We start from the raw sequence: 70,499 nt of genomic DNA on the forward strand, positions 1-70,499 counted from the left end.
AAGCTGGAGAAGCTGGGTTTCAGAGTTTTTCCAGATTCTCAGAAGCTGGCTACCAAACAGTTGCTTCTCAGAATCTAAAGCTCCCCTAAACAAGCCCTTTGGCACTTGCTGATTCAGATTGTAAAATGCATATATACTTGTGAATGTATTGATGGTGTGTTTGGAACTTACAAATGATACGGAAATACGAGATCATGCAAAGAATGCACTTTAATAGGTTTGAAAAATTGGAATTTCTATATACCATTCGATAGAAATTTAGTGATGAAATCTTACATATTTTGGACCGTTGGATCCGTGCCAAGATTCGTGCATCGGCTTCTTCCCCTCCAACTTCGGCAGGCTCCCCCTCTTCTCCGGCGCGACGACACCCCCCAACTCCAGCAGGGAGCATATGGATTAGGGTTTGGGGTTGGAGGAGAGGGGGAGGGTTCCCCATGGCTTAGAGTGATGGCTGTGGGTGGTGGACACGGGCGGGCGAAGAGGTGTCGACGCGGCGCTGGAGCCACGGGGTTGGCAGTGGGCGGAGGACATGCGTTGGTGGCGGGGGAAAACAACGAAACTGGTTAGGAGGTGGAGGCTGGTGGTGGCGGATCTGGCGGTGGGGAGCCGCCGGAGACGGGGAAGACAACGGGGTGGGGACACTCGACGTCGCCACCTTGTGGAAGAGAAGGGGGAGGGAGAGGAGGCTGGCCGAGTGAGCCTCGTCTGCACCGTTGACCCCTTTCGACTAGCCAGCGAGGCAGGGTGGTGGCACAGCGACTTCACAAGAGGCAGAGGAGCGCTCGCGCTCGTTCACACGCGTGAAAGTGGAGGTGGCAGTGGGCAGACTGTGATGTGGAGGAGGAAATGTAGGGCTTAGGTATGTTGCACAAATCTCAAAATGATCCAATGGTCCAGAATTTGTAAGATTTGAGGGTTTTTTTAATTGTCAAAAACACCTAGACAGTTCCTTAAAAAATGCAGCATTGATCGGTTGGATGTAGTGCAGGAAAAAAAGAGATTGTAAGAGGTAAATTCCGTTTATCGGAATTTTTATTAGAATTTAGGAATTTTCATGATGATGTTGAGCCTTCGTTATACTACGACGGTTGAGCCTCATCCCACCAAAATTTTATATGAATTCTATAGGACTTGTAAATAGTCGATCAATATTAATAAATGGCTTTATATATATATACTAGCCGAATACCTGTGCTGTGCTACAGAATAAAACAAATTAATAGTGAGGTTTTTGGGACAATTTTATACCTATAGATGTTATATTGTACAGATGAAATATGATAGGATCATATATATATATATATATATATATATATATATATATATATATATATATATATATATATATATATATATATATATATATATATATATATATATATATATATATATATATATATATATATATATATATATATATATATATATATATATATATATATATATGTATGTAGAGAGATTATTTTATAACATAAAAGTATATAAGGTAGTGGGTAGAAAACATGAATGATCAAGTGGATGGTAAATAAAAAGTACAATGCTCAGTGAGTTGGTGGTAGTACATTAATTGCTCTTTAAGAAGAGTATAGATAAATACGAGAGGGAAGTATTTGTGAGAGTGTGAACGGTTGTGACTACCCTCAGTCCGTCGTCTAAGTCAAATAATTGATGCCATAAAGCGGATGTTTGGTAGGAGTAGTAGTATGTTCACATCCCATGCGAAGAACACATCACCCAGTTCACCACCCCAACCCCACCTTAGCCTCTGCCGCCGCGACCGACCGCGAGGCAGCAAGACCAATTTTAATTGAAGACCACGGAAGGAGCGGGAGCCATCAGCGGCCATGACCGAGCTCGCGGCTGGCGCCGTGAGCTCACTGCTGGTGGTCATCCGCAACGAGGCTGTGCTGCTTGGCGGCGTCCGGGACGATGTGCAGTTCATCAAGGAGGAGATGGAGAGCATGAACAGCTTCCTAGGGCACCTAGCCAGGAGCGCGCCGCAGGGTGGAGAGCACGACGAGCAGGTGCGCACCTGGATGAACCAGGTGCGCCTGCTCGCGCAGGACTGCAACAACTGCATCGACCTCTACCTCTACAGCGGGAACCCGGAGATCCACCGTGCCAAAGGTAGACTCCGGCGACACCTCTGGTGGGTCTACTGGTCCCTGCGCAAGATGGTCGCGCAGCACCGAGCGGCCATCCAGCTCCGCCAGCTCAAGGACCGGGCGCGGGACGTCGGCGAGCGACGACTGAGGTATGGCGTTGAGATCCCAGCCACGACGAAGGCGGCCGCACCTGATGCAACAGGTGGCTATGCTGCTGGGGACGATGAAGAAGAAGATGAAGATGACCGCGAAGGACAATTTGCTGTGGCAACACCAACGTTGGCCCATCATTCTGCTCGATGGCCCGTCTTTGAGCCCCCTTCTCTGGACGACTACGTGAAGGCCAAGTTATTGGAGTGGATTGAGGGAGTTCCTGGAAACGCCATCGTGACGTTGTCCATCGCCATTGTAGCACCAGATGCAGATAATAAGGAAGTCCTTGCTATTGCACATGAAACTTTGGTTGCTCCAGACTACTACTACCGTCGCAGTATCATGGTCAACGTCCCGGCGGTGCACCTTGATTTTTTACCGCTTCGACCCAAGGAGGTCCTCTACTACATCTTGCGGGAGCTCGAGCGGGAAGAAGCGGCCGGATCGCAGAAGCAGCCCACAGATCAAGGTGAATGGGAGGAGGAGGATCCTGACCCTTGGCAAGATTACTACAAAAAATGTGGCATTTACCGTAGCAAAAAAGGTGTGCTCGATAAAATCAAAAGGAATATAAAAAAGATGAATATTTACGAAAAGCTTGATAAGATCAAGAGCGACATTCGAGAAGGACAACACAAGAGCGGCAAGCTGTTGCTGCTTAAGCTACAAGAGAAAGGTGCGGATCAGGTGGACCTACATGTACTCCTTCAGCTGTTGGTGCTCCAGTCTCAGCAAGACCAAGCGAAGAACAAAGCAGTAGACACCCATAAATTACCAGAGTGGAACGACAACCTCATAGAAAAATTAGCCATGAGGCTGAAGGATCATATGGAAGCAGATGAAAAGACCAAGAAGCTTAATGAGCAAACTGGAGTAGAAGAAGAAACAGCAGTCAGACAAGGCGGAGGAGGAGAGAGGAAGGAGGATGAGAAAGACGAAAGAGGAGACGGAGAAGAAGAGGGGAAGGAGGAGAGGAGGGACATGGAGAAAGGAGAAGAGAGGAAGGAGCAGCAGCAGGAGGAGCAGGAGAAAGAAGGGAGGAAGGAGGAACAGAACGAGGTAAGAAAGGAGACAGAAGGAAGAAAAGAACAAGTAGCAGGAGAGGAGGAAGAAAAAGAAGACCATGATGCTGATAATGATGAAGACAGCAATGATGATGATGATGATGAGGAGGAGGAGGAGGAGGACGACGATGATGAAGAAGAACCAATTCATCTTCATGAAGATCAATATGAACAAATCCTACGAGAAGTGTTCACAAAGAACGCCAGCAGCAAGGCCCAGGAGCAAGATAAATTGGTGGCCGAGCAAGCTACAAAGACTGCAGCCACTACATTGGATGAGGAACGAATCAAACAAATGATCAACGAAGCAAAACAAGATGTCTTAAGGGAGCTGCGGGGACGCGAAACTGATAAGAATCAAGCAACAGGTGAACCTGATGTTCCACCTGATAAGAATCAAGCAACAGGTCAACATGCAGTTGTTCTGGATCAAAACGAAGAGGCTTATTTTGAAGAAGTAGAGCAGAAGATTGAAGAAATCAAGCAGGAACTTAAAGAGCAGCTGAAGATCAAATGGATCGTGGACAAGATTAAACATCACTTACAGGATCAGTGCCCCCTCATTATCCTAAAATTTGATCAGATGATGGATGGATCCCGATGGGAGGAGATCAGAAAGGCTCTGAGCCTGTTAGAATTGAGTGCAGATGCATTGATCTTCACCACAGGGAGCACAGAACAGGCTAAAGGATATTGCTATCCACCACGAGAACCTATAGATCACTGTTCTCTTGTTGGTCTCTACTATTATACGGTGCTCAAGCTTACTAGCAAGCACAAGAATGAAGACAACGATAACGCACAGATTTTTCGTGGCATCTTGGAGGAGTGTGAGGGGCATGAATTCTGCATGAAGATCTTCACTCATGCTGTGTATGCTAATCCCAAGAGGAGCAATGAAGAGTTAAGGAAGCTACACAGCACCCTGCAGTCTCCAAAAAAATCATTCGACACCATAGCTAAGAAGATGTTCATGTACTCTTACAATGATCTACCTAAAGAATACAAGTCATGCTTGCTGTACCTAGCTATCTTCCCCAAGGGACAGAAGATTAGGCGGTCAACCTTGATTGCAAGGTGGGTTGCAGAAGGGTTGACATTCAAGGAAGATTGGCCCAGCTCTGTGTATCAGGCAAATCGATGTTTTGATGCCCTCATCCGTCGGTGGCTTGTTTATCCTGATGATATTAGTGCCACAGGAAAGATCAAGAGCTGTGTGGTAGGCGATCCAGTTCATGGGTTCATTACCGCAATTGCCAGAAAACAACATATTGTGGAGACACGCCTATCACATCACTTGGCTCGCCACTTCTCCATTTTCAATGATCTTCGACTCCGCAGCTCTGATAGAATTGGCACGTTCTTCCAAGGCCTCTCACGATCATCTCGAGTATCCCTACTCAAGGTGCTAGATCTAGAAGGTTGTCAGTGCTTTGCTAGTAAGAATCAGCGGTACCTCAAGGACATCTGCAACAAGATGTTACTGCTCAAATATCTGAGCCTAAAGGGAACAGATATTACCCAGCTGCCCAGTGAAATCAACTGCCTCCGCGAGCTAGAGGTATTGGATATCCGAGAAACCAAGGTGCCTGCAAATGCAACAGTAAATGTCCTGCTCTTGAAGCTGAAGCGTCTACTTGCTGGTGCTAGTCAGATTGATCCAACTCCAAGAAATTTTGTCACTAACGTCCGGATTCCTTCCAGGATAGACAAGATGATAAACATAGAGGTACTATCTAATGTCAAGGCCCAGCACCATGATAATTTGGAAGATATTGGGAAGCTATGCCAGTTGAGGAAGCTAGGTGTGGTTATTGATGGTAAGAAAAGTCACCTTGGGAGTTTGCTTAAAGCGATCAGTGACCTACATGCAAGCCTCCGTTCTCTGTCAATCACTATTCCCACAACCACACTCGAGGTTACTCCTTCAAGCCCAGAGTTACAAGATATTGCATCTCGCCTAAAACACCATCCTGAGTTTCTTGAGAGTCTAAGCATCAGTGGAGCCAAGCATCTTTTTCCATTGTTGACCGAAGGTGGTAATAAGAAACTTGCCAAGGTAACTCTAAGCAACACCCCACTGAACCAAGATGATCTGAAGTTCTTTGCCCAGCTGCCCATGTTACAGTGTGTTAGGCTCCGACACATTTCATGCACCGAGAGTGTGCTCAACTTCAAGAAAGATGATTTCAAATGCCTCAAGTACCTTCTTATTGAGGGCTCAAACTTGACTAATATTACTTTTGAGGATGAGGCAGCCTGTGAGCTCGAGAAGATGGTTTTATCTTCCACTTGCATAGAGTCTATTTCTGGAGTTCATGGGCTTCCAAAATTCGAAGAGCTTGAGTTGAACAGCAGCAGCTGCGGAAGGTTGCTATCATCATGTTTTTACAATGTTGAACGAATAGCCAAGCTGACTCTTCGTGGTACATTGCTGAAGCAAGGTGATCTACGAATCATCGCCAGGGAACTAAATATATGCTGCCTAGTGCTCTTGGAAAACTCTTTTGACATAAGCCAGAACCAGATTACCTTCGAAAAAGAAGAGTTCATATGGCTCAAACTTCTTAGTGTTGATTGCTCTACCATCACCAAGATTAACTTCATCACTGGATCAGCTCCTAGGCTCAAGAAGATCGTCTGGTCATCTTTCACCTCTCTCTCTGGCATCAACAACCTTCCTAGGTTGAAGGAGCTCGAGTTCAATGGATACTCAGTCCCAAATGATGTGGAAGAAGCCATTAAAAACAATAAAAGCATAAATCTTAAACATAATAAACCATAAGCTCAAGACAAAGCAAAATGGAGATGAATAAGAGGATGAAGACAATGCTGGGACGTTCCCATTCCGCTGGAAGAAACAGGTTTGTCACCAGAGGAGCATCTCCTTTTATCCCATGGTGTGGTTTGTGTGTGCTAGTGTGGATTGACATTCACTACTTGTCTGTTTAGTTCTTTCTGCTGTGCGTGAGCGTGTTTTTATGTTCTGCATGATGGAATAATTCTTGTTATCCCTTGTTTTTCCATCCTGCTCTCTGTTTCCTCCTCACTCTGTTTTGCTCTGTTTCCTTTGGTTCGAGTCAGTGTAAGCTCGAGGCTTGCTTGTTCAAGCCGGAGCGAATCCTTAACTAGTTGGCTTGACTTGCACCGGCGTGTGGGATGGCACACGATGCAGCGGGCATGGAGGGCAAGTTAGTCATGTCATTGGCACGGCATGCCCCGACGTGCGGGATGGCGCACAAAGAGGACGGGCGTGATGCGTGCAGTAGCATCAAAACCACTATTTTGTTTGTATTCAAGTTTCAATACAATCCAGAAAATGCTGCCACTTGACAGCGCCAAAAACTCTCTTCCTGTTCGGGTTCTTCCTCATCAAGTTCATAGCGACTTCGTTTGTTTGGTTTGTTTCTGTCACTGTGATTGTTTCAACCGAGTGTCTGGTTACTTGCAATGCATGAGTGCCTTGGGCCTCTGATTGAGCTAAAATGGTGGTGTCTATGCCCGAATTCGAATTTGTGTGGTTCTCATATATCGAAATTCGAACACCATATGCATTCATGTACGTTTTCATGTAATAATTTCTAAAGCAGAAATATGGCACACGACATCCAATCCACTCATCAAATGTCACCAATTTACCATAAAACCTACAAAAACGACATTTCTCACCAAAACAATGCGTGCTAGTAAATCATCTCAGCTCAAAATTAGAATCAGGAGACCAATCTGACTTAATACTCTGTAGATCATTGCCAGGGCTTAGGGCAGTAGTTGAAAACTAGTACTAACGCCCAAATCCTCATCACAAATCTATGGGACGCGGAGCAATGAAATTGGCACGAGAAGGCGAGACGCCTCACCTTGGGGAGCCACCGGTCGTCGTCGTCGTTGGCGTCGGGGAGCACGAATCCGGCCCGCCCGCCCGCACGCCGGCGCCGTCCTCGAGATCGCGCACGAGCCCCTGCAGCGACCCACACAGGCCGCGTCCCTCCCTCTCGCCAGCGCCCGCTGCTCCACCTCCGCCTCCTCCGTCAGATGAGGGGGAGGGGAGGTCCCCGGCGATGCAGGGCACGGTGCAGGTGGACTTGAGGGTTCGGGGCCCCATGGTCACTTGAAGCAGACGAATGAGGGGGCGCCCATCTCTCCGGCGAGAGAAGCGGTAGAAGCGCCGGCGAGGCGGCGGCCGGAGTGTTTGAGGAACGTGGGATGAGTGGACGGCACATCTCGATCCAACGGCTAAGATCTAATTCTGGACACGACCTCTAGTTCTGCAAATTGCCCTTGTGCCCCCAGGATGTTAGCGTTCATAATATTTTCTCTTTCGCAAAACACCCCTCTCCAATATAATCCCTCCGTCACATAAAAAACAAATATAGAACCGGACATGATATATCTAGTACTATAAAAATAGAAATGTCTCATTCGATACTAGATTGTTTTTTTATGGGACGAGAAAATTAAGTTGGTACATTCCAGGTTTTTAAAAAATGTGTTAAAACCCGGCCTCCACACAAAAAAAAATGTGTACGGTTAAAAACTAGGGGTGCAAGCGACAGACCGTGAACCCGTTTATAGTACAAATAGACAGGTTTACATGTCTGTCCGCTTACACCCTTACCAAAAACTAATACAAAGAGTATTTAGACTTAAACCTTACAATAGGTTCCATGCAACGCATAACACCACATGAGCACATACTCACGCACCCAATTTAACATAGAGGTCACTGACCACAACCAACCACCCAAGTAGGGAGTACTTTGGTATGGGGCACGATGGGCATATTCAGTTTATTGCCATTTTTAATCTTACTAATATAATCTAAAAAGGTGGGTAGTTTCAGAATTTTCCTCTAATAAAAACATTACCAAATTTTAGAAAGGCATCAAACTAAATACATGCAACCAGCTATAAAAATTCGGCGACATCGAAACTTACACAAATTTAGTAAGGTTGAACAATACTAAAAAAAACTCAAATCTCATATAAACATTTTCTACGTGGTCCTTGCGCTAGCAATTTTTTTTCTTTGGAATCATTCTTTGCCTCCATTTTTGAAGGATTTCAAACATGAGCTCAAATCTGGTTATTTTGATTTTCTTTCGGAAGTCCAAGGCATTTTCTCTCTTCATCGCTCCTCTTATATTAATTCTAGTACCACTACTAGAGAACTCCTCATCTCTCTCAATTCGTAACCCCCTTTACTCCCGGGTAGTAAACCGAAAGAGAGAATCCGAGACTAAAGATGTAGCCAGGCCAGGACTGATTGCTACTTTTTTTTATTGTTTTTAACATTGAATATTGATTTCACTCTATCCCCAAATCATCCCCAAATAAATCATCACATATCACAAATCCAACAGATCACATAACAGAAGATATCTCTAAATTCTCAAATCAATCATTTCCAAATACATCACAAATTCTAAAAAATTACATCACAAGCTCTACAAAAATCATCACAAATACATCACATGAATACATCACACACAAATCAAATATATCTTAGATCTCCAATCACAAATTCTTAAAAAAAAAAACCGATGACCTGCCGCCGTCTCCTGCCGCCCTCCCAGCCTCCTCCTCCGCGCGCACAGGCCGCCGCCGCCCGCTGGCCCCACTGCCCCGCAAGCCGCCGGCCGCTGCCGCGCCGTCTCCCGCGGCCCGCCGCCCTTCCGGCCTCCTCCTCCGCGCGCGCGGGCCACCACCGCCCGCTGGCCCCACTGCCGCGCAGGCCATCGGCCACTACCGCGTCGTCTCCCGCCACCCACCGCCCTCCTCCATGCGCATCTCTTGCCGCCGCCGCCCGCTCCTTGCCGGCACTGTGGGAAAAGAGGATAAGACTGTGTGTGAGAGAGACAGGAGGAATAGGAAGATAAGGAAAGGATACGAGTGAGGAGGAATAGGAGATATAAATTTTTGAGGATACGTGCAAAGGTATTATATACGGTATATTGATTTTTACTCCCGGTTGTTAATACCAACCGGAATTAAATATCTATATAAACTTTAGTCCCGGTTAGAAACAACAACCGGGACTAAAGTTAGGATCTTTAGTCCCGGTTGGTATACGAGGTGAACCACACTATATATTAGGCCAGGTAACAACGAAAAAAAGGTATAAAAGTATGGTTCCTACTTCCTAGAAGTATCGTTTGGTACCAAATAAGTCATATTCTTCCTCTCTCCAACACTATGTACCCCTATCCATCCGTTGACCCTGAGCACGAAATCAAAGCACCAACCAAAGAAGACAAAATTGTGAGTAGATGCAGACGACAAACTCCTAGAAAAGCCATTCCCCCATCTTCTTCCATCCTTCCGTGGACATCTAGCCCTATGCAGCCTTCCTCGCGGCCATACTCCTGTTGGCTTCTCGGAGATAGTGTCGATGACCGGCTCAGATAGGGTTGCAGTTGACGCAGCAAGGGAACGGCTTCCGGTGGCCAGTAGCTAGTGGTCGTAGCCGCGGAGAGGGGGACAGAGGACGGAGGGAGCAGCGAACACGCAGTGGGTGGTGGACGACGCTACGTAGACGACGAGTCAAGATGAGGCATGGAGCATTGGGTGGTCATTAGTCTATCCCGTTAGGACAATATGCCATTATGTAGATTTTATGATTCGCAAAACATGGATCGAAAATAGAGGCGGGAACGGGGAAACCGCATCCGAAAACGTGGGCTTTAGAACTAAACGGGCTCGGAAATGCACCCGCGTGGGCTCTGAACCTCACGTGGGCCTGATTGGTCGCATACTTGTGTCATCTCGTCTCGAGAAAATTGACATTTTACCATTGTCAAAAAGGGGTTTCGCCTAAATACCACTATGCAGTTAGGATTCGCCGAAATACCATTCTCAATTGATGGGCTTTGCCCATATGCCATTTTCTTCCAATTCTCTCTTTCCTCTCATCATTATTGACCAAAATGTCCCTAATTGAACCAATTTAAGTATATCAAAAATACATAAATTATAAAGTAAATACGCTAAAATATTTTTACATGTTATTTTTTTTCTCTGCACCAGAATACATAATATGCAGCGTACTATCTCCACAACATCAAAAAAAGACACTCTCAACTGAAACTCTCAGTTTTTAGTGATGTAAAAAATATTTTTTATTTATGCTGTGGAGATAGTGTCTTATACTCTGTAATTTAGTGTAATGAAAATATAGCATGTCAAGATATTTGGGTGATATGTACTATGTAATCTATATGATTGCTTGGTATTTTGGTCAGCAAAAATTAGAGGAAAAAGATAATTAGAAGAAAATGGTGTTTCGGCGAAGCCCGGATGGTACCTGTTTGACGATGGGATTATGCCAATTTTCTCTCTCGCTCTCCCATCCGCCGCCCTTTCTCCTCCTCCCTCCACGAACCACGAATCCCCCTGGCCCCGATTCGCGGCCTTCCTCCTCCGGCGCGGCAGCGGGAAGAAGAATCCGGCGCTCCGAGCCTCCTTGCGGCTGGAGGTTTCCACATGGTTGGTCTCGGTCGGTAATAGATCTTCCCAGTGTTGGTCGAGGCATTGGCAATGAATGGGCAATGGCGGGATCTGAATGTCATGTCAGTTGTGGGGGATTTCTTGCCCTAGTCCGTTTGGGACTAGGGCTCAATCAAACAGCGGGAGTCTAGTTCGTCAATCTCCTACTCGGGCAGAGATCGGCTTTGCTTTTATTTATTACTCCTATATAGGTACATACACCAGGAAGACGATTATTTCTAGCAAGAATAGCTGCTTGTTAACTAGGGATTAGAGGTGGGGTTTTCACAAGGAGGAACTACAACTCTGCTTTTGGGGTGCTGCTGCTGCTGCCTTCAGTGATTCAGCAGCATGATTTTGACAGTGTGAGAGGTTTGAGCAAGAATAAGTTGGGGTTTCTTCTTTGCCAATAAGGGGATTCGGGATTTGAGTCCTGGACAGCTGAAGGATCTCAGGATCAGGATAAGTTAACTGCAAGTAGTTTTCTTAGTAAATCTCTGAAGGATCAGATCAGGATAAGTTGATAGCAAGGGGAGTAGTTTGCTTAATAAATCTCACCATCCAGTAGCACTGATGGAGCTCCCACAGGACATTTTGATGAGCATCTTTAGCACCCTGGAGATCCTTGACCTCATTCGGGCCGGTTCCGTCTGCAACTCTTGGCGATCTGCGTACACAAGTATATGCAGCCTTGGACACTGCAAGCCGCAGCAGACACCATGCTTGCTGTACACATTTGAGTCTGACGGCACCAAGGCGACAGGTCTCTACAGCCTAGCGGAAAAGAAGGCGTACATGTTGACTCTCCTGGATCCGGCATTGCCTAGTAGGTTTATCATCGGATCCAGCCATGGCTGGATTATCACCGCCGACGAGAGGTCTGAGTTGCACCTTGTCAACCCCATCACCGGCAAGCAGATCGCCCTGGCACCTGTCACCACCATTGAGCAGGTGAAGCCCATCTTCGACGATTCCGGTGCTGTCCACAAGTACAAGTACTCATGGTATACAGGACAGATGACGGTTTCCGACTCACCCTCGATCCTTGCTCCGGATGAGCTGCGGAATTTTCTTTTCAGCAAGGCGATCGTGTCTTCTGATCCATCTGGGGGAAACTTTATTGTGGTGCTCATCCACAATCCTCATTTGCAGCTCTCGATTGCGAGACCAGGGGATGATAAGTGGACCTGGCTGCCGCCACACAAAGACTATGAGGACTGCATATTCCGGGATGGGTTGTTGTATGCCTTGACATCAGCAGGAGAAATTCATGAGTATGATCTCAGTGGCCCGGCAATCGCACGGAAGATAGTCCTGAACAAGGTGAAGGGCTTTGCATGCGAGAACATGTACATTGTCCGAACTCCGTGTGGTGATCTATTGCAGGTGTGGAGATCGTACGATCCGCTGGATGACGAGGATGAAGATGCATCGGATGACCTCGAGGCAGACCATGATGATGAGTCTTATGTTTGGAATACCACCATGATCAAAGTACACAAGGTTGACTTGGTAGCGAGAATGCTCGTGGAAGCATGCGACTTGGGTGAGAATGTGCTGATTCTTGGGCACAACCAATCGCTTTGTCTCCGTGCTGATGAATATCCTCTGCTGAAGGCGAATCATGTCTACTTCAGTGATGATAGAGAGCTCTATATTAAAGGATGCAAGAATGGCTGCCGTGATATTGGAGTGTTCAACCTGGAAAACAACTGCGCTGAGGAAATTGTGTCACTTCAGCTTTGGTCGAACTGGCCTCCCCCTGTTTGGATGACACCCAATGCTAGAAAAATAAGTTTGGAAACGCACAGTTTGTGATGTTATAGTAGTTCCGGTCATCTATGTATGTACTCTGGTGTTCAAACATATATGGATAATGTGCTCAAGATTTATTATAATTCTGATGAATGAATTGATGTATATAGCATGAGTTTGTCCGACTACAGCATTTATCAGATTTTCGTGATAATAAATTTAGTTTCATCTGTTCTTGGATGCTTCGTCATATATTCCATATGAATTACCGCAATTTCTTGTTTCAGCTGCAAATATTATTCCCTCGGTAGCTGGATCGCTAGAACGTGGAACAGTATAGAGTTATCATGGTTGCAATGCAGATATTTCTGAAGACAAATACTGTTATACTTCTGAAGACGAATATATATACATAGAATGTTCATGCATCCATTTAAAATACAGTTGCTCAACTTTTAAATTTTCAACTTGACACGTCCGGAACTGGCATGTCATGTGGACAGTGAGAATCTCCTATCTGTTTCGAGTTCCAACACTTCTTTGCAACCAAATCAGTTATCAGTTCTTGGGATTATGTATTGAAATCGGCTATTCGATAGAAAAAATCCTGACAATTCAACTCTTCGACCTAGTCAGGTAAACCTCTTAAATCATGCTCCTGCTCCCGCCATCCAGTTGCTGTCTACATAAATTACAAGAACTGAATCACTGATTTCCAACACACACAGCTCTAGCAGGGTTGATCCTATTATGACAAATCGAGCTCTTTTCTGCTCTTTATTACAGCATTTTGCTTCGACTCCAGGTCGAGTGCATCCAGGTCCCATGCGGTCGCCAAGTAGCCATATAGGACCCATGTCCGTTCCCCCTTTGCGCCCACTTTCACAAGCAGCGGATTGCTGCCCCCATCAGCACCAGGGGGAACACTACGGACGCGATACCATTCAGCGCGTCCATGGCCTTGTTTCTCCAAGGACTGAGCAAGCCTCTCGGCCTCGCTGAGACCAGCGAGGCTGCTAGCAAATTTCACCAGCATGGATCTCTGTCCATCCTTTCCAGAGAGTGGCTTCACGCTTGCACCCACAAAGCCCATTTCTGCATAACAGACAACAGTGGGAATTCATGTCAATATTTAATTAATGTGTTAATGGAACAGTGTACTTCAAAAGAACGTTTGTATGACTTTACACATGCAAACCAGATGCAGATCTGTAAATTTGAAAGAGTGACAGATTTAAAGTAGCGCATATTCTTGATGGATGATGTGCCTAAGTACACACTTGAGCAAACTCCAGAGCTAATATGGTCACATGAGAAAAGACATGGTATAAGATCCAAATGCTTTATGGAGTGTCAGAAGCACAAGCATATTAAGGATCAAATCATAGTTCGTCCACAATCTATGACCTAATAAAACTGGCTGATTAGCATAAGCCATATGGCTTTGTAGTTTTGTATGAAATGTGGAGAGTAAGAGTATGCATATACAAATACAATTCACAAATAAAGTGTGAACAAAAGCAGGGCCTACTGAGGTCTGAATCCGTTTGAGCTTCTGCCAAGTACACAGTATCAAAATCATATGCTAAAATGCGCAGAGCACCTAGTGGGCTCTTCGTCTAAACCTGCTTAGAAATCCTAAGGTCAACTCAATTGCAACCTGAGATGACTTCAGCAAGGGAACAATATCAGGCAGATCAAACTCCTTAATAGCAAAGGAATCTGACTCATTTAGTAAATCATTGACAGTATATTTTTATATTTTGGAAAATTATATAATTTAGGGGATAAACAGAGCCGCATATAAACAATTGGGTCAATAGCAATCAATAGTTAACAGAACATGAGCCCATTGCTGAGGTAAAACAATGTTTGAAGCCTCAACATAGAGCCAAAGGTAAGCTGAACTAACTGAGATCTAAATAGCGCCCAACCTTGGCAGCAGTATCAATATCAAGTATAACTTGTAAAGACCTTAATATTAGTAGCAGCTGAATTTCAACTGGGGAAAGGCCACAAAAAAAGGTTCCTCCAAAGACTAATAAAGGATTATTGATTGGCTAAAAGACTAGAAATTATAAAATACAATTTGAGCTTCAGTAACTGGACAGTTGATACGCTGTAAGCCTAATTGGCCACCTCTGCATATAAGGCACATGCACTATCCTACCCACCCAAAATTCCTCAAGATTTGTGCAAGGAAAATAAAAAAGAAGATGGTCAGTTTATTTGATTTTGAAAGTTTGCAAACTCAAGCATATTTGAGGATGGCAATAAAGCATGTATACGCATAGACGAATGCACATTTGGAAACTGGAAAGTCATTCTGATTGGTAGCCATATTAGTCTCTCTTCTAAAGAAGGTGTACGAAAATGGCCTAGAACATTTTCACTGGACATCCAACCGACCAGAACAGAAATTGATTGCGCCCAATGCAGGCACAAAAACAAGGTCAAAGAAAAGCATCCGCACTCATGCATAACACAAAAATGCCAACTGCCAAGACTATTGCTCATATTTAAGGAAATTAATTTCATTGATTTAATCCAAGCCAGTTATTTTCAGCCCACGAATCCCTCCAAGCAAACACAAAGACAGCAAACATCACCTCTGCTCATTAACAAATTAACCGATCTTAACTAAGGAAGTCACAGGGACAGAGCAAACATTTGAGGAATACCTCTGAGCTTGCCCTCCATCTCTTTATTACTCATGCCATCCTTTTGTCCATCATTCTTTGACTTGTATGTGTTCTCAATTATGACTGTTGGTGGCCATAAAATAAGATCTCCTTGATTGGCTTCAGCATCAGCAGTAGATAATGTTTGGTAAGCCTTTTTGTGCACAGGATCTACGGAGTAATTCCAACCCATAAGAACACACAAAGCTTTGTGCAACCCAAGATGATCAGCACGAAGCTCTGCACTCTTCGCATAGTATGAATGATTGAGGAGTGAATGCAAATCTATGGAATCCCTGTAATAAAATCATGTGCACAGCCTCTTAAGAAAAGGAAATTATGCATAAAATTCTCTTAAAAAAATCATGCATATAACTGCCTTAAAAGACAATGCACGATTAGCAAAGTTTGTACGGGAAATAAATTCTAAGAACAACAATCAAGAAACATAATAACACAAAAAATCAATATGTATTTATAAATTTTAGTGACAGTTCGACAAATAGCAAGACAGATTCTGCAATTGAAATTCAACATCAAAATTCCAGACAATGGACTTGAGGATTAAAAAACAAAGGCATAGGTTCTGCTATTGAAATTCAACATCAAAATTCCAGATAATGGACTTGAGGATTAAAAACCAAAGGCATAGGTCCATGAGTCAACCAGGGACCCACAATAGATTATAGATAGTATAAAAAGAAAAACACAGTATACAGTAGTTTTTTTCCAACACAGGATAAGAAATAAACCATCCAAAAAAGATCACGCAAGAATAAAACAAAGGATAAGTTCTCTCTTATCAAAAATGAAGACTGAAACTCACAAAGTAAATCCAAGAAAGCCAAATGGCTGTTCACATAAATTTGAACGGTGGGAAGAAGCATGAGCACATAAACTACCTGGTGAAAACGTTACACCATAGTAATTTTAACATATTAAACATGGAAATATAGGTTCTAGAGGTCTCAAAAAACATAGTTAGCTTCTGTTTATTGCAGGAAAATTAGGCACATGCAGACTTGCCGTGCCATCCTAAAGTTGCGGGTATAGAAATATGCCATTATAAAGTTTTGGGATTTTGGCTTTATGCCATTCCAAAGGTGCTGCTGTCAGATATATGCAACTCTGAGCTCTATTAGACCAATTTGGGCCCATATCCCTCTATCTCTCCTCTTCCCTCTTCCCTCACTTAGTCACCTCGGCTCTCATGGCGCAGCCCAAGCCTACAAGTAGTAGACATGCACCCACAGTAATGCTTCCAGCCCACCTCCCCCACCTACGCTGATGCCACCAGCCTCCTTCCCCATCTGCTCTTCTGTGGGATGGTGACAGTCGGTGCCGCACCCATGGCATCCAGAATTACTAACACGGGTGCAGAGGATGTCAGCACCTGGTCCCAGAAAAAAGCCTCCACAAAACAGGCAAAAGCCTCCGCAGGTTGGAAAGTGTGATGGGCAAGGCACTGCAAAACAGGATGGGTGAGGAGGAAGGAATTGAGCAACGTCGCAAGACATGGGAGGAGAAGTGCCGTGGCCAGAGATGGATGGGAGCAGCTTCACTGGAAATGGAGGGGAGCGGCATTGATGGAGATGCAAGGGGGAGCTGCCTTTGCCAGAGGTGAAGGAGGGAGCGGTGGGGATGGAATAAAATAAAGACAGGTATTCTGGTCCAGATTGATGTATAATGGCATATTTCAAAAACCTGCAAGTTTATAACAGCACAAACATTTTGTAAACATGCAACTCTAGGGTACCCTTATACCTAAGTTTTTCCTTTATATCACTGATCAATACAACATGATAATTAAATGGTGAAATGCTTCTCTACGGATAATTAAACCTAACTAGTAAGTCCACTGCACTTAACAAAGCAAGCTCAAAAGGAAAATCAGCCATGGACACAACGTATAGTCGTATACTAGTAGGCAGAAGCATGCCCAAAGCAGGGGTTTCAACATTCCTGAGGATGCTGGCTGTCTCCTATGAAATCACTGTATTCCAAATGGGCCTAAGGAATACAATAACTATTTTTGGAACTATGTCAGTTAGCTAACACTGATGCAATCTCAGCTTGCTGTGATCTACCTACCACCTTCTCATGAAGCCAAACGCTAAAATGAACATCCTTGTCCTCTACTCCTGCTTAAAAGGAATGTGCCACATCTAGAATTTACAGGCTTTCATCAACCTGAAAGCTTTGGTAATTGCCAATATCCTAGTAGTAAATAAATACTACAAATGAAAGTTGTGTTCGACGTTATTGCTTGAGGTAGTGTGGCTCCGTGATACTTTAATTCCAAATGTCATTCAGTCATCTACATCCAAGCATAGCATAAATCAAACAGGAAAGGCTTTCATAAGCGTGTGAAGAGCATACCTTCCACACACGGTGCATTTCAGCTGCGAAATCTTCCCGTTGGCCCTGTAATTCTTCTTCTGCTCCGCATTCTCGTTCATTAATTTAACCATCTTAAGGAAGGAGCTCTTCAGCTGCTTCGCATCCACGTCTGGCGTCTCCACCTTCACCTGCTTCGCGACGCGCTTCTCCTCCGGCTTCTGCTGCTGCTGGCGACCCGAGGACTCCCCGGGGACACTACCATTGGCCTGACCCTCCCACTTCCGCTTGGGCGCCGGCATTGGCAGCAAGGCCGCGGGCGGCCGCATCGGGGCCCATCTCTCGGCGGTAGGTGGCGGGAGACCGACCGGAGGGCCGAGCTGGCGCGCGGGGAACGGCGGCAGCGGCAGCGGCAGAGGCTGCCGGAGCTGCGGCGGCGGCTCGAGCGGGAGCGCGAAGTAGGTGCGCACGGTGCCGTCGGAGAGCACCACGTTCCGCCGGTCGAGGCTCTCGAGGCCGTACTGCGGCGGGGGCGGGATGGACGCCATGGCCGCCTCCACCGCCGCCACCGTCAGCAGCGGCCGAGACGGTGGCAGCGGCGGAGGCTGCTGCTGCTGCGGCGGCGGGAGGTGGTGGTGCGGCGAGGGGAGGCGCGGGTGCGGGGAGGGGAGGAGCGGGGCGGAGTTGGGGTTAGCGCTGTTCGTGGGGTTAGCGGCGGCGGGGGTGGGGGTGGGGGTGGGGCCGGAGCGCTTGGAGTTGGGATCGGCGGCGGAGGAGGAGGAGGAGGAGGCCTTGGAGGAAGCCTCCGGCGGCGGCGGCGGCGGAGGCTTGGGCCGCGGCTTGGGCTTGGAGGTGGCGGCGGATTTCATGGCGGAAGATTGCTAGGGTTTCTGGGGGAGCGTCGGATTGGATTTTGGGGGTGGAGAAATTAGACGGGGGAAAGGAGGAAGGAGAAGACGACTTGCGTGAGAGAGGATCGGAGTCGGAGTCGGGGAGCGTGCGTTGCGTGTGACCTGCATGTGGCCGTGGGACCCCCATTGTCAGTCACTGTAGAGCTGAAACCGAGCTGGAGTAGGGTTGACATGTCGCAAAGAATATGTCCATGCAAAGCTGAGGGTAGCAAGTGCAATAGTTGGTGATAAACCTGCTACGTCACGTTAAGAACTGAGCTGGATAAAAAAGTTGAAGTAAGAGAGTCCTGGCCGACGACAATTTAATCGCTAGATATGTACGCGCTCCTATGCAGCTTGAGTAATCCCTGCTATTCACGTTAGGGGGAAAGAACATAAATTGAGTAGAAAAGTAGTAGTTTAAAGAGATTTGTATAGACTGTATAATGATACATTGTTGTATATACCACCTTTAAATAATGGCTCTTGCTGATGTGGTAAATTTTAGAGTAAACGCTTGACTATACTATTGGACTTGCTCTTAGTGTGACAGGGTGTTAAACTCTCTCAAACATACCGGCTCGTATATTCTGTGACATGTTGATCACCCACGCGTCTCAACCGAGACGCTCGGGCCTTCATGAGACGTGTTCCTATCACCTCGTGCACGTCTTGCAGTCATGTCATTCAAAAAAGATCACAAGCATTGTGAAGTACATTGCCTATAAATGATTTTGGATTGATTTCACTGTACAAATGGGCTAGAGGCACACTACGTGAGGCTTGCACTGCTATTGCCCTAAGATCGCCGTAGGTCTCCATATAAATAGATAACATGTAAAGTATCACCCGACAAGTGATGTAATCTAGTTGTTTGGATTTTGGGTCTATAACTGTTGACAACGTAGATAAAGTTGAGGTCATGCAACCTTCGGTTCTATAATTATTCACCATTTTCTGTATATCTCCCCAAGCCCAACCCAATGCCAATAGAAATTTTAGCAATTATTGAGTGGCTTACACACAATTATAGACATGCATAAGAGCCACTCATTGGCGTTGATAATCACATATTCATTAAACTAGATTGAGAGGATATATATAGCTATAAGGTCATATATTACACCTAAGACATTATTTTCATGTGCATGTCTGGTCCATATATTTGTTTGGAAGTGGTTTAGACCTCTCATGGATAGGAGTACAATCTCACTAAACCACACAATGTGTGTAACCATTTTGATATAGGCTTAACTTGGCCCTAAAATAGTCAAAAGGAAAGAAAGGAAAGAGCAGAAACAAGACCAACTCTATAAATTTGAGATTTGTATGTGAAATGTAAAAACCCTAAAATTAAAGAAAAAAACTCCTTAAAAAAACATTAGGAGACTTGAGGATTATAATTTGTTTTCAATAACTAAACAAACTAAACTACCAATGATTTAAAATTTAAGAAAAATCAGGATATCTAAGCAGTTGACTATACTATTAGGTTTGTCTGTGTAATGGTCTCTGGCAAAAGAAAAGAAGTCTACTCCCCTTCTCAGGCCCTCACCGTCGGATCGACCTCTGTCGAGCAGAAGCAACGATCCAACGGCCAAACCATCCAACACAACCCCCATGGCCCACCTGTCAGCCTCCCATTCCACCCAACCAAAACCCCACCCCATCCCCCTCCTAAAACCCTAATAAACCCCCCCCTCCTCCTCCTCCTCCCCTCCCGCCGCCTCCCCGCGCCGAAACCCTAAAAATCCTCCTCCTCCTCCTCTTCTTCCCCCAAGAATCCTCCACACCATGCGGCCACCGAGGGGCGGCGGCGGCGGGCGCTTCGGAGGCGGAGGCGGCGGGCGGTTCGGCGGCGGTGGCGGCAGGGGTGGCCGCTTCGGTGGCGGCGGCAGGGGGGGCCGCGGCGGCGGCGGCGGGTTCCGCGACGAGGGCCCCCCGGCCGAGGTCGTCGGTGAGCGCGTCTCCTCCTCCTCCTCCCTTCCCTGGATTCTCTCTCTGTTTGTGGGTTTTTCCGGCGAGATTCGGTTGGTTTCTGATGCGTGCGTGAGCACTGAGCAGAGGTGTCGACGTTCATGCACGCGTGCGAGGGGGACGCGGTGACGAAGCTGACGAACGAGAAGGTGCCCTACTTCAACGCGCCCATCTACCTCCAGAACAAGACCCAGATCGGCAAGGTCGACGAGATCTTCGGCCCCATCAACGAATCCGTGAGCTCCTCTCCTCCTCCCCCTACTCCACTCATTCTTGATCTTGAAGAATCCAACCTTTTTCTTGCTTCAGGTTTTGTTGAGTTCAGGTAGATGTGGCTAACTGCTTGTATAGTGTAGTACCTGCTGATATAGGACTTACGCTTCACGTTTTTGTTCGGTTGGAGATAGCAACTCGGGTTTGTTGCAGTTGCGACTATAGTAGTGAATTTAGAAATGTTCATCATAGCTATTGTTCAGTTGCGGCGCAGCAATGTTTTCTTTATCTCTGGGTTGTAAGCTCATTGTTTTGTACTATTGAGCTTACAAATCAGCTTGCGAATCAATAGATGCAACCCGGGCGGTGTCTGATCAACCTTGTGGATATTTTAGTTCTCAGGTTGTTCCTTGTAAGGTCAACAATTTTGTACTGAAACCGCCTTATTTTTAGTCCGTTGAGTCTGAATTTGAATCGCGCGTCTTAAAAGTTTGTGTTGTGCTTGCAGCTTTTCTCCATTAAGATGCTGGAGGGGATCATTGCAACTTCATACAGTGAAGGCGATAAGTTCTACATCGACCCCATGAAGCTTTTGCCTCTCTCACGCTTCTTGCCACAGCCAAAGTATGATGCTAGCCTAATTTATAGCTTACTGTTTCCGGTGTTAAATTTGCTTGTAGATTCGGGTTCACGTGCAAACTTGAATTGATAACACCATGTCATGCCAACTGCTATCTTTCTCCCAACAAGTATTTCTAAAACTCAATTGAACATTGATAATTCTCAAGAAAGCTAATAAGTGTTACAAATACTAGCAGCTCTAAGAAATATATTCAAATTCTAATGTATGCCTATTAAGCCCAAAGATTCCACTATTGTAGTCTGCATTGTTTGGAATTAATTGATGAATCTACTGCAGGTTCTGACTACAGAAATAGTGCAGCTTCTCTGTCCTATATGACTATACGAAATGTTACAAGCAAAGCATGAGGAATGAATATAAAAAACTAAACAAATAGTGAAATATCTATCTAATTAACACCAAGGAGTTGCGTAACTCTGTTTGCCTTCTCTGCAGGGGCCAAAGTCAAGGAGGGGGCAGAGGTGGTGGCCGTGGTGGTGGAAGAGGCGGTTTCCGTGGCCGTGGTGGTGGTGGCTTCCGTGGAAGAGGTGCGCCAAGGGGCCGTGGTGGACCTCCTAGGGGTGGAGGTCGTGGTTTCAGGGGGCGGGGCAGATTCTAGTTTCTTAGCTTAAGACCTGGTGTTTGTTGAAACATCATATCCTACATGCCCTCTGCTCAATTGAAAACATTCATGTTCTTGTAGCCTGATGTTAAGTTAGCAGAGCGTTTCCAGCTCTTCATGTGTGGAAGTTGAATCTCTATGGAACAAAGTTTTCATTTCTCTTCAGTACAAGTTATGCATTTATAGTTAATCTTTAAATTTACCGAATGCTGATTCTGACTCTTAATGGATGTTATCCTATGAATCTTTACTCACAAATTACTAAATGAGACAATGTTGGAATGGTCTTACTGGAATGGAGTACTTCGTTTCATATTACATCTTTTAAGTTTAATTTTATAGGAAAATTATCATCCACCACACCACATCAAATTGATTTCAACAAGTCTCATTGAATGTATTTTTTAGTAGTACATTTATTTTGTATTGGAAATGTTATTTGGACAAACCTGAAGTGACTTATAATATAGTGAAACAGAGGGAGTCCATTACACACAAATGGTTCCTACAGATAACTCCTAAGCTGAATCAACACGATCCAGGGTAACTGACCAATGTATTTTCCCTTTGAAGGTCTACTCTACCAACCAATATATTTCCCAGCAATACCAGGCCTTGATAATGAAATCGATACGAGCAAATACCAGGCCTTGATAATGAAATCGATACGAAGTCGATTTCAGATGGATTCTCTCCTGGCATTGGCTCCCAAACGATAATCAGAGAGCTTGTTCAGTAAAAACCCTAAAATTTTACTAAGGACACAACCGGAATATAAACCCTTGCAGATGATACAGCTCATCTGATCAGACTAGTGATTACAAGATGTTACTGATAAACTACAGTTTTTGCAGATACAGGACGTACTACATGATTAATGACCGATCCAACAACACAACTGACAGTTATTTTGGCTATATTAATTCTACAAACGTAAATATACTGAAATGGTCCAACCAAAAGCTTTCCTTCGCCAAGACTACCTTGAGACAAAAAGATCATTTTCTCTAAGAACTGTTTTTCTTTATCACACCATTGTACACTAAAAGTCCTGTTCTGATACATGCTGCCTGAACTTGCACCTTCCTTCCTGCAATCACCCAAATGACAGGCTAAAAAATGCCAAGTCGGTATTGCTTGTTCTTCAGATATGTCTTCGATAAAACCCTTTTCGCATACACATCGTTCTGCAGCGCAGGAGCATGCGGCCTAATAGCTTCGACAAAGGAGCTATGTAGTTCACCCTGCACAATTATTTAAACAACATTTATACAAGAATTGAGGAGAGAATTCATTTTGCACAATTATTTAAACAACATTTATACAAGAATTGAGGAGAGAATTCATTTGGGTGAGGATGCATCGCTACATTTACCTTGCACTCTTTAAGTGCTGTTTGAATCACAAAATTCCCAAATGGATCTGCCATGATATGCGGTAACTTGGAATCAGCCATAAGTTCATGGATAATCATTTCCCGGTCGAGCTCCGATGCTTGCTTCAGACAATTTTCGACGACATGGCTACCACACTTCTGCATTGATAGATATCCAAAGTGACCCTTTAGTTCTTTTACTATTTTGCTTGTGGCCCATTCAATTCCTAGGTTGACAACAAACTGAATGACATAGTTTCTGCAAAAAAAAAGAAATCATATGTTATTAAAAAACATTACTGTAATATTACTTAGAACACTTAAAATACCTATTAAGTGGAATGCAAAGATAATGCCATACCCATACTGATCCTCTGAAAGGCTAAGGGCACTGGATGTGATCTTGCACAACAAGTTGTACTTCTGCTCATCATTTGAATGTTCAATACACTTTTGAATGATACAACAGCCATGTTGATCTTTTGCTAATCTAAGAAAACGCAATGCGGCAACATCAAGAAGGAACTGTAACAAGTAATACAGGCATCCACAGGTCAGTGCAAAAACAATGGAGGCCAAGAAGATTAATATGCATATCAAACAATCAAATTCGTAATGTAAGATTATTTTCATTGTTATCCTGTAGTGCCATTGTTGCTGCACTGTGAATGAAAACATGCGCATATGACGGTTTTCCAGTGAAGAACTAGTTGGAGTTATGTACAGACTATAGATAAATTGAAAATTTTACAATATGTCTATATTATAATTTTTTAGGTGGAAACAGTCGTGGGTTGTTATGATCTGTAACCCTACAGGATATTAAGATGAATCAAGAAGTATGACAATACAGAAAGACTATGTAAATCACATGACTGGCAGATGCTTTACCGCTTTATACTCAGGTAACAATTTCTTCAAGCACCGTTGTGCAACATGACTTCCATTAGTATCTGTCATCAAACGCATTGCTCCAGGACTCAATGCAGATACAACCTTCGAAATTTGTTCCGGAGTATTTATTGTATCTATGACCTTTTGAACTGTGCGAGTCCTGAATATTTTTTTCTAATAGATAAGAACAAAAGGCAAGAATATTAAAGATTAAAAATTATGAAGAGATCATTGTTCATACCCATGCATGTTGCAAGCAACTGTAATAAGCTCTCCAGGCACTCTGGTAATTTCACAAATTATACGCGTCCTCTGATCATCACTGCACTCTTCAAGCAACTTCTGAACCAAATAATTGCCGAATGGATCAATCATAAGTTCTCCAAAATGATCAATAATTTCAGCTAAGATTTTTTCAAAGTCCTCTTTGGTGCCTTCAGTGAATACTTTTTGCAGAAAGCGGCAGCCGTTTTGATCCTTCGCTAACATATAAATCCTTCCAGCAACTTCATCAACTGAACCATAATTCAGCTGTGTTGATTTCATCGCCAAATCATACTCAGATTTTAAGGACATAAACTGGGAATTCAACCCGTTGAGGTGCAAGGTTTCATCACTTTTAACATCCAGATGGTTATGGCCATAACCATTGGTTCTTCGACCCACACCACTATAGCCATTTACTGTAGGAGGGAACTTGATAGCTCTTACTCGATTTACCCCAGCAGAATTCATCAGCATCTTCATCGTGCTGAGATCATCTGGGATTTGAGGTTGCAAGAAACCTTTGGATGAAGAGTTTAGTTCATACGGATGGGCAAACTTTTCAGCTTCCAGCAGACGGTGAAAATCACTGGAGTCAAATGAACTGTCAGTATACATACCAGGAAAACCATCCATATACAAACTGTTCATCTGGTTATTTCCATTATGGTAAACAGCACCATCCAGCAACAGTTGATGTCCATATGTTGATCTGCCCCTTGCAGAAGTGCAAGCTGCAGCCTGTTGATTGCTCCTAACATTTGACCCAGCAGCATGTTGCATTTGTGGATAAACATAGTGTGGTTGCATAGAAGAGTGGTTCTGTACATCCATATCATGCTGCAACAAGAAGTTTGAAGGAATCTGCTGATAAGGTGCATACATTTGAGATTGCTCATCCATATAAAATGGTTGCTGGTAGAGTGAAGCTGATGGCTTGTATGGAGTACTGGCAACTCCACCCATATTATTCATCCCATAGTTCTGTGGCCAATTCCCAAAGTAATGTGAGAGCATGTGTGCTTGTTCTTGTTGGTCAACAGTGAACTCATCAGTCTTTAGCTTGCCATGTCCAGCGCCAAACTGTGGACGCATGGATTCATCCTGAACAAGCAGTGGATCAAAGCTCTGAACTGAAGTAGCCCTCATAGGGCCTGATACATATAGTCCATTACTTGGCACAACATTGCAGGGATTGGTAGGATAATCAACAGGGTGATTTCTGAAACTCAGAACCATGTCAAAAGCTGATGCAAGAGACTGCTCATCAGGTAGAACATCACTTTGGCAGGAGCCGGCAGCACGATGATATCTTCCAACAGTCGGTGCGAATTGAGAAGGCGAAGCCCTTCCCGTGCTCAAAGAAGCAGTCCTTGCCACAGAAGTACCACACATGTTCTGAAGCTCAATGTCAGCAGCACTACTCGATGAAGCACCGGAATTCTTGTCAACAAAGGCCCCAAACTTGGAACAATCCTGACCACCCTGTGGATCCTCCATTGCCGCAAACAAGACGGTGTGCGACGACAAGTGAGGCCTCAATCACACAATGCAGGTAAAGTCACTGGACCTGCAACACCAGGAATTCCATGTTAAAATCAGAACTCATCGATCCTATATGAAACAGACATAAAGTATCATCTTTTCAGATACTTCGAGTAGAAAATGTGCAGGCAGAAAAGCAGAGACAAAGACAAAAACCACTGGGAAACAGAACAGAGGGCTTTAGCCACACATGACAGCAAGTCTTCACCAAACAAGATGATGATTTGGACGAACAATCGGGATCAAGACAAGCATCCACACAATTGTATTCTACAGTTAAAAACTACGAGCCAACATTCTGCAGATCACCAGATGGTGACAGGTTTAAACAAATCAAACAAAAGAGAAGGCCAAAATTCTGATCCCCTCATCCACACAAACACATCTCAAGACAATGCAAACTAATACCAAAATCATGACAAGAACAAGTAAATGTGAGGGGGATCAAAAGTGCAAGTAAACTACTACTACTACTTATCACACAGTCCAACAGTCAGATTACACCACCAAGATCAAGAGGAAAATCCATGCGGAATGCAGGGGAATCATGCACCGATAATCCACCCATCGCCGCATCGCCTCAACCTCCCCAATGATCGAAGGCCGCAAAACCCCCAGAAAAACCCCCCCGATCAGGCACGATCCCCCCACCCCCAAGAACAAGAACCGAACAAAACCCACCTCCCAAAAACCCAATCCTTCGGCGAAACAAACCCAACAAACCCGATCGAAACAGCCCTCCAATCGATCCAACCCGATCGAAGATCCCCCAGAGAGGGATGAACAAACTTCATCATCAGTGTAAAAGAAAGAACAGCAGTAAAAAAAAAAAAGATTCAGAGAGACAACCTTCAGGAGTGGATGATGGCGATGCAGAATTCGCAGGAGGGAATCCTGCGAAGAAGAAGGAAACAACTAATCGCGAAGAATCGGGGGTGGTGGAGGTTGGAGATGGATTTATCTCCCAAGATTTTCACGGGTGGTGGCTTGGATGAGAAGGAGAGTAAAAAAAAAGAGGGGCGTTTCTCTCTTCTTCAGGTGGGCATTCTCTCTCTCTCCTTTGGACCCTCTTTGCTCGCCTTCAACTCTCTCTCTCTCTCTCTCTTGCTACTTTCTCTCTCTAGCTTCTTCTCTTTCTCTCTCTACCAAGATGGACTCTTCTTCTTCATTCTCTCTCTCCTCCTCACCTTCCTCTCTTTATATTCGGAGGTGTGATGAAGTAGTGATGGTGTGTGTGGTGTGGATGGGAGAGAAAGAGGGGAAAACGGATGTGTAGAGAGAGAAAGAGTGGGGCCCACCACCACGCTCATTCATGCATGCATGCATGGATAATTTCTTTATAAATCGGGATTTCGATGTAATTTCACACCTCCCTCCTTGCAAATCGGGATTTCTTTGTAATTAAGTTAACCACCTAAAAAAAGAGGGTGTTATTTCTTCATAATTGGGGGGGCTTTGGATGGTGTGTGGGTGTAGATTACATGTTGCTTGTACTCACACAGGTATAGAAAGGTGTTTACAAGTAGAGAAAGTGTGTCATGATATATATGATTAAGGTATGTAATGTGAAATCGACTTGGTAAGCATCTTTTGATTGTTCATGATGATGTCTTATTATCATACTTATAATCTATATATATGTTTGATAGAAAGATATTTTCAAATACTACTCTTCTTGCTATCTCGCTTCAAATTATCAGAGTTGCGCACCGAATATCGAACAAAATTATGATGAACACCGAGAAAAACAATTAGAACTTCAACTTTTATAAAGAATAGACTGAGAATTAACAAGACATGATCTTTCCTATGGTACAATTTGCTTAAATGCGTAAAAAGTTGTCGCATTTGGGTACACCTCAACTTGCAAAATGAAATGCTATCATTGGGTTAACCCTATGAAGGGATTTTTGTTTTTTTAGAAAAAATGATATCATGGCAAGTACTACTACTACTAGAAGAACTTTTGGGGTGCATTCCTAGGTGTCTCAAGCAATTATATTGTTTATGCCCTCAAATTGACCTCACCATGCTTTTCATTGACTCCCTTGATTCGATGCGGCATGCGCTTTTGGACTACCCCACCCAAAGTACAACGAGGTTTGAAGCCTCGCACGGCATGATTAAACAAATCACATCATGTGCTGATGGAGATTATTCGAATGATACATAGTATTAGCAATAGATAACAACATTATCTAATCTAACTAATTGTAGTAGATTAATACTCCCTCCGTTTCAAAATATTTAACACCGTTGACTTTTTAGCACATGTTTAACCATTAATCTTATTAAAAAAAATTGTGAAATATGTAAAACTATATATATATATATATATGAAAGTATATTTAATAATAAATCAAATGATATAAAAAGAATAAACAATTACTTTAATTTTTTGAATAAGACAAATGGTCAAACACGTACTAAAAAGTTAACAATGTCAAATATTTTGAAACGGAGGGAGTATTAGCTAAACTAACTTGAGAGCATGGGTGCTGACAGAAAGTTCGGAAGATGCTGTTGCGAGGTGACGTGTCGATGGCTGGATGAGCGCCACGTGTCCGCGTGCCTTGATCTGGGCCCTCCAAGTAGTAGTACAGTAGTACAATTCAGCAAAAGGAACCTTTTGTTTTGATGATTATGAGCAAAAGGAACAGACGACCGGTAGAACGGTTTGACCTTTTTTTTCTTCTCTGAAACAAATAAGCAACATTTTTTCTTGTCCAACTTGTTTTTCATGTCGTTTGATTTGGATTCTGACCATGTGTGAGCTCCAATGAAAGGAAAACTATGCAATAGTATGAACCTGTTTGGTATGGGTATGGAATAAAATTGTGAGAAACTAAACATAACTTTGTCTCTCTAGTTCATTTTGTAAAGTACTTTAGCCTACTCTAATTTTTAAGTGGAACTAAAATTATTTGATTGGACTTTAGCTTCAGGAGAGATGGGGTTTAGAGTTGAAACTCTGCCAAACATGTCCTAAATACTCTATTGAGAGGGATAATACTCCTATAATATTACATCTACATATGTAAATCACAAAAATAAAAGTGTGCATGTAGAACAAAAGCTTGGGATAAAAACAAACTCTTTCTAAACCAACCAATCGATCTCACAAAATTCATTCCCCCCCCCGAAATTAATCCTGGAGGAATTTCAGCTCCCATATGCGGCCTGCACAAGATAATTTAACATATAATCACATTAGTTTTTAGAGTTTGATTCATGACTGTGTGGATAGATTTACACCAAAATTGAAAGCTTGGTTGAAATTAGAACGATGTGACGGAAAAATTAGAAGTTTATGTGTAGGAAAGTTTTGATGCGATGAAAAAGTTGAAAGTTTGAAGTCACATCAAAATTTTCCTACACACATAAACTTCCAACTTTTTCATCACATCGTTCTAATGTAAATCAAACTTTCAATTTTGAAATTGGAAGTTTGGTTGAAATGATGTGATAGAAAAGTTGTTTGTGTATGAAAGGTTTAATGTGATGGAAAATTGAAAGTTTAGAAAAAAAACTTTGGAACTAAACACAGACTAACTTCGGAACTAAACACTGCGTCAACCATTTTCAGTACCTTCCCATCACCGATCAGTCACGAGTACTAAAAGCCTGTGGAGCCAAAACTTGAAAAGTTCAGAATAGGTCAAAGCTTGATGATGGTCGTTTTCTTTTCTGATTAACATACATATTTTATCTCGGTTTTCATTAGCATATTTTTAAACTGTTAAAAACATTTTATTAAAAACTTGTTATATAGGATTTTCTTTAAAATATCAGATAAATCTAATCTTATATACTTATATAGTTCATCCCCACTAAGTATAGTTATTGTTATTTCTCTCTTCTCACATTAAGGCACATTACTCCAATTATTTCTAGTCTTTAGATGATAGATCTATTATTCAAATTGTCTCTTCTTTCCTCTCTCATAACACCATACAATCTCAATTATTTATAGTCTCAAAATTCATAAAAATTCATAAGTATCAATTTGTTTTAATTTAATAATCATATATGCATCATATGTGTACATATTATGTAACTTAATTTCCCATAGCAACGTGGCGGGATATTCATATAGTATTTTATATAGTTACATATTCTCAGAAATAAGAATGGATTCTTGGGAGGAGCTAAAGATTATGAGAGAAATTAAATGCAACCACTAAAAACTCTGCTAAACAAGACCTTAGTTAAACACCGTCGGACATCTTAATATAATAATCACTAATTAGAGTTGTTTTTTCCTCTAGCAGATGACCGGTTTGGCACAAGGAACATCAGTCTTTCTGATGCAGAGGCTGTGTTTAGTTTTTAAGACCCTGTTTAAATGGGACTAAAACTATTAAGTATCTATCACATCAGTTGTTTGGATACTAACTATAAATATTAAACGTAGACTATTAATACAACCCATCCATAATCTTGGACTAATTCGCGAGACGAATCTATTAAGCCTAATTAATCCATGATTATCCTATATGATGCCAAAATAAACATTATCTAATTATGTATTAATTAGGCTTAAAAAATTTGTCTCGCAAATTAGTTTTCATTTATATAATTAGTTTTGTAAGTAGTCTATATTTAATACTCTAAATTAGTATCTAAATACAGAAACTAAAGTTAAGTCCCTGTATCCAAACAACACTACTTCAGCCCGGTAAATTATCTCTTCTGATGCAGAATGTGGTCACAACTTACAGGTTAGACCTTGACCATATACTATGCTGCCTTTAGCATGAACAGGACTAAGGAAGTGGCCATGAAGCTTCTCTTCTCCTTCTACTGCTACTCGCATCGGTTACTTGCGGTGGTGGAGAAAAGAGATGTGGTGGTGTACTCTCATGGAATCCGAGTCCATTACTGCAAAAGCGAAGGGTCAACAAAGGGACAGACCACAATATCATCGCACACCATGATAGGTTGGGCCTGATTTGGCCTCCCTGACCAATTGCCTTGTGTGTCATGGTATTATCCCTCCGGTGTGGTGCGAGTGTGAAATCTGGTTGTGGGTCTCTTTCACCAGTACACACACATTTCTTGGAGATAATAGAACTATGTCACCTAAGAGCAAGTTCAATAGTATAGCCAACTAGGCAACTACTAGCTCCAATTTATCTATAGCCAATCTAAGGGCACCCACAATGGTTATCTATAGACTCTCTATAAGAGATCCATGTCAGCATATTTTTCTACTTGAAAGGTATTAAATGAAGAGAGAGAGCATAACTATCTACTAACTTAGAGATAGTCTATAGAGAAAAACGAGGCAATGCATGAGAGAGCTATAGATACCAATGTAGACATACTATTAAGGTGGTTTACTATTAATCGAGTTTATTGCTGAGATGTACATGTTTTATAGAGAGCAACTTACTTTACCATTGCGGGTGCTCTAATAACTCATTCATACAATAGTTACATACTACACTATTAATACCTGATCCCACCTGTCATACACACAGTGTGTCTTGGAGTCCGTGCTACAGCTGACTATAAATCTGTAGCCCGCTACACTTCTCTCTCCTTATTTATTTCCTTAAAATATATTTACAGCTGGCTTATAGCCTGCTATTGTACCTGCTCTAAGAGTCATGTGGATTTTAGTATTACAAGTGATAATAGAACTGTCACCTGATGAAGAGTCACGTTGATTTTAGTATTATGTATTAGGGCCCTATTTAGATTCCAACTTTTTTTCTTTAAACTTCTAACTTTTCCGTTACATCGAACTTTCCTACACGCACAAACTTTCAACTTTTCCGTCACAATGTTCCAATTTTAGCGTGGAACTAAACACGGCCTAGGTTGTGTTCTTTTCTCCCCTTCTCTAACTTCCACATCCTCGTTTTTCACATACACGCAACTCAAATTAGTAAACAGAGTTCTTTTTTTAATAAAAAAACTCTATAGAAAAGTTGCATTAAAATCATATTAATTTATTTTAAAAACTTTTAGCTAAAATTTAATTAATTATATGCTAATCCGCTGCTCCGTTATAGTACATGCTCCAAATATAACGAGTTTGCATAACTTTTGTATCAACCTGTAATTTTGTTTTAATCTTGTTTAACTCTTCAACTCCAAACAGAACGGTCAATACATGAGCAAGACAGTGCCACTGCTATCTCTATTTGACCTAGATTTTTTTTTTGCATTTTAGGTTTCTAAAAAACATTTTTTAAATAGTTCTTTAGAAAAACTTATTTTATGAATAGACTATTTTTCTCGGTGCTAGGGTCACATAGACACTGGCGCTAACACTCTTGTCCCCTATGATAATTAAGTCACTCATGGGAAGGGGGTTGTTGGCAAGAACCTATTTGTAACATATTTTTTAAAAAAGGGTTAAAATGTAAATTTTTTTTCTTACAAGTAAGCTCTTAGCGTAAACCTCTTTGATGCCAACGACCTATTTATAAGAAAAATATTCATATTTTGGTTCTTTTTAAACAAATTTATTTTACAATAGGTCATTGTCGCGAAGGCGAGCCAAAGGATTCGGAGTTGAATGACGTACTAATCTCATGGCTAAAATAGACTCGGACGCTATCTGCGGCTAAACGGCGCACGCGTCTCGAACAAAATTGCCGCACGTGCGCAACTGCTGACACAATCGGGCGAAACAGACTTTGGCTGATGTAACGATGACGCCCACCAGCCCACGTACTAAGGTTAGGGTGAAAACATATTTGATTTTTATCTTCAACTTTTTTATAATAATATATAGATATAGAGATATAAGGAATTCCAACATTTACATCCTAACAAGGGTACTACAAGGAAATTTTCACGTTCTAAATAAGCCTACTCAATGTATTTTCGACGGAACCGTAGTCCGTAGAGCCCCGATGTACGAGGCACACACTCTACAAATGACATGAACCTCCTAGTATGACATTTTTGAGTTCCAGACATCCATGTGACCACGCCCCTACTGTCTGGCTACTGCCGCGTTTCCCTCCTGATGCTTGGCTGCTGGGCCTGTGCTGTTTTTATCCTTTGCCGGTTTGGTGATACCGGCAGGTACTCCTTTTTCCTGAAATATAAAAAATTTTGATTGGATAAAATATATCCTAATATTACGAATATGGATATATTTTCTATTTAGATCTATAGTACTATAATACGTTACATCTAATAAAAATTTCTTATATTTTGAATAGTAAGAATTTCCATGCTTGGTCAAGTTGCTTCGTGTTGAATGGATCGATGTGCAGCTGTAGTAGTCTCGAATGGTGGCTTTGGCTTCCCAAAGCTGCCGGTGATGATGATGCTTTCTTTTGTTTCTTTCACCTGTTCGTGAGCTGATGAGAGCAAGTTTAATAGTATAGCCCATTACTAACTCCAAATCATCTATAGTCAATATAATAGCCAATTCATACATAGTTGCTTACTAAACTATTAATAGCTGATCCCATATGTCATACACACATTACATCTTAGAGTCCGTGCTGCAGCTGGCTACAGATCTGTAGCCCGCTGCTCTTCTCTCTCTTCCTTTATCTCTTTAAAATATATTTATAGCTAGCTTATAGCCTGCTATTGTACCCGCTCTGAGACCGTGGTGATTGGAAATGTGTTGGGAAGTAGCGGTTGGGAACGTATCCCCGCACAATTAATTAATTAATTAAGTGTTATCTTAAAAACCAGAATGGCTCGTAGTGCTAGCTTAAAATACTTAAAAATGGATCAAATATGTATTTTTTTATTAACAGCTTACAAATAGAATTTCAAAAAAGAAGTTTCATGAGCTATCATATTATAGATCATAATATAAATACTAGTGGTAGACTATATCATAATATAGATCATTGATTATGTCTGACGCATATACATGAAAATAAAATAATAATTATATAATAATAAGAATAAGAATTATAATCTTAATAAAAGGAAGGGTTCGAATAGCATCTACTAATATTATATTACCAAAAAAAATTGTGAAATATTTCTTGAAAATGTTCGAAAACCATAAGGAAAGTAACAAATCTTTCTTGACAGGAAAAAGTCCAGTTTGATTCCCTCAAATATAGGTCAATTTGATTTGTATCCCTCAACATAAAATTTGTGTTTATCGCCTCCCTCACATATTAAAACCAGTCAAAATAACTCCCTTGACGGTTTCTGAGGGTGGTCAGCTGATGTGGCGTCTACATGGTTTCAACTAATGTGACGTCTACATGACACTAAAAGAAAAGCAGAAAAATTAAAAATCCAACGAGACCCACCTGTCAGTTGGTTTTATATTAAAAAAATAAATAGGCTAGCATGGGACCCACATGTCAATGCCCTCTCTCTTCTTCATCCCTTCTCCTCTGTCTCCTCTACTCCCTCCCTCTCTTCGATGCTAAGAAGGGCGCTGAATGAAGGGGCCAACGACTGTGGCATGGAGAGAAAGCCGCAAAGACCAACGATGCGGTGATACTGGCTTGGTGAAGATGGCAGCATGCATATGCTCCACCCTCGTCTTCAGCACGATGTCCTCCTTCGCACGCGGGACTAGGGGCCACCTAGCCAAGGGATCACGTGAATCTGACCCCAGACGTGAGCTGGTTCTACCGCCGCCACCTTGCTCCTCTTCGTGAGCTCCGGCGAAGAGAAGCTCGAGCTCAAGTTACACAACCGTCGATCCCCCCTCCTCGGCAAATGTCCTAGCCTCACGTAAGGCGGCGAAGATGCCGCATCTGGTTGTAGAGGCCAACAAGAAGAGTCCATTTGGCCCATCGACGAGAGAGGAGCCTCTTCCATGGCAACTGATATTCACCACTCCGTGCTTCCTCTACGAGGAGTCTCTCGATGTTGCCAGATGTTGTTGTGCCTGCGGCATGACAGCGAGGGCGGTGGCATGTGGAGGAGCCTTTAATAGTAGTGGAGGATGAGCTTGAGCATCGAGGGACCCCGTGCTCCTCGTCGAGCTCCTCTCTGGCTTGGCACCGCTGTGTGCTTGACAGGATCAACAGCGATGTCACTAACAGTGGGTTCCCACTACATTATTTATTTATTTTTAGATGACGAATGCAATGCCACATTAGAGCCATATCATATGAAGACCGGGTCAATCTCTAAGTAGATGCCATATAGGACAAAACTGCTCAAGGAGGTAATTTAAGCTGGTTTTAATAGTTGTGGGGGGGGGGGGCTATGCGAATCAAATTAAGGTGACAGTTGAGGGAGTCAAAATTAACTTTTTCCCCTTCTCCTTCGGGACATGTGCTCCTACTCTAGGTCTTCGAACTAGTCATTAATGGTCAGCAACATAGGTACCTTTTTTGGGTATGTATGGAGAAGCTCAAATCGCACATATGGTTAAACTACAAAACTTCTTTTTCATTAAGAGCTTGTTTAGTTCGCGAAAGAAAATTTTTGGGTATCACATCGGATGCTTGACCAGATGTCGGTAGGGATTTTCGGACACGAATGAAAAAAACTAATTTTATAACTTGCCTGGAAACCGCGAGACGAATATCAATTAGGCTCAAAAGATTCGTCTCGCGATTTCCACCCTAACTGTGCATTTAGTTTTTCTTAATCTATATTTAATGCTTCATACATATATCAAAAGATTCGATACGATGTTTTTAATTAGGAAAAATTTTTGGGGGAACTAAACACGCCTAAATCTTATGTTCCAAACAAGAAGGAAGTTAGCTAGCCATCACAAAAAACAGAGGGCAATTACATGCTTCAGGCCCAAGTCCACACCTCATTGGACTTGAATTTGTGCTTGGGCTAAAAGACCTGCCCTGAAGCCTGGCCCATCAACGCTCGACCCAAAAACCCAGCTCGGCCCGCCACACCAGTAAACCCACAAAGCCCAACTGCAGGGGCACCCTCGTAATTTCCACGCACCCAAATTTCAAACTCCGCGGCCGCTCCGCCACTTCCGTCCAGAGACGCGCCTCCCCATTCTAACCTCACCCACCTCACACACACCTACCCCCTCGCTGACAGGTGGGCCCCAGGGTACGCGTCTCCCGCTGCGTCTGGAAGGGTGCGGGTGAGAAAAGTTTTTGCCCGTTTTTTCCGCTTCGGGGAACCCAAGCAGACCAGCCGTAAAACCCTTCCCCATTTTAGCCTCCTCGCCCCGGATCTGATTCAGATTCTCTCATGTGTGAAATGAGATGAGAATGAGCTGCTGCTGATTCAAACTTCGCGTTCAAATCCTTATATGAGAGAGAGAAGAGAGTGAGAGGAGGAGAGGGAGGGAGAGAGAGAGAGAGAGAGGGGCTTGATTCGGTGGAGATTGTGATTTTGCGAGGGCTTTCGCTGTTCTTGATTCCAGGTTAGTAGTTTGCTTGTGTTCAATGCGGCAGAGCCATGCTGATTTCTTTCGGGTTGTTCTTAGCATGTCAGATCTTGCGGATGAACAGAGGTAGGAAGTGATTCCGTGTTGGGTTGATTTTGTCCTCTGTTCTTGGTTCCCGTTCTGTTCTTGCCGCTTCAGACCTTCATCAGTGATTGAAATTTAGTTCGTCCCATCCGAAAATTTTTTGATAGTTGCGCTCGCATGGTTTGGAGGAGTGAAATCTCCATTTCATATAGCTCAAATCTGATGCGACCTCCAAAGATTAATCTTGTTTTACTAGTGATTCTTGATGCTTAAAGATTCGCCCTTCTTTTCCCCTTCTAAAAGATGATTTCTTTTTTTTTTTCTCTTTTGGCTTGCAGGAGCAGGGTGTTTGATCTAGAGGAGATAAGGACGCTGCCGTTCTTGGTTCGCGGCGGCGAGCGATGGGGCGCAGCCTGAGCCCGCTGCTCCGTCAGGAGCTGGACAACCTCGACAAGGACGCCGACAGCCGCCGCAACGCCATGAAGGCGCTCAAGTCGTACGCCAAGCACCTGGACTCCAAGTCCATCCCGCATTTCCTCGCCGAGGTCTCCGACAACAAGGCGGCGCCGGGGCTGCCCTCCGGCGAGTTCACCATCTCGCTCTACGAGGTCCTCGCCAGGGTCCACGGCCGGAACATCGTGCCGCAGGTCGGCAACATCATGTCCACCATCATGTGCACGCTCTCCTCCAGCGGCGGCTCGTTCCCGCTGCACCAGGCGTGCTCCAAGGTGGTGCCGGCCATCGCCCGCTACGGCATCGACCCCTCGACGCCCGACGAGGAGAAGGCCGGCATCATCGCATCCCTCTGCAAGCCGCTCTGCGGCGCGCTGATGGGGAACCAGGACGGCGCAGCGTCTGGCGCGGCGCTGTGCCTGAAGGCGCTTGTTGAATCGAGCAATTGGAGGTTCGCGGCCGGCGAGACGGTTAACGAGGTTTGCCTGAAGGTTGCCGGAGCTATGCATGACAAGTCGACGCAGTCCAATGCTCACATGGCCCTGGCAATGGCGCTGGTGAAGCACAATGGCCTGATTGCGGAGGCTTATGCGAGGTCTCTTGTGAGGTCTGCTCTGCAGATTCTTGATGGTGACACTGCAGAGAGCAGCTCCCAGAAGCGGCTTTCGGCGATCCAGATGATCAATTTCTTCATGAAGTTTGTTGATCCTAGGAGCATATCCTCTGAGCTTAGCAAGGTGGTTGATATCATGGAGCAATGCCAGAATGACCGAATGCCATTTGTAAGAGGCGCTGCGTTTGAGGCATCGCAGACGGCGAAGAGCATTGCTGCGCAGAAGGGATCGAGGCATGAGGTGAGCACGAGCCCGATGGTCGGCTCCAACTTCCAGAGGAGAAGAGAGAAGAGCCCATGCAGGAGCCTGTGGAATGCCAAAGGCATGGCAGCCTCTCCAGTTCAGTTCCAATCACCTGAATCACATGTTGTGGATTCATCCATCATGTGTGAAAGCACAATCACTGAATCGCCGGTCTCGATTGGGCAGTCCTCTTGCAATTTCGATCAGAACCGGCGCACCAACAGGAGATTGTGGAGCAATGATGGTGTTGATGTTTCTCTGAAGGATGGCCTGTTCTTCAGACTTTGCTCGGATGGGAAGTACCTTGAGGATGATTTGGATGAAGTCTGTGACAGTGAAGTAACTGATACCAATTTTGAGTGCACAAACTCATTCAGTGGATTTGTGTCAGCTAGCCCCAATGGTGCTACATCAAGAGACAAGACACCAAGCCCTCAGGTACACATCAGTGCATTTGACTGTTTAAGTTTCTCAAAGAATGCTACATTGTGTGCCTCAGTTTATAACCTTCTGGTTTTATTGTTTTACTAACCTTGCTATGCGATTTGTCATTTTAGGCTTCTGAAAGGCCAATAAGCATTGATGACGTGAAGATATACACAACGCCAAGGAAGCTTCTCAGATCACTCCAGAGCTCATATGACTTTGACTCTGCTCGCAATGAGGAACGATCCATTGCCAAGCTGAACAGCTCATCATCACCAAGTGAGGAAAGTAATGAACTAGAGGAATCATCTGAAGAGATGCAGTCTCAGCTTTCTGACAGCAAGATTGAGGAGGCAAAATATGATAACGAGACCATAGACGCACAGAGTGCTGATGATACGACTCAAATTCTCTCCAACGAAGATAAATCAGTACTCTGCACTCCAGAAGTTGAGGACGCATCCTGCAAGGCATCCTCTGAAGGTGAGTGCAAAGAGCAAGATATCTGTGTCACAAGAAGCATGGGAAAGTCCAGGAAGTACAAGGCAGTATTCAGTTTTCTTTTGAGCATAGTCATGATCGTTCTAGCAATAATCGCCGTTTTAATTCGGATAGAAAGTTATGATGATTATGTCGGCCTTGTGCCTACTTGATGTCTGGATGGCTACAATCAGTGTCTCAATGTTTAGTTTGTTGTATTGGTTCTACCACATTTCAGTGGTAGCTTGGCTTCATTATTTTGCAGTCATTATCTTGTATGACAGCAAAAAAAACTTGGTTATGTTTACCATTTTTATCTTGTGCTGTGCTTATATATAGTAATCAACTGTTGCATCGCTGTGCTGATATGTGTAACCATTTGTTGTGTATTCACTTGACTGCTATTTTGTTTCTGCAATGCCCTGTATGCAACTCTAGTTTTTTTTTCGTACATTCTAAGTAATCAATTGGAAATGGTTTTTGCTGCCTATGTTGTGTTTCCTGAATCGTGACATATCAAGATATTGTGCAATCTTTCAATGGACATAACCTAGCCGATATAAAACATTGATGCTGAAAACCATTCGAAGGACAGCCTTACAAGGTTATTGATACTGAATGTTATTCATGTAGAACCACCATCAGTCTTCAGACTTCAGAGAGCATGTTCAGCAGGATTACTTCGAAATTTTCCAAAACAAAAGTAGGACCACTCTGATTAAAAATAAAGTTTAAACCAAATCCTTAAAGAGAAAAAATTGATCAGCAGAATAATTGAGCCAGAATCATCTCAAATTAAACAGTAACTATAGATATAACTAGACAAGCAGCTATCTCTTCACTAAACAATGTCACTTGACGATCACACCGTGGGATCAAGGACATGCCCCGCAAAGACGATCACCCCGGACCGCTCCTCCATGATGAAGAAGGTGAACGGGTGGTCGGCGACGAACTCGACCATGTCCGGCGGTGGCCCGCCACCGCCACGCAGGCGCACGGTGACTGCGGCCACCTCGGTCCCCTACGGTTGATTTGGAAATATGACTATCAAAATTAGATAGAGGGATTATATACTACTAGCTGGTTGCACTTGCTTGTTTATTGAAATGACGATAAGTACTAGCTGCTTCTGATAATTATGGTATCATTACTCTTTTATGTGAGACAATTTTGTCACAGTTATTCACTTATTCTGCTTTATCAAATTTTCTTTAAGGATTTGGTTGCCGAAATTATGTTTTGGAAAAATTCGGAGCAATCCTATGATCAAGCGAATAGATCTTACATGTTTCTGCAGTTCGGCAGTCCGCACCTGATCCATGCCAGCCTTTGGCATGTTCCACAGAAACGTAGGATCATGTCCCGTCGTGTTCTTTCAAAACAACCTATTGCAGACCATGTCCTGAAAAATGAGGTTAAGATTGTACTAGCTAGTTTCGCAGAAGGAACACTTGATCACTACTCACAAGTGTGTTACCAGGTACTCAATCCCTCCAAACTTTCAAAAACAAATATTACCGAAAACCAAGAGGACATAATAACATATCAACTCAATCTCTCCAAACTTTCAAAAACAAATGATACCGAAAACCAAGAGGACATAATAACATATCATAAAGTAATTCAGATAGCAACTCGAACAGCACCAAATGCGAGACTAATGCTGATCACTTGGTAGGATCGAGAACGAGTCCGTCGAAGACGATCACCCCGGACCGCTCCTCCATGATGAAGAATGTGAACGGGTGATCAGCGACGAACTCGACCATGTCCGGCGGTGACCCGCCACCGCCGCGCAGGCGCAAGGTGGCCGCACCCGCCTCGGTCCCCTTCTCATTCACCTTGACGATCGCCATCTGGGCAACCTTGGTCAGGAACGTCGGCCAGCCGCCGCTGTCGCCGTCGTCCTCGTACGTACATCCCACGCAGGTCGGCCGCCTCCGGCGAGAACGACAGCGAGAGCCCCAGCTTGATGAGGTCGCTCTTGACCGAGCTCAGGCAGCTTGAGCTCGACCGGCCTGGTCTCCGTCTTCACCAACATACCGAACAGGTAGCTCGGCCTCGGCGCCGCGGCGATCACGTCCACCATGGTGGCGAAGCCGTCGCGCTCGTCGGGGAGAAATTAAGACGAACATGGAAACAGTAGACTAAACATTATACAGATGTGTCATGCGGCGGCAGAGGAGGCGAGGGCACCCCGGCGCTCCGGTGACGGCCAGGCCGTTCCTCATGCGGACCCGCATTTGTCAGCTCCCTCTCTTGTTTTCGTCGTCTTCTTCCTCCATCGCCGCCATCTCTCTCTCTCTTCTCTCGAATCCTCTCGCTCTCCTCTTGTCACTTCCCCGGCAAGAAGGTAAGGCACCAGGCCGTATTCACGGGACGGGACCCGCTCCCTGACGGCCCGGCTCAAATCATGCTCCGCCGCTTGCCGCTCGCTCTCTGGTCAGAAGCTAGCCGAGCACGAGATATACTCCCTCGTTTAATAAATGTTTAACACCGTTGACTTTTTAAAATAGGTTTAACAGTTCGTCTTATTAAAAAACTTTTGTGAAATATGTAAAACTATATGTATACATTAAAGTGTTAAAAATATTTAATAATAAATCAAATGATAGGAAAAGAATTAATAATTACTTAAATTTTTTTAATAAAACGAACGGTCAAATATGTTTAAAAAAAGTCAACGCGAGGGAGTATCTCGCCAGCAAGGACGCATGCACTGTTGTCTCGTCCCATCACCCACCGCCATTTACACCTATATATGCCGTTGGATCCACCGACCTCCGCCGCGCAAGAAATCGCCGTCGTCCCTCTCGTTCTCGTCATCGCCTTGCACTCCGCCGTGAACACCGTGGTGGCGCTGGTCTTGACGCCGTTGGAGCAGACGCTGCACCGGCTCTACATCCAAGCAATGAGGAAGAGAGGACAGAGAGTGAAGAGAGATGGAGAGCTGACATATGAGTCTAGGGGTATTTCTAATATTTTACATGATTTCTCTCCCCTTTCCAACCGAAAATTATTATTTTAATGGGTTACGGTGTCCACCAGTAAATATCCAACTTTTGTTAGTGTCTTCCCTAAAAGTGACTTCTCACAGTGTCTAAAACCACGAAGACGCGATGTTCTGTAGCAAAATTTGCCTATCTAGGCCCCTAGCTTGTGGCCTCAAGCTTTAGCTTAAGGCTTGCGGCACATGCCAGTAGTGTTGCCAGATGCTTGGGGTGGTGTTCTCAACGGTATTAGAACATGCTTTCTCCGTCCCATAATATAAGAGATTTTGGGTGGATGTGATACATTCTAATACAATGAATCTGGTACTTATTCCTAGGTACTACCCCCTGTGAACTGTGACGGAGGACATGAAACACGGAAAACATGCTTTCTCCGTCCCATAATATAAAAGTGTTTGCCTTCTCTGCCTTATAATATAAAAGATTTTGGATGGATGTGATACATTCTAGTATAATGAATCTGGTACTTATTCCCATGTACATGTACTACCCCTATGAACTGTGACGGAGGACATGAAACACGGCAAGAGCGCATTGCAGTGGACGCTGATCTTCTGTCCAGATTTATTGTAGAAGCATTACAGTGGACACTGATCTTCTGTCCAGATTCATCGTAGAAGTCGAAAAGATATATAAATACCACAATAATTAGATAAAAATAAAATATTTTAATTTAAATAATAAGGTTTCTATATATATTAATCTTGAGAATATCTTGAGAATCTTGAGAATATTCTCGATTAATATCTTGAGAATATTAATCGAGTGGGCAGCTACGTTCTTATATATTGTGTCGAACACATTAAGCATCACATATATCATGCAAAATTCAATTAAGGACGGTAAAAAGATCGTCCACAATCATCACCGAGCACGTTAATCACAGTGAGCACGTCATTTTTTTTGACAGCTGAACGACGCAAAGCTGTGGATAGCAGGGACCTTGTCAGATACCAGAGACTTAGCTTTACAAAAGATGCACAATGTTTAAGCCAACCGAGATCACAACCTCAACACTGAAAAGAATCTGCATTAAGTTACATGCATACCATATATACACTTATCCCAACTGATGATGTCAAACTAAAAATTATTTAGCCTTCAAGAGGTTCATCCATCTAAATTATTGTAGTGATAGACCTCGCTTGTTCGGCTTCATCTGCATTAGCTCTCTTAACCAACAAGGCCAATTCATCCTTTTTAACAGCCCTGACATTATAGGCAGCCACGAGGTTTTCATAGAGTCTAAGGCAATCTCGTGCATATACAAGATCTTTGTATTTATCTGCATCATCCGGCAACTTTGATTGCACGTCGTCTGAAAACATCTGCAAGAGACACAACGCACAGCCAACATGGGTGGAGGCATATGTACATGAATACACAGAGAGCAGCCGATATTACATTTACATGCTCAGTATATATATACTCCCTCCGTCCTATAATATAAGGGATTTTGAGTTTTTGCTTGCACTGTTTGACCACTCGTCTTATTAAAAAAATTGTGCAAATATAAAAAATGAAAAGTTATGCTTAAAGTAATTTGGATAATAAAGTAAGACACCAAAAAATAAATAATAATTCCAAATTTTTTTTGAATAAGACGAGTGGTCAAACAGCGCGAGTAAATACTCAAAATCTCTTATATTATTATGGGACGGAGGGAGTATGACTTTACCTCATCAGAATCACCAATTTTACGGCTGCATATGATTTTAAAAGCTGTCGCGAGTTTTAAAGTGTCCCAATTCTCATAGTCGATGCCAGACTCACGCTTGAGGTAGTGACCAACATCAAGCAATGCCCTACAACATTTCTTCTCAATAATATCACAATGAAACAAGGTAGCTGCAGCCCTAACAATATCCTCGTTGACCTGTTGGATAGAAATAGGTTGCTTCATTACTTAAAAAAAAAAAGAAGCAAAGGCATTTTTGTCTGCAAAACATTGCATCCAAAGCTTGTGAAAAATGAAGGGTTCCAAGTGTGCTCACAAGCTAGCCATTGTTAAATATGTAACACTAAATGACAGGGAGCTACTCCCTCATTCTCTAAATGTTTGACGCCGTTAATTTTTTTAAACATGTTTGACCGTTCGTCTTATTCAAATTTTTTTGTGAAATGTGTAAAACTATATGTATACATAAAAGTATATTTAACAATAAATCAAATGATATGAAAAGAATTAATAATTATTTAATTTTTTTAATAAGACGAACGATCAAACATTTTTTAAAAAGTCAACGGCATCAAACATTTTGGGATGGAGGAAGTATAAAGCAGAGAATGGCAACCAGTAAACGACTCACCATCTCTGGTTTGACATCAAAGCCATAGCGACTTAGAAACATCAGCAGTCCTTGACTCATAGGGAGGCTGTCCTCTTTAGGCAGATTGGATTCTTCAGCAGGCACAAAATTGCTCATGAAACGCTTCATGCCCCACATTACCTCCATCACAACTTCATCATGCAGGCAGGGTATTCCCTGAAAAAAAGTAGTACTCAGCAAAAATAATGGCGCTCAAAGTTGTTGTTCTTCACAAGGAGCTTATACTCACCAAGAATGTTTCGATGGTTGATTTGTATTCCGGCTTTCCAACAACCAATTTCTGCCCAGGGCGACGCCACTGCATGATCATGTCAGTAAGCTGCTTGTTAACACCGGTACCAACATTAATGGCATTGGAATTGTCATCGAATTTCTGAAATTCCTTCAGCCAGATAATCTGATAAAGGAATAAACAAAGATGAGCATGTTGAGAGGCAAAAAGAAATAATTAACCAATTACTATCGTGCAATGTCTCAATCAGAGTAATCTGATAAAGGAATAAACAAAGATGAGCATGTTGAGAGGCAAAAAGAAATAATTAACCAATTACTATCATGCAGTGTCTCAATCAGTCTCAGTTCAGTGGGTAGATTGAATGCAAAGATACCCTCATTCAAGTCCTTGTTTATCACATCTTTGCGGCGTAATTCAGAAAAGTTTCATATGCTAAGGTGGCGCGGTGCATTTGAAAAATTGAACATATTAATACAGTGCTTTCTTGATCGTTTGATGCTACTAGCAATTAGCAGGTAAGCAAAACTGATTTTTGGGCATAACAGCATCTTGCACATGTTACATGATTTACAAGCAGATTTGCGGTGCCAGGGGGCTGTGTTTTGACACTTCTTCTATTAGTAAACAACAATGCGTTTACATTCCTCCCTCGACACAAACAGAAAAAAAAAAGAAAAAGAATGTATGAATCATAAATGATGCAATATTGCTACTAATTGATTTGGCAACAAGCAAATAAATATAATAATGAGAAGGTAAGGAAAGAAGGGACACTCACAGTACTTGCCGGCCTGAAAGAAGCAAACTTCACCCAAATACTCTGGATATACAAGTATAATACATAGGACTCAGGTATCATAACGACAAGAGTGAGCACATTGTTGAACCAAAAAGAAAGGAAGATCACAACAGTACTCCTACTTCTAATGCATCTGGTATGTGGATTTCAGCCCCACAAAGAGAGAAAATTGCGAAGCCAGAGGGCGTCTCAAAAAGCAGCAAGTGCAAACCATGGTTCCTCACAAAGTCCTCAGCACCTGTGAACGTTCACAGAAGTCGAGCAAATTAAGGGCCTGTTTTAGGGAGCTTTAGATTCTGAGAAGCAACTGTTTGGTAGTCAGCTTCAAAGAATCTGGAAAAGCTCTGAAACCCAGCTTCTCCAGCTTCTGGCTTCTTAGTTCATTTTTCAGAATATATAACTATAGATTCTCAGAAGCTGTGGACTGTTTGAGGCAGCTTCTAGCAGAAGCAGCTTTTAGAAAAAGTTGCAGCTGGGACAAGCTCCCCAAACAGTGCCTAAGTAAACAAGCTGGATTACCAAGGAAAAAAAAGCACGTAAACCAATCATTCATCCAGATATAACAAATTAAAAAAGCGAAACCACGGCTTGATCTAAGGCTCAACAAAACCGTAATCATATTCCAATTCACGGTGTAGTTTAGGGTTTCCAATTCCATTGTCAATATCCTACCTAAAGGCATGTGAAATTGAGAGATGACGGACGGCTCACCTGGAGCCCCGCTGGCGGCTATCTCCTTCAAAGAACAGTAGTAGTCGATTGTCGCCGGAGAAGGATCGGGAGGAGGAGCAACCCCGCGACCGCGACGGCGACGCCTCTTGGGCATTGCTACTTCTGCCGTGTCGATCTCCCCTCTTTTCTGATAGCGGCCCAACAAAGCCCAGAAGGTGGAAGGGCAATTTCATCATCCGGAAAGTCCACTTTATTGTTGTCTCTCGGACTGAGTTTGGTTCGTACTCTATTTCTCAACTAGTGTATATTAAATCCTCCATCGTTTTAACCTTTAAGAGAGACTAGAAAAATACCCGTGTGTTGTACTGGGTAAAAGGTTGATGAAAGAGAAAGAGGGCGCTGTCAATAAAAGCAGAGCGAGGGAGCAGTGTGAAAAGTGAAACCGTCAGTAAAAATTGAGCGAGGCAGAATTGAACGACGTACCAAGAAATAACAAAAACAAAATACACGGACGACCAAGATAGAAAGCGCATATGTGACGATTGAAAAAATATATGTTTTTTTAAGTAGATAATCCCTTCTAATATATGACGTTGTTGACTTTTTATATATAATAGAAAAGTGCTCGTGCGTTGCAACGGATAAATGCTATTTTAATTTTATTATTGTTATACGGTTTAGTTAGGGTAAAATTTACTATGGGAATTCACTTGGATATTTATTTTCAAAAAATCATAAGCAGCAATTAGGAGTCCGTATTTCATCTCAAGTTAGCATGCGAGTTTTATCAAAAAGATCTCTTATACGACTCTTTTTATACTTCCAAAAGAAATAAGCTTAAAATCCAACTCAAACATGGATCTATATTTTCAAAAGCGAACGAACTTAAAAAGCCGACTCAAATACGGATGACGTACCAAAATACCGACAAAAACATCTTTAATTTTTATAATAGTAGAGATTCAACCCTTTGTCTTATTTAAAAAACATGTAATTGTCATTTATTTTGTTATAAATTTATTTATAGCAGGGTCATATATTAAAACCAGAAAGGGTATATTAAAACCAAAGAAAGTAAGGAAAGAAAAAGCGAGAAAGTTAATTCAAGATATAGAGCTAGCATGGTCGGTATAATGGTCGAGTAACGCGATGGCGTAAAAAAAAGAGGGGGTGGTCGCTCAATGCTGGAGGGATATCGCGACATTTTCAAAGGTTAGGTAGAGAGACAAGAGTGGAGTAGAGGGCCGAGTAGAACACAATCAGAATTAAACGTGGAAAAAACGATGAATCAAATCCTACGTGTCTCAAATCGGAATATATTTTTAAATCAAAACTTGACATGAACTGTGGGTGGCGTGGCCGAGTGGGACACGGTCTTGTTGACACAATCAAACCTAATCAACCCAAACTTTGACGATAGAAGGCCTGAAACTGTAAGCATGAGTTTCGAGACGGTGATGAATGCTGCCTAATGGCATGAGGAATTGAGACCAGAGCACTTGTTGTTTAGAGAGATACCACTCTATGACTTTCCTAACTATCTGTCACATCGAATGTTTGAACACATGCATGGAGTATTAAATGTAAGAAAAAACCAATTACACAGATTACGTGTAAATTACGAGATGAATATTTTAAGCCTAATTATGCTATGATTTAATAATATGGTGCTACAGTAAATATTTACTAATGATGGATTAATTAGGCTTAATAAATGTGTCTCGCGGTTTCCTGGCGGAATCTATAATTTTTTTATTATTAGACTATGTTTAATACTTCAAATATATGTCCGTATATCCGATGTGAAAACCAAACCAAAAAACTTCCCCCAACTAAACAAGGCCTTAGAGAGATACTCCCTTCGTCCCAAAATAGGTAGAGTTTTGCACTGTTTATGTCCATCGTTTGACCGTTCGTCTTATTTGAAAATTTTTTATGATTAGTATTTTTATTGTTATTAGATGATAAGACATGAATAGTACATTATGTGTGACTATTTTTTTAAAAAAATTTTCTCAATTTTTTTAAATAAGACGGACGGTCAAACGTTGGACACGGATATCCACGACTGTACTTATTTTGGGATATAGGTAGTACTACTCTACATTGCAGAGTTGCTTTGGATGGGACATGATGATTTAACATTTTAGCCCTTTGTATTTTTTAAATCAGTCTATAAACTTTGCTAAAATATACTCTTCCTAAATAAAAATGCAAAATAGCTCTAGCATAAGAAAAATTTACATTCACAGCCTTGGCCCACCTGTAAGCCACACATGACATTATATCCATTCCCAGCCTCCACCTACCCTCCCTTCCAAATGCATCCCGACTTCCCAAAATATCCATGTTCCCAGGCGCGAGGGGAGGCGGAGGTGGAGGGTCGGGGACGGCTGCGGCACGAGGGGGAGGCGGTAGCGCCGTGAGAGGGAGAGGGAGAGCGTGGGTGGGACGAGAGGGAGGAGGGGATGCGGGTGGCAGTGGTGGACGCGGCGGCGCGAGTGAAAGGCGTTGACGGAGGCGGCGGCGCGTGGCGGTGACGGCGGGAGAGGGGGGTGAGGGAGCGACGAGAGGGAGAAGGGGCGGCGACAGCTAGTGCTTGGGGCAGTTAGGTTAGTGGGCATCATTTTACGAAAAAAATTCCTAATCTTTCCACTTTTTACATCGCAGTCTCCGCGATTTTTGTTCTCTAGAGACTGTTCGTAAGGGCCTATATATAATTACAGAAAACTGAAGGGATTTTTCGTAAAATTTCCACCCGAGTATTGTTTTACTGTAGTAAAAAGCTAACGTGGCTCCTCCCAGTGCGCGGCGCCGATGTGTGCCACCACGAAGCTCGCCGTCTTGAGCCGTCCCTCGATCTGTAGCACTAGGATGTGGCGGAGGGAGGCGCTTGGGAGGTGAGAAGAGTGGTGGCGGCGAGAGGCAGGAGGGGTGAGAGGAGGTGGCGGAGGGAGGCGCTGGGGGGTGGCGAGAAGAGGCGGCAGCGGCAGGATGCGGGAGGCGGGAGACACGAGAGGAGGTGGCTCTGGGTGGCAATGGGGCGGAGGATGCGACGAGATACGGTGGTGGCGACGGATTTGGGAGAGGAGAGGAGGAGATAGGGTTTAGGAGCAGAAAAGGTTGGGTGCTCCACTTCAATTTTTTTTATTTTGGTTCCGCACCCCAATTCCTCCCACATACTTCAATTTTTTTCGATTCCTTCACGCGCAAAGGGAAGTAAAAACCTTATGTACACCTTTGCCGACACTAACGGTGAAAATAATTGCATCGCCTACACATTATGTCATTATGTGTTGCCAATGAATCGTCGACAGATTATTTGTCTACAAAAATTGAAATCGCCGACACATAATGTGTTGGCAGTGCTACATAGATTTGCTTACACATTATATGTTGTGTAGTCTACCTTTTTGCCAATACAAGTTAGTTGGTGAAAATGGGTCATGGTGTAGTGGGAGAGCAGTGGCGAAGTGGGATCCAGACGAGGGCGATCAAAGGGAGAGTGAGAGGGTGAGGCAAGGAGGGGACACGGGCGGTCAGGTCCGCGTGCCTCGACCACATGGAGGCCAGATCCAGACGTCGACCATCGGAGGCGGCCGACAGCGGCGATGTGATGCGGAGGCGGAGGTGGGAGGCGAAGGTGGCGCGAGGAGGGAGGCAGAGGCGGAGGCGCCCGAAGATGGCGACGCGACGACAGAGGAGGTGGAGGCGGCACGAGAGGAAGGGGGAGGCGGAGGCAGCCGACGATGAGTGCGATGGGGAGGAGGAGGTGGCAGTGCGATGGGGAGGCGGCGGCGGTGGTGGTGGGGGGGGGGGGGTGGACGCGGCGACACGAGGGGTGGCAGCGTCGGAGAGGGAGAGGGAAAGGGAGCAAGTATAGGGAGACGGTGCGGGCGGTGGTGGATAAGGTCTGGGGAGTTAGGTTAGTGGGCACCATTTTGCGAAAAAGCCCCTATGCTTCTCATTTTACAGAGCAGTCCCTAATGGCCTATATATAATTATAGAAACCTGAAGGACTTTTTTTGTAAAATTACCACCCAGAGCAATCCGACGTGGCATCTCCCAGCACTCACCCCTTCCGCCACCTTTTATATTCTCTACTATCCTCTTCACCTTACAGATCAAGCTCATCAAGTGACAATGGCCTTGCAGATGACAACTGATCCCTCTTCACCTTACAGATCAAGCTCATCAAGTGACATGCAGATGACAACTGATCAAACACATAGTACTAGGGGAGTGGTGACAGCCCATGGGCACAAACAGACAGCTACTCCTATGACAAATTAATAATATTAAATTCTCTGAACACCGTGGGAATGCGGGAGAATTAGAGCGCCACATCAGCAAATATTTTAAAAAAGTCCCCGAACTTCCAGTTAATTAAATAATTACGCATTGGTCCCAGCTGCTATCCATCGTGAACCGTACAATCTCGCTCTAGTATCATCCATAGCAAAACAAGAGGTCGGAGGAAGAGAGGGACGATCACCTTTCAGTCTGTCCGTCCATTCTATTACAGTCGATCTACTACACAGCAAAGCAACACTACACATATGCATCACAGCTGACCAGATCCTCAAATCACTCCTCCCTACCCAAACCCAGGCATACCCAGCTCACCAAATTAAAAATCATAATCCGCTCTTTCCAACCTCCACAGCGTGTTCTTGCGTCAGTCTTAATACAGTAGTACTCTACATCGTTATGCTTCATCTCTCGGTTTCCGTCTTCTCAGAAATGTTCCGATTGGGCTCACTCATTGCAGCACCAGCACCATCACTCCCTCTTGATATAGCACCGTCATTACTTTCAGAAGTAGCTGCTGCTTCTGAAATATGACACAGCAGAATCAAGTTAATTAGCTTGACCAGAAATTCGTAAGCGATTACTTTCAGAATTCAGATACAACGTAAGTAAAAACGATACAAGGGAGTGTCCCCTGAAGCAGGCTTACGATTTACACAAATTCAGTGCAAAAACAAGTGCAGTCACTAGGACCTTTAACAACTGCCCCAGCAATCAACACATGCTCACATAAGCCACTGGCAGTGTTGCTTCCATTTTGTTCTAGGACTACTACATGCTTACAGGAGCATAGAGTCCTGATAACTTGGCAAAGACGAACCAGAATTTTACACAGTTGGAAAATGTCATGCAACATAAGACAATCTGCACAATTTATCTTATGAATACTGAACATGTGTACCTAATTGAAGAAATGGCACAAAGAAAATGTCAAAACCTTTTTGCTGTGATGGAGGAGGTTCTTGAGTATTCCAAGCAGCAGCTGCAGACGCAGCTAGTTGTTCTTCAGTTACTTTGATGAGTTCTTCACTGGTGTAAGGTGCAGCCTCAGGCTTATCATCCGAGCCTTTTGTGTTTCAAGGAACAAAAAAAACAAGAGAATTACATTCACGGTCTTAAGCTTAAATCACAGGGAAAAAAATGTGTGCTTGCTCAAGGCTAGGAAAATGTCAAGACCCTTGTTTGAATGCCACCTTAGTTTTTAACAGCATTGAATGACAAGCAGGATATGAGTCTAGGACGGAAGGAAATGGTAAATACATAAGTGGAGCTAACCAGTAACAACCCAGCGGTCAGAACACTGCAAATGTATCAAGGTGCAATTATGATTTTTTACTGACATGAATGAATTTCTAATGTGGACTTCAAGCTTTAAACTAATTGGGTATGACTTCCCCCTGAATAACTTTAGGAGCAGTTAAATCAACTAACTTTGGTCAATAGCAGGTTGCTGACTATTATTCATGGTCGGGGGCCTGTAGTTCATTGATGGGGGAACTTCATCAAGTCCAATTTCTCGTTCAAGAGTGCTCCTGAACTCCCTTGAAACATCCTATATGCGGAAAAAAGAGACACGTTACATATGTATCAAGGAATCACATCAGACAAGTCACAAACCAACCTGTAGCTCTCTAATGGTTGGCTGGAAAGCACGCAAAGTCTTCCCCAAATTCCTGGCTACCTGCATACAAGCAAGCAAGTGAGACCTAACAGTTCGTAATGATAGAAAGGTTGGCAGGAAGTACATGCTCATTTTCATTCACAGTAAAATAAAGCAGAACAACAACATGACATATTTAAAGTGAAGAAAACAACAACATAAAATATTTCCTGCAAGGCTTTTTCTTTTCTGTATGTAGTGTGTGCTTTCAAACCTTTGCAGAAAACCTACCACGATCTGGCAGTACATGCAACAGGTTAAGAAACTATAGGCGATTAGAATATGGTGCTAATGCTGAGGGTTTAGTGAAGAATTAGCTAGAATAGGAAGCCGGACAACAGCAAAAATATGATGTCCAGGTTTGTTGGGAAAGAGTTTACCTCTGCTAGTCCTTTGGGACCAAAGACTAACAGAGCAACCACTCCAATGACCAGAGCTTCGGGAGCTCCAACTCCAAATAAAGAAGCATAAACACCCGTTCCACGACTTGTTCTTTTGCTCTCTACATTGAAGAAGTCAAAGAAACACAAAGGCTGTGAGATGCCTAATTTGGCAAAGAATTATGGAACAGCACGATACGAATACAGGCATAGTAAATATAGTAAAGGGAATATCCTTCATCCAGCTATATAAAGCAGGAAGGTAGATGGGCAGTTATAGCGGCGAAGACAAATTAGATGGGTATAAGAAATCCTGATCTCTTCCTTTCCTAGTCTTTAGCTTTCCTGTTTTTCATACAAAGATGGTAGTGTGTTGACGTCTAATTCCAGCCCAAGAGAAAATTTGTAGATGAGGTTAGGAATGGTAGTTATGGAAACGAAGGAAGAAGTGGCGAGCAGCCAGGTGATCCCAGGCATTTTCCCGAGCTTATGGTGGGCAGCAGCTGAGCCTGAGCAGCACAAGGACAAAAAATGTTGAATGCCGCCCAATTTGTGCACTGTATAGAGCTTGTGACAAGAGTTGCTATTTCCATCCAAGATATGATGAATACTTTTGACGGATAGTAATACAAAGAATAAGGAGTACAACTAAAAGGTAATTAGATACTACTACTAAATGAATCCAAACAATCAAATCAATCAATGAATCGTCTGTTGGTTGTGGGAGAGTACCCGTACGGCGGCGGCGGCGGAGGAGGAAGCGGTGGTGGCGGCCGGAGACGAAGGATAGGCCGAGCGTGCAGTAGGGCTGAGCGAGCGTGAGCCTCCTCCTCCTCCTCCTCTGTGAGGAAGGGAAAGGGGAAGGGGAAGGAGTGCACATGGCGACGCACGGAGGAGGTCGGAGTAGCAGGCCAGCGACGGCCATCGCCGGCGGCGGGCTTCGAATTCGATTCGATTCGTAGGGTATATGCAGCTCACTCGCAAGTCGCACCGCACCACCACAACACAAGAAGAGGGAGGCGAACGATAGAGGGAGATATTGCGGCGGCGCCCGACAACGGGGACGGCGTAAGGGGGAGGCGGAGGTGGCGGCGCGAGGGGTGGCAGAGGCGGCGGCGCTCGGTGGCGGCGCCGGAGAGGGAGAGGGAGCGGGCAGAGCGAGAGGGTGCGAGCGGCGGCGGATAAGGTTTGGGTTAGTGGGTGTTATTTTGCCAAAAAACCCCTACTCTTTTCTCATTTTGCAGAGCGGTCCCTTTTCGCCCCCAAATACTGTTTGTAATGGCCTATATATAATTACAGAAAATCGAAGGTCTTTTTCGAAAAATTATCGACCCACTTCTCCCATGGCTGGGAGTACTAAATTAAACAAATTGGGTGTAAATTGTGAAACGAATTTTTTAAGTTTAATTAGTCCATGATTTGATAATGTGGTGTTACCGTAAATATTTACTAATAATGGATTAATTAGGCTTAATAAATTCGTCTTGCAGTTTGCAAGCGGAATCTGTAATTTGTTTTGTTATTAGTCTACGTTTAACACTTTAAATGTGTACCGACATACCCGATCTGACATGTCAAAACTTTATACTACTCGATCTAAACACAACCTAAAATTTAAATTCCTGTCACATCGGATGTTTGGACACTAATTAGAAGTATTAAATATAGACTAATGATAAAACCTATTTTATAACCTTGAACTAATTCGCGAGACGAATCTATTAAGCCTAATTAATCCATGATTAGCCTATGTGATGCTGTAGTAAACATGTGTTAATTATGGATTAATTAGGCTCAATAGATTCATCTCGTAAATTAGCTATCATTTATGCAATTAGTTTTATTATTAGCCTATATTTAATACTTTTAATGAAGGCCAAACATTCGATGTGACATGTACTACAATTTAGTCCTTATATGTGAAGTTGTGGGGAGTCATCTTTCTTGGTCTCTGCCTCTCTGGTGCTTCTGATGGAATATTGACGAGGTTCTATCAACGAGTTTCCTGAAGTAACAATGTGGAAATCAGTTTTCTGCTTTAATACACATTTTAACTCTTATCGCTAGATATTTAATATATTACTCCAAAGAAAGCAGTTAACTGTAGTGCTAACAGATTAAGAAAGAGAAACCGGTTAACATGAAAAATAAACATTGAAGATATCTTGGTCGGCCGAATTACCCCTGAACTATCGTGGTCAGCCCTGAACTATCGTGGTCAGCCGAATTACCCCCTAAACTCGAAAACCAGACATTACTCACAACGAACTTTCAATACCGGACGAATTACCCCCCTCGGCCCAATCCAGAGCGATTTTGTCCTACGTGGCGTACGCGTGGCAATCCAGTCAGTATTTTATTTAATTAAAAAATGTGGGTCCCACCTGTCATACTCTTCCCCTCTTCCTCTCTCCTCTCTCTCTTCTTTCTCTCTTACAGGGCAGCGCGCAGGGGTGAGGAGGTGGGCGGCGATGCAGGGACGGGCGGTGGGCTGGAGGAGGTGTAGCGCCGGCACCTGCCGGCGGTGGTGTCGGTGGTGGAGGGTGCCGCTGCGGAGGCCAAGGCGGCACGAGGTGAGGAGACGGCGGCGAGAGATGAGGAGGAGGCGGCCTCGCTGTGCGGCCGCGCCGCCACCAACAGAAACCTCGCCGCGGCGCGCTCCGTCGCCCACGCGGCCACGCCGTCGGCGCCACCGTCATCACCAACGAACACGACGCAGGTCTGCGCGCCCGCTGCAGCCTCGTCGGATGCGTCGCCTCCCCGGAAGACAGCCTCGCCGTCGATGAAGGTGTCGGCAGTGGAGGGCGCCGCCGCGCGGAGGCCGAGCTGGGGCGGTCGGCTCCGGCACGGGAAACGGAGGCGGCGCGAGACGAAGGAGGGTCGCCGAGGGAGCTCGACACGGCAGCGGGATCGTCGATTCCTTCCCGCGAGATCCGTCGTGGGCTACGCGCACACCCTCAACGCCCCTGCCATGCCCGCCGCCGGCCTCGGGGTCTCACCTGAGCCGAGAAGGAGAGAGACAGAGAGATACACACAGAGAGAGAAAGAGGGACGACATAGCCCGCTGGCCGCCTCGCCTCCTCACCGCGCGCGCCGCGTGCAGCGCCGCCGCGCCCTCCCCGTGGAGGACTCGTCTCCCGCTGCCTGCCTGAGCTGAGAAGGAAAGAGACACAGAGAGCGAGAGAGGGAGGGACGACCTAGCCCGCCTCCTCCAACGCCTTCCTCGGCGCCGGCGCCGCGCCATCCTCGCACTCTGCTGTCGACCCCCGCACGCCGACCACCCGCCTGCTCCAGGTGCGTCGTCGTCGCCGCCGCCCACTGCCTATCCACGTGCGCTGGAGAGAGAGAGAGAGAGGGGGGGTAGAGGGGAAAAGGGGTAATGACATGTGGGCCATATTTTTTTAATTTCTTTTTCTGATTGGATTTCCACGTCGGCGCCACGTATATGCCACGTAGGATAAAAACTGCTCAGGATTGTATGGGGGGTAATTCGTTCGGTATCAATAGTTCGAGGTTTAATATGTCCGGTTTTGTGGTTTAGGGGAGTAATTCGTACCGTCGCAATAGTTTAGAGGGTAATTCGTACTTTTTCCTTTTAGTGATGAAATTTTCATGACATCATAAAAATTTCCGCCCAAACAAGCCATCATATAAATTTACATACCCAAGATTTTGACTGCTTATCTTTATTCTCTTGTACAGTGCTTGCTGCCACCATCAAGTTCATCATTATCAGGACCAACAAGATCAACAAAGGTAATTCTGCTAGTCTGTGAGCTGCTGAAGCCATTTGATGAGCAACCCTGTAATTTGGTTGAACAAAGTAAATTCACAAGATAATGACAGCATGTATATATATTTGCTGATCAGTTAGTGGAAACTAATAGAATTGAATTGACTAAAGAGCATACTGATTTTTTAAATGATAATACTGACATAACTATTGCAATAAGAGAAGTTAAATATAGCTGGTTATGAGGTCTCCAAACAACAGAAGAAATACCAGAGGTTTAATTTACCTTGCTCCATGCTTCAATGACACAAGTGAATATTATATGAGAACGTGAACTTTTCAAGTTCATACTGGTGGTGCCAACTTTTCTGTTTGGAAGGCCCTGTAAGAAAAACAAGCTCAGACAAGCTATCAATAACGCTTGAGCAATGGTAGGCTTCAATTCAGATTTTAATCTCTATAGAGGAGAAGGCAGTGACTCAGTTATTAGAAGGACAACATGAAACAAATAGTTTCGAAAGAGCATGATACAAGTAGTAATATATGCGATCTTAACAAAAATACAGCTTGTTATCAAGACAAAGGTCTTTGTGACTACAGGGTAGATCAAGCAGAGGTCCTGGTTGTGATCCTCATCCATGCAGAGGTGAAATTGAAAAGCAAAGAAACCCTAGTTTTAAAAGCAAAACCGAAAGGACAATTTCTTTCTGCTACTCTTATTGATCAAAATTGTCCCACTGATGTGCCTATAGAGGAAAAAAAAATTTTCGGGCTGGTTTTGTTGGATTACTCCGTGCCATAAAAGGATAAAGAAGATTTTCTGAACAACTTGACAAATGCCTTGCTATGTTTGCTTTATTTATTTATTGTTTTGCGAACTCTCCTTGCTATTTTCTGACAGAAACTTGCAGATTAGTGCAGCCACTTCCTGACCAAAGCTGTAAAGCATCACTGGCTACAAAGTACACTGACAATGCAATGAATTGAAGGTCATTTTGATTATACCTTCATCAAGATCTGATTGACGTCCTCAACCGTTGACTCATACTCATCGGTCAAGTTCTCAACATGGACACCATTGCAAGCATTCTCTCTTATCTAGAATAATGGAGCTGAATAAGTTTAATGCAATCCATTAGCAAACACCATATACAGGATTAGAATATACCTAAAGTTACGCTGAGATGGATCCAACAGGTCATTAATCTACTCATTATATACCTGGAAAGCATTGAGCAAAATTTGCATCATGTCAGATATAGAAACCTTGTTAAATTAACTAAATTCAGAAAAAAAATTCACATCTAGATGCACTTTTCAGTTCAATTAAGAACACGCAGATGAGTCAGTACTCAGTACTCACCTCAAGAAACGAGCACTGGCATTGGTAGCTTGTCTGCTTCTCCGGTGAGATTTCTCGCCTCTGTACCAGGAATAAACAGAATTGTGATTATATGGAACAACTAGAATTTTAGAATTTTCAGGATATACCACCCAATACGCACTGTTTTCCGGATTTATCACCCAATTCACACTACTTTCAGAATACACTACTGGAGTGTGAATTTTCTTCATTCCGGGCCACTCTGTCTAACCAAAGCTACACATCGTCAGTTCATCCCACTCGCGCCGTTGCCCACACGCATCTGGCCGCCGGCGAGCTCGTCCTCTCTCACACCGGCGAGCTCCTCCTCCCCCACGCGCGCGCTGTTTGGCTGTCGGCGAGCTCGTCCTCCCCACACCAGCAAAGCTCCTCCTCCTCCATGCGGACGGCGCCATATATGCGCGCGGACGGCACGAAGTAGCAGCACGAGGGTGACCTCTGGCGAGCTCGCTCGTATCGTCCCCAAGCTCAACCGCTGCCGCACCGGGCTGCTGCCACCACGCCCCGAGCCATCGCCGGTCCAATCTCCGCCACCGCAGCCTCGAGCTCGTATAGAGCTTTGCCACCGGAGCTCGACGCCCTCTGGCCTCTGCCCTCCACCGCTGCTCCCTTCTCCTCCGGCCCACCACCACGTACGCCAATGACGGCGACGAACCAGCGACGGCGCGGCTGACGCGGGCGGCGATGGACGGGCAATGGCGAGGCTGACGCGACGGACGGGCGACGGCGCGGTTAACGCAAGCGCGAGCGGTGGCGGACTGATGACGGTGGCGCCGGGAGGACGGAGGATGATGGTGTGACTGACGCTAGGGGATGGAGTGGCCCGGAACGAAGAAAATTCACACTCCATTGGTATATTCTAAAAGTAGTGTAAATTGGGTGATAAATCCTGAAAGCAGTGCGTACTAGGTGGTATAATCTGAAAATTCTCATGGAACAACAGGTTTAATCAAATTTCTCCCTTAAGCCTTGGATTTGAGCAACGAGATTCTGGAATTCGTAGGATTTGTGCAAGAGCATGCAGAATTGCAGGAAGCTTAGATTCAACCCGAACTCACAACGGTGGGCCGCGTTGAGGACGGTGGAGGCGGCAGACGCTGCCAACTGCCAACTGCCAAGGCAGGGGGCTATGGCGACGTGGCGAGGAGTCCTCGATTCCGTGCGGCGCGCATGGCTCCTCCTCCACATCCGCCGGCGCACAGCTCCTCCTTGGTGTTCGCCAGCGAGCACGGCTCCACCTGCCATCCCTGTCGTCTCCGCCACGTTTGGCTCCGCGCCACGCCGCGCCCACGATGCCGGAGGGAAGGAGAGAGAGTTTAGTACTACTCCATATGACATGTGGGGCCCATGTTAATTTTTAATTTTTTATTTTTTATTGGATTGCCACGTTAGCGCTACATGTATACCATGTAGGACAAAACTGTTCCGATCTGCCACGTGTACATATATACCATGTAGGACAAAACCATTCCGATCTGCCACGTGTACACGTAGGATGAAAACCATTCTATATTGAGTAGGGGGTAATTCGTCCGGTTTTAAAAGTGGTTTTAAAAGTTTAGGGTGTGAAATATCTGGTCAAACCGTCGGGATCCAAAAAACACGTATCGACGAAACAAAGTGCATCTAAAGCACTCCTCTCTCAACTAAGTGCACCTAAAGCACTCCTCTCTCAACTAACGAACTATGATTGAAACCTCGAAGTAATCCCTCTCAACTAACAAACTATGATTGAAACCTTGAAGTAAACCCTAACTTTTTTTCTTCGTCTCAACCCCTCATCTATTTATATAAAAACTTGTAAAACTTTTATTAACAATAGGACTCAATCCCTTAATTTCCAAACCTATACATTTTCCGAAACTACAGCCGGACTGCTTATAAACCAATCAAACTCCTGCGCGAAACCGACTGCCCGTCGATCTCCGTTTCCTGTCAACACACGTGCGCCTCCTCTACTGAAGCTTCACGCATGGGCCATCTCCTCCACGCGCTGACCCTTCTTCCAATGGGCCAGCAAATCACCAAGCAGGCCGTCGCTCGTCTGGGCCTCCTCCTGGGTCGGTTGTTCCAGCACAAGCCGACGCCAACACAACAGTATAGCACACGCAAGTACGCAGCACATGCATGCAACGAGACATGCATATGCACCACGCTACAGTACCATGAGTACTGTAGCAACCATATACTCCGAATTTCCTCAACCAATTTCCTTCGCGAACACCGACACTTGCATGCACACCTCGTGAAGCCTATTACGAAGATTTCTCCCACACGATGTCCATCCACCGTATACTATATCGTATCCAACTTCGTTATTCGGTATCCTTGACCGTCTGGACCTCAACTCCTCCCTGAGTTTAGTCCTGATCCCCACCGTTGACCAAAGTTGATCGACCTCTAAGAATCCTGACTCTAGTCACCTTCTCATATGGTATTCCGACCGCACTAGACCTCTACTCCTCTCTGAGCATAGTCCCGGTCCTCACCATTGACCAAGGCTGACCTCAAGTCACGTGCACATAATCAGATAAAACAATCGTTTCTGGGTACAGATATCACAACCTGACCCACATTAGTCACACGCACTCACACCAACATCCACACATCTTTTCAAAATCAATTCATTGATTAAATCATTTGTAAAGCCAATTTATTCATCATAAAATATTAAACATGACAATGATTTCACAATCTCCCCCTTGATGAACATATTGGCAACATCACCAAAATGCAATTTTGTATTTTTGAAAAATAAAAACAAAAATCACAAAAGTGAAAAGAAAAACTCTCCCCCTTTTTAAAAGAAAGAATTTCTCCCATCAATTTATAATCAAAGCACAAAATCGACTATTTTTACAATCAAAACAATTCAATTCTCCCCCTTTCAAAAAGCATTCATTTTGCATATTTCTCCCCCTTTGACAATGATTTCATCAAGAATGCAAAAGAAAAAAAATAATAAACAATAAAGTACAAATGCAATGATGTCATGATTGTCACTTGAAATAACCAATTTTTTCTTTTCTATTTTCTAATTTTTTTCGAGAGCTTTGAAGTGCACCAAAAGCAATCCATGATCGTGTGTTGCAAGACAAAGAAGATAAATTAATTAGCCAGTTAGCAAGCATGCATCATAATATAAACATGAATCAAAGATATTACAATTAAGCTTAAATTAGCAATAAGGATTCATAATTTCAAATGATTTATAATGCAATATATTCACAAGCACATAGATTGAAAAATAAACACTATACATATATACCTATTACATTTATCACTCTTTCTCAAATTAACTTTAGTACAAAACAATCAAGAGAATTTTTAAACTTTTTTTTGAGCCTTTTTGCTCACTTTTTTTCTCTCAATTATTCCGGGTATGTCCTTGTCGTCAAGACTGTTTCCAAGGATTCGGCACTCATTATTTTTGCTCACATCGAATATGTATTTATCGTCATGACTATTTCCAAGGATTCGGTATTCTTTTTTTTTCTTTCATAGATATTTTTTATTCTCTTGCACAATGAGCAAATAAAAGCTATTTGAGGAATAACAATTCAATAAAGCATATACATAAGCATTTATAAATCAATCCATATGCTATCATCAATATTGCATATTTTATTAATTCAAGTAAAAGAATTAGTATCATGCATCATCTCACTTAAAAGCAATATCTAAGCCTTATATAAAGACTAAAACGCATACAAGCTAACATTGCAACAAATATACCTCAATTATTTTGCTAGCATGCACAAGAATATACTAGAGGTATAAAACAAAGCTCTTCTTTTTTTTATTTTTATTTATTTTCAGAATTAAAAGCAATGCATAAAAATAAACATGAATGCACGAAAAAGCATAAACTCCACCTCAAATTAACCTCTAATTCTCCCCGAAGAAAAATCAAGAAGAAATCAAAGATTTTGAAAAAGACATCCAATTGCCAATGATATCACCAAGGTTCTCATGAATTGACATGTATCCACTTGTATTAACAAAAACTACTATCTCAAACACTAGCATATGAAAACCTAATAATCAAGAAAGTAGAACAAAATTATGTCAATCCAAAATTATCTTGATATTACCTTGAAAAGCACTCACCATCTCAACGTTGAACGCACATAGGGAGTATGCCACCAAAATACCTACGAACAAGAAAATGTCGAGGCCTCCATGTTGGGGTTAGAAATAAAAAATTTTGGAATCCAACACTGAGTCACACGACCAGTAGAACCAATAGGTACATATGCACTAACAAAATCAGAACTAAACTTACCTGAAAACTTACCTTGTCGTTTCACAAAAGTCCGATTTGAATTACGTGCAAAATCGCCCGGAAGCCGGTTTGACCACCGTTGTCCCTGCGGTCTGACCGGGCCTGGCATCTAGTCTGACCACCGGTTCAACTGCGATCTGACCGCTGGCCGGTCTGACCGACTAGTCAGTGTCGGTCTAACCGTGCTCCTCGAACCAAAACCCGATTTTTGCCATCGTCGTTTTGCAAAAGCAATTTCTCTTTCCTTTTTCTGTTTACGGGCAAGTCGAAAACAAAAACTAACCAAATGTGCATCTTTTCCACAAAAAGAACAAATATAATTCTCACAACAAGTTTGTAAAGTAGATGGTTTTGAAAGATTTGTTTTTGTTTCTTTTAAAGTTCTAGAAAGAGAGGGCAAAATTCCAGCAGACTTAAAAACTGTTTTCTTAGCACTTGGTTTTCTCAAAATTTCACCATGTTCAGTCACACTCAAAACATTGGGATGATTTTTGGTGAAATAGTTATGAACATCAAAACCAACACCCCTATTGTAACTAGTCACCTTAGATTGATCCAAAATCATGTTGAGCTGTTTCTTACCATCAGAAAATCTTTGCAAAGAACTTTTCAAATAAGAAACTTCTTTTTCCAAATTAGCACAATTTTCACAATCTACCATTATACTTTTGCTTTTACAACATTTGGGGCAAGAAAGCACTTCATCAGATTTCACAATATTTTCCATATGCTCAACCAGTCCTAAAACATCTTTCAATTTCATCTCATTCAAAAAACACTTTGAACAATTTTGAGAAACCAAAACATCTTTGTTTTGTTTAATCCTTTTTGCACCTAAAACATTGAACAAAGAACTTGCAGAAAAAGTAACTTTGTATTTTGTCAAAATGTTCTTTGTCAAAACCAATTCATCAACAACACAAGCATGCAAAGCAAATCCAAGACCAAAAGAAGACTCCATTTTTTTTTAGATTTTTCAATTTCATATTCCAATTTCTTGCAATTAATAGAATTGACATCTCGCAATGCATTAATTTCAGAAAATAAAACTTCACAAGATTTGCAATCATCATCATTAGGAATCGAAGATTTTAATCTATCAATGTCAGCATTCAGAATCTCAATAGTGCAATCCCTCTCATCAAGCATATTAGAACATGTTTTAAGTTTCTCAGCAAATTTGAAAGCAATATGTTCTAATTGATCATAACTAAGCTTTTCTTCACTATCACAATTAGATCCATCCACATTAATTTACATTACTATCAGATTCATCCCACTCAAAAGAAAATTGTGAGCTTTGCAATTATTTTCAAATTCATTTTTTAAAACAACAGTATTAATTTGATTAGGAATTACATAAGGATTAGAAACTTTTCTCCAAATATTAAGATCATAATGTAAGATTGCATCTTACTACACCAATAACAAAAATCCGTTCCATCGAAAACATGGGGCTTACTTATAAACTTATTAGCCATTGCAAAAACTTTAGATCGGTAAAAATCTAAAGAAGAAAACGAGCTCTGATACCACTTGCAGGATCGAATACTAACTATTGTTGTATTTTCTTGCCTTTTTTTTTCTGCAAAATTGTGTCATTCTGTCTATTCATCTTGCATTTTCCTGCATAAGTCGACGTGTTCTATCTATTCATCTTGCATTTTCCTACATAAGTCGACGTGTTCGTGCCGTGGGAACATGCCATGACATGCCAGAATACTTAAGTCGACATGTCTTAAGTGCTCTCTTTAATAGTAGTTTTGATTTTCTATACGTACCATGCCATAATGACTGTTATGCAGAAAACAAGAAGATGATTAGGTAGGATTTCGTTTTCTGGCCTTTTCCAGCATTGTGCCGTTATGTTTTTTTTCTATCTTTGTTCAGGTTGAAGTTTTGTTTCCCTCTAGCTGCATTTTCCTAAATTCTGCATTGTCTTATGTCTATGTTGAAAAGTACCTATTACTATATTTTCTTTAACAAAATTATCCAAGCAAGTGCTAAATAAATATGAGAATTGCTATTACTACATTACATTGTATTCTAGCACACCTTTAGGGCCCCTTTGAATCGTATGAATGAAAAAATAGAGGAATAGGAAAAACGTATTCTAACAGGAATGTAAATGCAAAACAGAGGATTGCAAAACGCAGGAAAAACAGGAATGACCGTTTGATTGAACCGCAGGAAAAATGCAGGAATTCGAATGTTTTCAAGAGGTTGAAGCTCTTGCTAATTTTCCTCCACAAAATCTCTATAGGATTGCCCATTCCATAGGAATTTTAAAGGATATGATAGGATTCAATCCTTTGTTTCAAATGGCTTCATTGGAAATTTTCCTGTAGGATTCAAATCCTCTAAAATTCCTATGTTTTTCCTTCAAATCAAAGGGGCCCTGAGTTTCTTTATCATAAAAATTAACATTGTATTGTTCATCATGCTTGGATTAGCCGCCGAATTACATTTCTAGGTGTGGCTGGTGGGGTTGTGTTGCTAATCTATGATTAAGGTCATTTTTTTTATGATTATTGTTAGCAGTGTCACTAGATGTTTCTATTATGGCAGTGTCACTAGATGTTTCTATTATGTAGACACGACGTATTGACTTTTTGTCTGCCTGACATTCCGCTCAAATGATTTAGACATGTATTTAGCATCAACCTATCTAAGTATCACTTGATTGTCAGTGATTTATCACACTGCCCTAGTAGTAGCAATATAAGTGGGAAATTCCGCTACACGCATAAAATCCATATTTATTCCCACTTGCTAATTTATAGAATTGTGATAAGCGGAAGAAATAAGCTTGCCCACCCACTTACATCTTTTAATGTAGTATGGTATAGCTATGTTATAACCACACCGGCTAAAAAAATGCATATGCCGCTACCTACTGGATATATTTATATTGGCTTATAGGTTGCATGATATTTTTGGGAGGTTCTAGACTTATATTATTCTTAAATATCTTTGAAGAGGGTTCTAGAGAGCATGTCTAGCACACTGAGGAGTATATCTTAGTTGTGTTATGGATTAATAGAGTACACTAACAGATATGGGTAAAAGTACATATAGGTCTCTAATGAGTTTTGGATTGTTGACGACAAGACCAATTAATGGATTGATAGGTTTATTGAGGATAAGTGAATGTATTAGTCCCTATTGTGATTCTGATAATGTATAACGACATCTACAAATGAAAGCAACATTAAAAATTAATATCGTATTGTTCGTCATGCTTGGATTAGCCGTCGAGTTACATTTATAGGTGTGGCTGGTGGGGTTGTGTTGCTAATATATGATTAAGGTCGTTTTTTTCAGGATCATTGTTAGCAGTGTCAGATGTTTGTATTATGTAGGCACGACGTATTGACTTTTTGTCTACCTGACATTCCGCTCAAATGATTTATGCATGTATTTAGCGTCAATCTATCTAAATATCAATTGATTGTCACTGATTTATCACACTAGCCCTAGTAGTAGCGATATAAGTGGGAAATCCCGCTACACGTATAAAAACCACATTTATTCCCACTTGCTAATTTATAGAATTGTGATAAGCGAAAAAAAATAAGCTTGCCCACCCCACTTGCATCTTTTAATGTAGTATGATATAGCTATGTTATAACCACACCGGCTAAAATAATGCATATGCCGCTACCTATTGGATATATTTATACTGGCTTATAGGTTGTATGATATTTTTGGGAGGTTTTAGACTTTTATTATTCTTAAATATCTTTGAAGATTGTTCTAGAGCATGTGTAGCACACTGAGATAGTTGTGTTATGGATTATGTAGTATACTAAAAGATATGGGTGAAAGTATATCTAAGTCTCTAATGAGTTTTGGATTGTATTAGTCCCTATTGTGATATTGATAATGCATGACGACCCCTACAAATGAAAGCAAGGTTAAAACTCTCAAGGCATTTACATTATTTTTTATTTTGAATTCGAGTCATAGGAAATGCCACACTATGGAGAGGTGTTCGAGTCAACGCTGACTTTTGTGTCTGCTCAATGTTACTTTGATCTTTAGAGAGAGACGTTGCGCAACACCCACATGGGAAAGATGGGGTTCTTATAGCTTCCATATTGGAACTTCTGATAGTTGAAATTGGAATCTCCAATCATAGCTCTATGCCTATTGTGGAGGGACGATGGAAAGTCCCGGTGGAGATCATTGGAAGTTCTGATCAGTGCTCCTCGCCAGGACAGAGGATTGATCGGAAGTTTCAATCCCCTTTCTCACAATATGCGAAGTGTGGATTAAAGTTCTGATCAATCTAATCAAAACCTATGATATTCAAATATGTGAGTAATGACTAATTTCGCGGTAGGTCAAGTATTTAAATGTTTCCATCCACTCTTTGGAAGGTTAGCTTTCAACCTTTCAGACCTATCTTGGATCATGAGTATCTGTTGATGCGAAAACACGATGGCCTCGAAGATTTGCTTAACTTCAGTGTAGGTCCAAAGCTTCAGGTTCAGGGCATGCCAGTTGATTTGATCCTGCAACCAATAAGATAGACTATAGCAAACATTAGAAGATGATAGCCAATCAGCTGATGTTGTATCTGTGGGGACACCCGATAAAGTCATGGTGCCCCCACGAATACGTAACCGCCTAGGATGTTCAATTATGCATGAAATGATATAAAAGCATAAACTTCGATTATACATTACTTAAGTCACTTAGTTCACAACACAACATAAATACAAACCATTACATATATGGCCTATAAATCCTTATTTCTACAAACAGATAAACTACTAGACTCCACCACAGGAACTGCCTGATCATAGAATGACCTAGAAACCATAGCTGTCCCATCTAACAAGTCAACGGGATCTCCACAAGCATCTTCCTCCTCATGATCTGAACCCATTTATGAATACAAAAGGTACTCAACAAGACATGCTTATGATAGCAAATACAATAATTGCAATATAAAACATGCCATATTAAGAGCAGGAAGGTTTAAACCCTAACCTTAACAATTATTTCATAGAGCCTATCTTAATTATCATTTGATATAAACAACACTATTGAACATTTAATCTTAAAAATAATAACGGGCATAAAAATATAAATGTTACTTATAAATAACTTGAATAGAACATCAAGTAATAAATAAGTTGACCATATTAATTAATAGCCATTTAGTTTAACTTGTGGCCACAATCTGGTATACCCATAGACACATCTCCATTAACTGGGAGCACGTCGTATTCGAATACTCTACGACTCTGCAGCGTCTGCCCAGCTTTACCCACACGATATCCACAGGCTGAAAAGTAACAAGGTGTAATATTGCTCCATATATCTCTCTTTTCTGCTTAGTAAGTTAAAGGATGCTCGGGTCGTTACTCGGAGTGATCCGGTCCGAGGTGTGTACCAACCTACCTCCGCATCCACTTACCATTGTTCGTTACTGGGTGGACAGCCCAGAACTTCATGGGCCCATAGGGCAGTTCTAAACTCTCGGGCCCATCAAGCCCACATATATAAATCATATAAACATAAACCATGTCACTTTGCTTCACACTTGAAATCTAATGGCCAGTACACCGAAAGGCCTATAGAAGTTCAATCAATTGGAGCAATATACGGCTAGGTTCGACAAATTGATCGTGTGGATGGGCGAAACTATGTCATTCTTATTGACACAAGGGGGCTGATTATTATATCAATTTTAAATAAGAAATAACCATAAATATATCCATATATTCAACACGACCATAAACAGGTCCATAAAACCAAACACATGAACTCTATCATGTGTACCACCCACTCACAAGCGGTGTCAACAGTTCTTAGCATATAGCTATTAACAATTCCATAAGCATGTTTTCATATGCGATAATAATATCCATATTAAACCAATAGCATGCTAAATAATTAACAGTTTGTTAAGTGCTCCTCAAATTTTATCCTAAGCGTTTTAGACTCTAAGGCTCTTTAATGTGTCCATAATAGCAACAGAAAATATAATGCAATAATAGCAATATAATTTAGAAGCATTCGTGCAGTCTATCATACTCCAAAGGACAAGTACGGTACCAAAATAACTCACTAACTACTGGGATTAAATTGTTCAAGGGAGGGTGCATGTCTTGCAACCTTCGGGCTCGATGTAGTCGTAGGACCAATGTTAGCGTTTTCTATTTATGCAACAATCACCATCACAATAAATAATAGAAAAACAAAGTTAAACATAACAAATGGTATCATAAAGTGCAACGATGGGTGGAAAGGATTTTAAAGATTTAATTTTAGGGATTTTTGGAATTTCGGTGAACGACGAACCCTAGGGGTAAAATTAGGGTCGCGTCAACGGTTGCTCAGATTGCAACGAAACTGACACGGATGGATTCGGGATAATTCTATGAGTTTAAAACAGGTCTCGGATTTTGATTTTGAGGTCAAACGGATGGTCAACATAATAGGAAAAGAAAAAGGGTATTTTCTGATTTATTTTTCAATAGGATAATCTAATTTTCTTTTCTTCTCTCGCTCTGCACAGGAACTGGCCGGCATCTCCCTGGCGCCGGCGGTGAAGATGGCTGGTTTTGGACAAGGGGGCGCCGGTTTTGCGGTCTCCAGGGTGCGGCGACTCCGTTCCCGTGGTCGGCGATGGCGAGGCTGGCGACGGCGGCCAGGAGCTGGAGGCGGCGGCGGCGACTCCGGCGAACTCCGGGGTGGGCGGCGGGCCTGGTGAGCATCAATGGAGTGAGATGAGTCTCAGGGTGGCGACGGCCGAAGCTAGGGTGGCCTGGAGCAGCGCGAGCAATGCAGCCGGCGGCGGCCGAACAGGGCGGTGACTCCGGGAGGCAGCGCCGGCGGCACTCCGGCGACGGGCTGAGGGGGAAAAGAGAGGGGAAAGGGAGTACTCATCATGGAGATTCCATTTTTACCATCAATTTCAGAGGGTTGGCGATGTATGCGACGAATTTCGGAGATTCTTTTAATGGCGCCGGATTAGGGTTTCGGGGATTTTTTCCCCCGACGATTGAGTCCGCGGGAGTTGGGGCGGATTCGAGGAGGTGAAAGAGGTTGAAATTGCGGTTCTTTTGCCTCCGGTCTTGTCACACCCGGAATTTCTATCCAAAATTCCAAACGCTTACATGTGTGTGAACCCTCGTCCAGGAATCAGCCGAGGCACACAATAACAAATTGATAATAGAGTACAATTATCACTCTAATTAATAAGCGAATAAAATGTCATTACAGAGGTAGATAGTTGCTCTCAATCAATAAAGATCTAAGCAGCGGAAAAAAAAGATAAACTGCGCAGACGACTCCACTCCACAGGCAGCTTGACCAGGGCTACACCTAATCTTCCACACCATCAACATCACTGTAGAACTCCTCCTCTGATGAATGATTGCAAGGTGAGTATATGACATACTCAGCAAGCCACGCAGCAAATATGCAAGTGCACAGGATAACAAAGGATGGCATAGTATAGTCCCATTTGCATAAACAACATTTAATAAATATTTTAGAATTTAATAAAACAGTTAAATGATAATTAAACAATATTAATTCAACGTTATACAACATACCCTGTTGCATAGGCCCAACCATTCTGAACAACCAATCCCGGCTGCACAGTTCTATCTCCAAACCAGGAATTAACCATTCCAAACCAGGAGCTAATCAAATTATTACCAGTTATAGAATCTTTTATTATGATTGGAAGTGTGAGACTAATCACGAAAGACATTGTTAGACCCGTCCATAACCGCGGGCACGGCTATTCGAATAGTTTTACACTGGCCAGAAATGTACCACTATACCCACAAGACACAGCCCCACGACATGTCACCATGCGCCTCAATACCACCACGGTACCTCGGAAAGGAGCTGTGACAGTACCCCTCGCACAACACAATCCACCACAGCGCACTGTTCCTGGATCATAATCGCCCCCTTATAAAACAAGGCATGGACTCCCCAGCGACCCCCGTGGGCTTATCTCCGCCACTTCTCAGTCTGGTGCTCCGCAATGAACCATGCTATACAAAAGGTAAAGCCGTTGCCCACGCTGGCTTGTGGTTGGCACGGTTAATGTTTCACAACCGAAACTCGTGAACCGGTCCTTAATTGTCATGAGCATGACCATCAAAACCATGTGCTCACAACCCACCATTATCAGGTTTTAGTTGGCAAATTAATTAATTAACCAATCATGATTAACCATCATGAGCTATCATTAAGCCATCATTAAATAATAGTGAGTCAAAAGTTATCCCAATAGTGTGCTAATGTTTCTAAGCATGGCTAAGCAATCATATCTGATATCTAGCTGAACCAATATATAAAGCTCAACTAGTCAAGTTATAATAACCCAAGGTATCAAGGAATAAAGTAATCAAGAACAAAAGGGCTATAACAAACAATAGGTTAATTCCACCCCATGACATTCGAAAATAAATGCAATAGTTGAATAGAAACAATAGCTTTAAATGGGATCAACATGCTCAAAAGGTTGTTTGGGATCTGTGTGACTTGCCTTGCTGGCCTTGGAACTCTTCAAAATCTTCTCCTGCAAACTCAGACTCTCCAGGAACGTCGGAATCTAAAGAGAAAAGAGCTAAATCACCAAAACAGCACATAAACAAGCATGAACAGTACATGTGGATATTTTTAACATGTAGATCTCAATTTTAGAAAAATTTAGAGACTTGAACCAACTAAATCCGAGCTAAGATGAATTAGTTATGAATTTTCAATGATTAAATCAGATTAAATCATTTATATGGATTTTAATTGAATTATGACGCAATAATGCATTATTTTTGAAAAGGAAAAGGGTATTATTGCGTCAGCGGCTAGGGTTCGCGGTGGATCGGGTGCACGGCGGTGGCTCACGGAAACGAACGGCCGAGATCGATCCTATCCACAACGGACGGCCAAGATCTAACGGTCTACGACCGGTCTACGACGGACGGCAACGATGACGTCATCACCGGCGGCGGCTCGGGCGCACAAGCTCGCCGGCGAACGACGGCGCGACGACACGAACGGAGGACACCAACACGTAGAGGGCGACGCGGCGAACTCACCGGTGACCAAAACAGCGGCGGAAGATCAACGGACGGCGACGGCGTCGAGGAAGAAGCGGCGGCGACC

The 70,499-nt window shown here is 43.0% G+C and overlaps 7 protein-coding genes and 1 long non-coding RNA gene across 10 annotated transcripts; 4 read left to right on the forward strand and 4 right to left on the reverse strand.

The window, feature by feature from the left end:
* The first annotated feature begins 1,694 nt into the window (after nt 1–1,694).
* Nucleotides 1,695–6,831, forward strand: LOC4350779 (uncharacterized). The gene has a single exon (XM_015761824.3). The coding sequence runs from the start codon at nt 1,848–1,850 to the stop codon at nt 6,108–6,110; it is 4,263 nt and encodes a 1,420-aa protein (XP_015617310.1). The 5' UTR covers nt 1,695–1,847; the 3' UTR covers nt 6,111–6,831.
* A 3,788-nt stretch (nt 6,832–10,619) lies between these two features.
* Nucleotides 10,620–12,795, forward strand: LOC4350780 (probable F-box protein At4g22165). Its single transcript, XM_015762009.3, has one exon. It carries the CDS (start codon nt 11,384–11,386, stop codon nt 12,626–12,628), a length of 1,245 nt encoding a protein of 414 aa, XP_015617495.1. The 5' UTR covers nt 10,620–11,383; the 3' UTR covers nt 12,629–12,795.
* A 288-nt stretch (nt 12,796–13,083) lies between these two features.
* On the reverse strand, nt 13,084–18,504 carry LOC4350781 (protein SUPPRESSOR OF GENE SILENCING 3 homolog). The gene is made up of 3 exons (XM_015762008.3): nt 17,626–18,504; nt 15,247–15,542; nt 13,084–13,660 (listed from the first exon to the last, which is right to left on the reverse strand). Exons 1-3 carry the CDS (start codon nt 18,450–18,452, stop codon nt 13,314–13,316), a joined length of 1,470 nt encoding a protein of 489 aa, XP_015617494.1. The 5' UTR covers nt 18,453–18,504; the 3' UTR covers nt 13,084–13,313.
* Nucleotides 18,505–20,195: 1,691 nt separating this feature from the next.
* LOC4350782 (putative H/ACA ribonucleoprotein complex subunit 1-like protein 1) lies at nt 20,196–22,097 on the forward strand. Its single transcript, XM_015759987.3, has 4 exons — nt 20,196–20,430; nt 20,538–20,686; nt 21,172–21,287; nt 21,742–22,097. The coding sequence occupies exons 1-4, from the start codon at nt 20,268–20,270 to the stop codon at nt 21,902–21,904; spliced, it is 591 nt and encodes a 196-aa protein (XP_015615473.1). The 5' UTR covers nt 20,196–20,267; the 3' UTR covers nt 21,905–22,097.
* Nucleotides 22,098–22,557: 460 nt separating this feature from the next.
* On the reverse strand, nt 22,558–27,039 carry LOC4350783 (pumilio domain-containing protein C6G9.14). The gene is made up of 6 exons (XM_015762067.3): nt 26,835–27,039; nt 24,418–26,010; nt 24,174–24,336; nt 23,644–23,807; nt 23,283–23,541; nt 22,558–23,151 (listed from the first exon to the last, which is right to left on the reverse strand). Exons 2-6 carry the CDS (start codon nt 25,938–25,940, stop codon nt 23,020–23,022), a joined length of 2,241 nt encoding a protein of 746 aa, XP_015617553.1. The 5' UTR covers nt 25,941–26,010; nt 26,835–27,039; the 3' UTR covers nt 22,558–23,019.
* A 9,053-nt stretch (nt 27,040–36,092) lies between these two features.
* LOC4350784 (protein SINE1) lies at nt 36,093–38,913 on the forward strand. Its single transcript, XM_015762069.3, has 3 exons — nt 36,093–36,288; nt 36,675–38,084; nt 38,204–38,913. Exons 2-3 carry the CDS (start codon nt 36,738–36,740, stop codon nt 38,723–38,725), a joined length of 1,869 nt encoding a protein of 622 aa, XP_015617555.1. The 5' UTR covers nt 36,093–36,288; nt 36,675–36,737; the 3' UTR covers nt 38,726–38,913.
* Nucleotides 38,914–49,937: 11,024 nt separating this feature from the next.
* On the reverse strand, nt 49,938–53,188 carry LOC4350785 (sec-independent protein translocase protein TATB, chloroplastic-like). 2 transcript variants are annotated; one of them, NM_001423424.1, is made up of 6 exons: nt 52,686–53,115; nt 51,954–52,075; nt 51,535–51,594; nt 51,345–51,465; nt 50,851–50,979; nt 49,938–50,436 (listed from the first exon to the last, which is right to left on the reverse strand). In NM_001423424.1, the coding sequence occupies exons 1-6, from the start codon at nt 52,876–52,878 to the stop codon at nt 50,318–50,320; spliced, it is 744 nt and encodes a 247-aa protein (NP_001410353.1). In that variant the 5' UTR covers nt 52,879–53,115; the 3' UTR covers nt 49,938–50,317. The 2 variants fall into 2 exon arrangements, with proteins under 2 accessions (NP_001410353.1, XP_025877015.1); XM_026021230.2 differs by having other exon boundaries at nt 49,957–50,436; nt 52,692–53,188.
* A 2,426-nt stretch (nt 53,189–55,614) lies between these two features.
* LOC112936882 (uncharacterized) lies at nt 55,615–58,342 on the reverse strand. 2 transcript variants are annotated; one of them, XR_010737412.1, is made up of 6 exons: nt 58,129–58,342; nt 57,050–57,109; nt 56,855–56,907; nt 56,692–56,784; nt 55,973–56,068; nt 55,615–55,756 (listed from the first exon to the last, which is right to left on the reverse strand). It is a non-coding gene; the product is annotated as an uncharacterized lncRNA (long non-coding RNA). The 2 variants fall into 2 exon arrangements; XR_003239307.2 differs by having other exon boundaries at nt 57,050–58,342.
* Nucleotides 58,343–70,499: the final 12,157 nt, after the last annotated feature.

This window comes from Oryza sativa, chromosome 11, assembly GCF_034140825.1.
Source record: "Oryza sativa Japonica Group chromosome 11, ASM3414082v1".
NCBI classification, from domain to species: domain Eukaryota; kingdom Viridiplantae; phylum Streptophyta; class Magnoliopsida; order Poales; family Poaceae; genus Oryza; species Oryza sativa.

Bases quoted from the DNA above. Each gene is read 5' to 3' on its own strand.
- LOC4350782 (XM_015759987.3), top strand. From the start codon at position 20,268: ATGCGGCCACCGAGGGGCGGCGGCGGCGGGCGCTTCGGAGGCGGAGGC. The intron at 20,431-20,537 runs GTGAGCGCGTCT...AGCACTGAGCAG, and splicing joins CCCCCCGGCCGAGGTCGTCG to AGGTGTCGACGTTCATGCAC. The intron at 21,288-21,741 runs GTATGATGCTAG...CCTTCTCTGCAG, and splicing joins CGCTTCTTGCCACAGCCAAA to GGGCCAAAGTCAAGGAGGGG.
- LOC4350780 (XM_015762009.3), top strand. From the start codon at position 11,384: ATGGAGCTCCCACAGGACATTTTGATGAGCATCTTTAGCACCCTGGAG.
- LOC4350785 (NM_001423424.1), bottom strand. From the start codon at position 52,878: ATGGCCGTCGCTGGCCTGCTACTCCGACCTCCTCCGTGCGTCGCCATG. The intron at 52,076-52,685 runs GTACTCTCCCAC...TCTTCAATGTAG, and splicing joins CCGCCGCCGCCGCCGTACGG to AGAGCAAAAGAACAAGTCGT. The intron at 50,437-50,850 runs GTTTTGACATTT...GTCATATTTCAG, and splicing joins TCCTCCATCACAGCAAAAAG to AAGCAGCAGCTACTTCTGAA.
- LOC4350783 (XM_015762067.3), bottom strand. From the start codon at position 25,940: ATGGAGGATCCACAGGGTGGTCAGGATTGTTCCAAGTTTGGGGCCTTT. The intron at 23,808-24,173 runs GTAAAGCATCTG...TACTTGTTACAG, and splicing joins TGTTACCTGAGTATAAAGCG to TTCCTTCTTGATGTTGCCGC. The intron at 23,542-23,643 runs GTATGGCATTAT...TTTTTTTTGCAG, and splicing joins CTTTCAGAGGATCAGTATGG to AAACTATGTCATTCAGTTTG.
- LOC4350779 (XM_015761824.3), top strand. From the start codon at position 1,848: ATGACCGAGCTCGCGGCTGGCGCCGTGAGCTCACTGCTGGTGGTCATC.
- LOC4350781 (XM_015762008.3), bottom strand. From the start codon at position 18,452: ATGAAATCCGCCGCCACCTCCAAGCCCAAGCCGCGGCCCAAGCCTCCG. The intron at 15,543-17,625 runs GTATGCTCTTCA...ATTTTATTACAG, and splicing joins AAATGCACCGTGTGTGGAAG to GGATTCCATAGATTTGCATT. The intron at 13,661-15,246 runs GTATTCCTCAAA...TCTGTTATGCAG, and splicing joins GATGGAGGGCAAGCTCAGAG to AAATGGGCTTTGTGGGTGCA.
- LOC4350784 (XM_015762069.3), top strand. From the start codon at position 36,738: ATGGGGCGCAGCCTGAGCCCGCTGCTCCGTCAGGAGCTGGACAACCTC. The intron at 38,085-38,203 runs GTACACATCAGT...TTGTCATTTTAG, and splicing joins ACAAGACACCAAGCCCTCAG to GCTTCTGAAAGGCCAATAAG.